The 72,089-nt window shown below is 42.4% G+C and overlaps 2 protein-coding genes across 2 annotated transcripts in view; one reads left to right on the top strand and one right to left on the bottom strand.

The window, feature by feature from the left end:
• ITGA5 (integrin subunit alpha 5) overlaps nt 1–27,411 on the top strand; it is a 121,524-nt gene extending 94,113 nt beyond the window's left edge. Inside the window, exons 18-30 of the mRNA XM_070740995.1 lie at nt 1,000–1,137; nt 2,354–2,421; nt 5,352–5,502; nt 8,167–8,259; nt 9,541–9,620; nt 10,664–10,744; nt 16,990–17,089; nt 18,220–18,372; nt 19,087–19,188; nt 20,179–20,292; nt 21,141–21,242; nt 23,581–23,703; nt 26,398–27,411. Coding sequence (XP_070597096.1) covers nt 1,000–1,137; nt 2,354–2,421; nt 5,352–5,502; nt 8,167–8,259; nt 9,541–9,620; nt 10,664–10,744; nt 16,990–17,089; nt 18,220–18,372; nt 19,087–19,188; nt 20,179–20,292; nt 21,141–21,242; nt 23,581–23,703; nt 26,398–26,481 — 1,389 coding nt within the window. The 3' untranslated portion in view covers nt 26,482–27,411. The remainder of the gene's footprint in view (nt 1–999; nt 1,138–2,353; nt 2,422–5,351; nt 5,503–8,166; nt 8,260–9,540; nt 9,621–10,663; nt 10,745–16,989; nt 17,090–18,219; nt 18,373–19,086; nt 19,189–20,178; nt 20,293–21,140; nt 21,243–23,580; nt 23,704–26,397) is intronic.
• Nucleotides 27,412–33,592: 6,181 nt separating this feature from the next.
• On the bottom strand, nt 33,593–53,773 carry KRT8 (keratin 8). Its single transcript, XM_070740994.1, has 9 exons — nt 52,576–53,773; nt 47,153–47,361; nt 43,491–43,551; nt 43,305–43,400; nt 41,393–41,557; nt 39,919–40,044; nt 37,481–37,701; nt 36,916–36,971; nt 33,593–34,692 (listed from the first exon to the last, which is right to left on the bottom strand). Exons 1-9 carry the CDS (start codon nt 52,909–52,911, stop codon nt 34,502–34,504), a joined length of 1,461 nt encoding a protein of 486 aa, XP_070597095.1. The 5' UTR covers nt 52,912–53,773; the 3' UTR covers nt 33,593–34,501.
• Nucleotides 53,774–72,089: the final 18,316 nt, after the last annotated feature.

Raw genomic sequence — 72,089 nt, 5'->3', positions numbered from 1 at the left:
CATTATTACTGGTACTCACCATTGAATAAGACACTTAGTGATCCTGATATTTATAAACATAATTATTAATAATATTTTTTGTGTTATTTATTCAGGAAAAACCGTGGTATAGAAAAAAACCCTGCAAAATATTTTTTTAATTAATATTTTTTTTGAAAAACCGTGGTATAGGCTATTTGCGAAGTTCGGACCCGCGAAAATCGAGGGAACATTGTATTTAGAAAAAGACCCTTGCTTTGTGTCTCTTTGAGACAGCAGACTTGCTCATACGGCCCTTCAGCAGATATTTGTACCTTTCCCACTCACTAATGGGGCTATGAGGAAACATCCTGACTTGCAGAGCTATGCACCTAAGTCATTAAATCTCTGCTAAGATTGACCTGTATTTAAAGATTCAAACCAGAATAACATATAGGGAAGAACATAAAATTAATCCTGGGAAGGGCTGGGTTCCATCTCGGTTCCCAACCACCTCATCCCACTTCACCTAAACTACCTCTGTTAGAATAAAATTGGAGGTCACAGAAGGAAAATTGTGATTGTTCAGAACGATCATGATGACCTTTTGAGAAGCAGTGGGGTGAAGATGTAACCAGTTCTACTTACCATGGATATTCTTGACATAATGTATGGATACTTTAAAGCAGTGTTTCCCAACCATGGCAACTTGAAGATATTTGGACTTCAACTCCCAGAATTCCCCAGCCAGTGAATGCTGGCTGGGGAATTCTGGGAATTGAAGTCCATATATCTTCAAATTGCCAAGGTTGGGAAACACTGCTTTAAAGGGAGACCACAAAAAGATCCTCAAGAACTTGCAGTTTTTAACTACAGAATAATAACCGAGGGCTACGAGCGTAGGAATATTATAACTCCAATGCCGCTGGGATGTAGTTTGCAGAAGAGCCAAAAGAGAGCAAATAAGCCTATATGACAATAGTATGCATTTCTTCATGGCTCATTCCCTACCATGTCCAATGTCTTCCTCTGTCATTCCAGAGTGAGTCAGAATTCCGGGACAAGCTCTCCCCCATCCACCTGTCACTGAACTTCTCGTTGGATCCAGAGGCACCACCCGATGCACATGGCCTACAGCCCATCCTTAACTACCACACACGCAACCACATTGAACAGAAGGTATGATCCACACAGCCTTTGAATGAGTCGAAGAAGGCTTTGCCTAGAAAGAATAATGGAATCGCTGAATGTTGCTTGCAAATGAATTGGATACCCATGACTTAGAAGGAACTTCCCTCGTTCCTGATAAAACTTTAGTCATCAGCCAGGAAAATATGCGGAGAGGGGCGGCATACAAATCTAATTAATAATAATAATAATAATAATAATAATAATAATAATAATAATAATAATAATAATAATAATAAGCTATAGCAATAGTACTTATATACCTCTTCACAGTGCTTTACCACCCTCTCTAAGCAGTTTACAGAGTCAGCATAATACCCACCCACCCCACAAAAATCTGGGTCCTCATTTTACTGCCCTCGGAAGGAAGGAAGGCTGAGTCAATCTTGAGCCAGTGAGAATCAAACTGCCGGCAGTCAGCAGAAGTAGCCTGCAGTACTACATTCTAACCACTGTGCTACCACAGTGCAGAAAAAAGAAATAAGTAAATGAATGAATTCTATTTTTCCTCCCTCCCCCCAGCTTAATTTATATTTTTCATCACCACTCCTTTGGGGGGCAGGGGAAGGGTGGATACTGTTTTCTCTAATGCTGAAAAGACCATTGTGGTATATAGAGTGAGATGCCCTGACAGACATGTTCCAATTTATGACAAAGAAAATAATAGTTTATGATGGTTAGGCTACTGCTTTCATTTGGTTTGTTTGTTTGTTTGTTTGTTTGTTTGTTTGTTCATTCATTTATTCATTCGTTTGGATTTATATGCCGCACTATTCCCAGAGGACTCTGGGCAGCTTACATCCAAATACACATAAAATGCAATATAAAACTCCTAAAAACAGTGTAAAACAATTTAAAACCCACAATTAATAATTAAAACTGCTAAAAAAAAACCCATTGTGTGCCTTCCCCAAAATGTATGATTCAGTTGGCTTAATCTTGTAACTGGAGACCTTAATTTGAGAACGAACTTTTCTATGCAAGTGCTTTGTGTAGTCTAGGCACAATTTTGGAGGACGGAACAGTTACTTAGATGGATTAGAAATTAGCAGGCCATTTTTTTTCAATCCCTACATACCTTTTCCATGGTATTACCACTCTGGGATTCTTAGACTATTTCATTAAAAGACATAATTCAGTGCAGTACTTTTAAACACATGTGAACATGTAGAGTTTCATCTAACTCAGAGCTGGAATTCTTTCCCAGGCGCAAATTCAGCTGGATTGTGGAGAGGACAATGTCTGTGTCCCTGACCTGCAACTTTATGTGTTTGGGTAAGTCTTCACCATGTCATTTTCCTGCTGTGCCACAAACAAGGATGAAGGTGGACAGCTGCGTACTACTTCTATTTTCTTGATCTTGACTGAGAAAGAAATCCAAATAGACTCTCTTCTTGCCCAAATCTAATATTCCGACAAGCCCAGAGCAGCCCATCTTAAGCTTGAAATACAACTTGTATGTATAACTTAGTGCACTTTTAGTCCTGGGGACCTGTGAGTCAGTATTGTCCCTTTCTTAAACATTGACAATTTTGCATCTCTTCCCACCATGAAATGGAAATGCAGGCCTGCAAGATTTCCAAGTGGAAAATGTAGCCTTGCAATTCCTTCCAGGTGCAATCCTTTCTTGCTCTTTCGTTATCAGCTGATCCATTCATGGACTTCTTTTAAATGTTTTGCATTCTTTGTTGCTGGTCACATACTTTGAGGAATCCTATCCTATCCCTCTATTTTGTTACACTGTCAGCTACAACAGTGGTCCCCAACTTTTCTGGCTCTGTGGACTGGTGGTGATGGCAACCGTGGTGACAGCAGCGATGAGCAGGGTGGGGGAGAATGTATAGTTCTGCACCAGCGGCAGGTGCATCCACCTGCCCCATACACAAATGGAGCTTCCTAGGTCTAGAAAGCTTAGAACTACGACGCCTAAAACACGATCTAAGTATTGCCCACAAAACCATATGCTGCAACGTCCTGCCTGTCAATGACTACTTCAGCTTCTACCGCAACAACACAAGAGCACGCAACAAATTCAAACTTAATATTAATCGCTCCAAGCTTGACTGTAAAAAATATGACTTTAACAATCGAGTTGTTGAAGCGTGGAACTCATTACCGGACTCAGTAGTGTCAACCCCTAACCCCCAACATTTCTCCCTTAGACTATCCACGATTGACCTCTCCAGGTTCCTAAGAGGTCAGTAAGGGGCGTACATAAGTGCACTAGCCTGCCTTTCGTCCCCTGTCCAATTGTCTCTCCTTATCCCATATATCATATATCTTTTCTTCCTTTCATATATCTTCTCCTCTACTTTTATATCTTTTCTTTATATATAATATTTCATGTCTATCCTCTTCAATATGTATTGTGTATTGGACAAAATAAATAAATAAATAAAAATTTGCCTGCTACTTGCATGGATTTACCAGGCTGCAGCCCAGGGGTTGAGTTCATCTGGCCTAGCATATTGTTTCCAATACAAATAAATATGAATGTGCTCTGTGAATCAATCGTATGAATAGGAAAGATGATAAATATTTGTTCAGGAAAGGCTACCTGCCCAATAGATACTTCCTATCTGAATCTCTACACTAGTCGAAAGAGGAAATATACATGCAAAGAACACTTGCTTTGCATGCCAAAAAGTCTCGTTTTAACGCTTGCCTGAGAAAGGAATGTGAAAAGGCCTTTGATGATCAATGTGGACGAGAATGAACTAGATCGTGGTTGTACTATCTGACCCCTTCTTGAGTGCAATCCTAGGGTTATCTAAAAACAATTACTATGCTACAGTTTTAGTATTAGCTAGAGTCGATGTATTAAGTGTATTTAATTTCAATTGTAGTTGGAAAGGAAAGGAAATTGTCCTGCTTCTAGTCCAACCACAGCTGGAGGGGTCCAGATTTTGAATGGTCGTGTAGGGAGTTAACAAGAGAAACACAGTTTACTCACCTTCTAAATGCCAACGTAGCTCTGTTTGCAATATGCTTGTGATAAAAATGGAGACTTCCAGTGTTCACTGTGGTCTCTTTTCATTGGATCTTGTAATGTCTTTAATAACTGTTAGTACCGAACAAAACAGCAATCCTTTTTCTGTACTGCAGGATCTTTATCTGACATGGACACCAAGCACAGTGGTTTGATTAATGGGTGTAAAACCTAGGAATGAGCCAAAGATTTAAGTGTTTGAGAAGAACTAATATTTTCATATGTTACAGGGGGGTGGGAGAGAATACTTGAAAAATTCCCAGGCCTTGTTGGCTCATTGGTTATATAAAACAACTTCCCACCAAGGTTGCATGGAGTTGTTCTGTCCCCACCAAGAACGCAACACAACACCCAGCTTGTACTCACTTATTTAATTCAAACAATACTACTAATAAACGTCTTAGCAGTGAATATTCACACACAAATCTGCAAGCAGTCTTTTTCGGCAAGCAACCAGCTACTAATTAATCTTCATTAATAACTGGTATCAGTTCAAAGAGTTTTAAAGCCAAGAACAACAATTACGTCGTGATATCTTACATAGTTTCAGAGAATTGGCAAAATGCCTAGAGGTAGTTCTTGATAACTAAAACGGCAGCAGAGAAAACAAAGCAGAACTATGATCAGATGGGTTTCACAAGTACATTATTCTCTGCAGCTTGTTAGCTGCCTCTGATGTCCTTACGTAGACTAGGGGCATGGCCAATTAGCCCACCAGTCTTACTCCCAAGGAGACCTCCTCTGGAATAACCATTCCTGTCTCTTGGCAGCTCTGCGGGCTTTTGCATCAAGAAGAGGAGAAGCCTCTTCTTCCTCATCACTGTTTTGAGGTGCTGGAAGTTCCGAAGGCCCTGGCTGAACCTCTGCCTCTGGCACCGAGTCCTCGCCATCCTCCCGCTATCCAACTTGGGTGGCAGCTGCACAGGCCATTGTCGCACCACCAGTTCAGTCTCCTCTTGAGCAGGATCTGTTGTCAGCTGCACCGGCTCCTGGCGGGCCACAATAGGAGTTCATACTGATTTAAATTGTACACCAGAAGATATAATTGACTTGGGTCATCTGAAAGAGACATAAAACTACAGTACTACTTTCTCTAAACTCCCTGGGTGGTGCCTGCATAATTAACTTTGCCACCTTCGATCTGCGCTCTCATCGTTTCGGATTTCATGTTGTTTTGATGCGCACACTCATTCATTTTGGATTTCACCCTTCGCAGGGACCAAAACGTTGCCCATCTGGGAAACAAGAATTCGGTGAACCTTTCATTCCATGCGATGAATCGTGGAGAAGGTGGTGCCTATGAAGCTGAACTCCATGTGACGATCCCACCCGAGGCAGACTATACAGGAGTTCAACGCAACTATGGGGTAGGTGCACCATAACGAGCCTTCTCCCTCAAAATCTCTTAAGGAGTGTGCAGAGCCATCTCTGAGTGGTCAAAGATACACATACACAGAGGAAATTTGGAGGTCTTTCAGATATCCATCTGATAGCCCAGAGCTTTAGCAAATATCTTAGTCAAGTTGAACAGGCCTAGTCATACACAGTTAAATCAGTCAATTCATCTCAAAACATATACAATACTATAAGCTTACTTGTCCAGCTTACAAATACATAAACCATCATTTGAACATACAGTTCTTACTACAGCATAGTCACAAAGACAAAACAGAAACAGCAGAGAGTAGCCGAGAGAGTGAATCACGTGTCTGGCTCCCTCTAATGGCCATCTGGAACACTAGCTAGTGTTCTAATACATGTAAACGTACATTGTTGGTTTATTTTATATATTTCCAAACCCAACTAGTTATGTACATAGTACAGTGGTACCTCTACTTAAGAACTTAATTCATTCCACGACCAGATTCTTAAGTAGAAACGTTCTTAAGAAGAGGCAAAAAAATCTTGAACACCTGGTTCTTATCTAGAAAAGTTATTAAGTAGAGGCGTTCTTAGGTAGAGGTACCACTGTACTAATAAAATCCAATGATGTTCCATCCATTAGTTGTCAAAATAGAGCATGAGTACAGTATGGTGACTGTCTTTCAAAGATAGAATCCTTGAGACCACATCTTCTGGTCTTTCAACAAAAGTGTAAAAGATTGTGAATTGTGGGGATATGTTGTGAATTCCAATGGTGCAATGACCTAGAGGTGGAGTTCTCACCTTATAATCAGGAGGCTGTGAGTTCGATCCTAGGTAGAGAGACAAATATTTCTCTCTCTCTGGGTACAATGAGAAAATATCTGCTGCACAAAACTCCGCATTGGCAACAGGAAGGGCATCTGGCCATTAAAAACATTCTGCTTGCTCTATTCAGTTGCCCAGACTCCAACCTGCAAAGGGATTATGGGGTCGTTAAAAGTTGATGATGTTGTGATTTACAGCAGGTCAATATTTCTGATTTTTATAGTAGCAAAACTACAACAGAGATTATTGTATTTTGGGGAAATTTGAAAAAATAACCAAAAAATTCAATTAATTAATCCTTGGAAGCTTGTGCTATAATAAATATACTAGCTGAAAGTATTATAGGGTTATTTTCAAAAATTCAAGCATTATAAAGTGACTCCATTTCAGCTGCCAATCAGTATAGACAGTCCTCAACTTATGACCACGATTGTGCCCAAAATTTCTGTGGCTATGTAAGACAGAAAAACTGAATGCCCCATTTTACAATCTTTCCTGCCACGGTTGTTAAGTGATTCATTGTAGTTGTTAAGTTAGTAACATGGTTGTTAAGGGAATCTGGCTTCCCCATTGATGTTGCTTGACAGAAAAGTCACCAAAGGAGATCACATGATTCTAGGACACTGCCACCGTCATAAATATGAACCTGTTGCCAAGCATCCAAATTTTTGAACAAGGGACCATGGGGATGGTGCAATGGTCATTAGTGTGAAAAATGGTCATACGTCACTTTTTTCCAGTGATGTTGTAACTTCAAATAGTCACTAAATGAATTGCTATAAGTCAAGGACCATCTATATCAAGCAGATGTTCATGCTTATCACCCACCATCCCATAAGATTCTGGGAATGACAAGAATGAAAAAGCTACAGGAGTTCCTTATTCTATTTTTAATGCATTTTTAGCTGCTCCTGATTGATCACAGCTCTCCCCTCCTTTTTTTAATTAAAACAACAACAATTTGGGTAGTAAAACACCATCGTAGAAAGTCCTTTTTAGCAATGAAATTGGGCAAAAACATAGAAATCTAATGGTTAAGTCAATAAAAACATTCCTTTCTCTCCTATAACAGAAGGGAATGCTTTCACTCAAGCTGGAGCTATTGGTTTTATGTACACATGATTATAATATTTCAAGCAGAACCACCCCGAGTCTTCAGAGAGGGGCAGCATACAAATCTAATAAATTGAATTGAATTGAATTGAATTTTTTACTCACAGTAAAAAAAATGTAGCAGATTAAATAGATTGAAGCTCACATGAAAAGTTTGTTAACGTTTCTAATTCTAACAGTGGGAATTCTCACAAGTCAGACAAGATTTCCGCAAAGTTTTAAAGACCCATCGCTTGTGTGGGGCCATTGAAATTTTAATACCTTGCCCCACCCATTGAATGAATGTCTCATGCATGATGTTTGAATCCATTTGGCTGGTTTTTAACTATGGAGATTTTTAATTGTAATTTTATATCGATTTCTATCATGTTTATTTGTGGTAAGCCGCCCTGAGTCTCAGGAGAAGAGCAGCATAGAAACCAAATTAATAAAATAAATAATAAACAAATACGACAGTGATAGCGTGCAGGCCTCTTTGCTCTTTTAGCCCTTGGTATCCAAAGATTATTACCTTTAACTTGGATGAAAACATACGACTAGTACCCTCCATGGATCCGTCTTTAAATTAGGGTTGTCAAACTGGTGACCCACAGCAGGGATGTATCATGTGCAGGCCACGCCAACCCCACTCCATGACGGGGGGGAAATGTCACATGACAACAACATGATGGGGTGAGTGAGTTTGACACCTGTGGTCTAAACGCACTTTTTCTTTGTCTTTCCTTTAGAACATTTCCAGCCAGAGCTGCCACTATGACACGGTGAATGACACAAATATGGTTATCTGTGACCTCGGCAATCCGATGAAAGCAGGAGTCAGTGTGAGTGTTGGTGCTATGTACTAAGGCAGTGTTCCCCAACCTTTTTCGCTCCAGGGACCAGTTTCATGGAAGACAACTTTTCTACAAACTAGGAGGTGGGCGGGGAGCCCTTGCGTGCACAATTTATAGTAGGGTTCACCCTCTGGGAGAATCTAATCTGATGATCTGGGGTGGAGCTGAAGCAGCAATGCTAGCACTGGGGAGCAGTCGCAAATACAGTGATACCTCGTCTTACAAGCGCCTCGTCATACAAACTTTTCGAGATACGAACCCAGGGTTTAAGATTTTTTTGCCTCTTCTTACAAACTATTTTTACCTTACAAACACTGCCTCCGCTGGGATGCCCCGCCTCTGGACTTCCGTTGCCAGCGAAGCACCCGTTTTTGCACTGCTGGGATTCCCCTGAGGCTCCTCTCCATGGGAAACCTCACCTCCAGACTTCTGTGCTTTTGTGATGCTGCAGGGGAATCCCAGCAAGTGAATCCCAGCATCGCAAAAATGAGCGCTTTGTTGGCAACGGAAGTCCGGAGGTGGGGTTTCCCAGCAAGGGGAGCCTCAGTGAAATCGCAGCATTGCAAAAACACAGAGGTCCAGAGGTGGGGTTTCAAGGACTTCGGTGTTTTTGCGATGCTGCAATTTCACTGATGCTCCCTTCGCTGGGAAACCCTACCTCTGGACTTCCGTTGCCAGCGAAGCACTCATTTTTGCGATGCTGGGATTTCCCTGCTGGGATTCCCCTGCAGCATCGCAAAAACACAGAAGTCCAGAGGTGGGGTTTCCCATGGAGGGAGCCTCAGGGGAATCCCAGCAGTGCAAAACGGGCGCTTTGGCTGGCAAAAGGGGTGAATTTTGGGCTTGCACGCATTAATCGCTTTTCCATTGATTCCTATGGAAAACATTGCTTTGTCTTACAAACTGTTCATCTTAAGAACCTCATCCCGGAACCAATAAAGTTTGTAAGACAAGGTATCACTGTATAGATGAAGCTTTGCTTGCTCGCCTGTCGCTCTCCTCCAGTTTTGTAGTCTAGTTCATAACAGGCCAAGGACCATCCAAAGCCCGGGAGTTGGGGACCTCTGTACGAAAGGATTGGCTTCAGTCAATCAGCATGCTACTATTACAGCCAAAACAGCTCACTCTGTTACTTAGCTAGGTAATGAAGTGTCTGCAAGAAAACAACCAAGATCGAAGTAAACCAACATGCGCAACCCCTGACGGAAGAGATTTGAATACAGAACTTGATTCTAATGCCTTCTTTTTTTTTTGTCTTATCCTTCTTAGCTCTGGGGTGGCCTGCGCTTTACCGTGCCTCGCATCACCGATGCTAAGCCATCCATCCAGTTTGATTTCCAGATTCACAGGTAAAAATGCCCAAGATAATCTGCCACTGCCCCGCCTTGCCTTTCACCTTGAGCTCATGGACAGGTCTGTCTGTCCTTGAAGTGCTGGGCTCTTTCTTTCCTGCAGAGTGCTTATAGCACAGGTAGGGAACGTTGGCTCTTCTATGACTTGTGGACTTCAGCTCCCAGAATTCCTGAGCCAATCATGCTAGCTCAGGAATTCTGGGAGTTGAAGTCCACATGTCATAGAAGAACCAACTTTGCCTACCCTTGGCTTATAGTCTACACCCATGATGGTGAACCTATGCCGTGTGTGCTGGAAGTGGCGCGCAGAGCCATTCTTTCCAGACACCCCAGCTGTCGCCTGTTGCTCTTATTCTTACTAAGTCTTCTCATCATTCCCATCACCCATCTCCTCCCACTTATGACTGTAACTTCTTGCTTGTATCCTTACGATTTATATTAATATTGATTGTTTCTTCACTGCTTATTTGTACCCTTTGACAATCATTAAGTGTTGTACCACATGATTCTTGATCAATGTTATCTTTTCTTTTATGTACACTGAGAGCATATGCACCAAAGACAAATTTCTTGTGTGTCCAATCACACTTAGCCAATAAAGAATTCTATTCTATTCTATCCTATCCTATTCTATTCTATTCTGGGCTCTGGGGCGTGCGTGCACACTGGCTAGCTGGTGTTCGTGCATGTAGGAGTGCCAGAAACTCAAAGAGCATCTCCCCAGTGCACATGTGCATGCCGGCCAGCTGATGTTTGTGTGCGCAAGACTGCCAGAAACTGAAAGAGCAGCTCCACATGTGTGTAGCAAGATGGTCTTTGCACATGGGTGCATGTTAGAAACCAGAAGACCAGATGGCTGAAACGCATCTGCGCATTAGGAAACTAAGCTTCTGGTTTCCAGTGTTCCCATGCACACATGCATCAGGGAACTGTTCTTTTGGTTTCCGGCATGCATGCACTCCCGTTTCAGCACTCAGTGCCGAAAAGGCTCACTGCCACTGGCCTACACCCTTCCACAAAGCCATATTTCTTTTCTGCAGCAAGAACGCCAACAATTCTCACAGCGAAGTGGAGTCTTTTGTTATGCGCGTGGAGGCCTTCTTTACCATTTCATCCCGTGGGTAAGTATCATGACAAGAGTAATTATTTTTCATTGTTAAAAGAATGTCCAAGGCCTATTGTTGCCTGCAAGGCATGCAAATGCTGGAGGTTAATCATAAACTGGCGAGTGCAAATCAGGCCTTTAATAACAAAGGAAAGGTGCCATGTTTTGGCAAATCATTTTAGCCCTGAAGGCTGCACCAGCTGCCAGGCCAGGAACCTGCCTGCCATTTCATCCCTGCATAAGTCGGTCCTCTCCATCCCAACAATTTTTAATACAAGTCTTGCTACTTCCCTGACACCAAGAATGCTGCTTTCTTCTTACTGTGTGTGTTTTGCCACATGCATTTTTGGGATGATCAGTTATGGAAAGTTTTGCCACATGCATTGTTGGGATGATGTGTGGAAAATACAGGTAGTCCTCGACTCACAACCACAATTGAGCCCAAAGTTTAGGTTGCTAAGTGAGAAATTGGGTTAATTGTGGAGTTTTGTCCCATTTTATGATATTTCTTGCCACATTTGTTGTGAATCACTGCAATTGTTAAATCAGCAACACCGTTGTTAAGCGAATCTAGCTTCCCCATTCTCTTTGCTTGTCAAAAGGTCACAAAAGGGGATCATGTATCCTAGGACACCACAACCGTCATAAATATGAACCATTTGTCAAGCATCTTGAGTGTAAATCTCATGGCCAAGGGGATGCTGCATAAGTGTAATAAATGGTCGTAAGTTACTTTTTTCAGTGCCGTTGTAAGTTCAAATGGTCATTAAATGAACAGTTATAAGTCGAGGACTACATGTAAGGAAAGAAAATATTTCCAAAGTAGAACTAAAAAGTGACTGCCGAAATGTTGGAATTATTCCTTCAATAATTTAAAAATGAGTTGGGTCTGGTTTTCTCCCAGTTAATTTACAGTTTTCAGTTCATTAGCAATATTACTTAGGTCTGGTTTGGTAAGTGCATCATTAGAAAAATTGCTCTGCTTTCCTCAAAAGTTCCCTTCATGAGCAATGGTCTTTCTCAGATCTTCCCCATCTTTCTCTTTCTCTGTTCTCCCTTAAATGAAGACCTGGTTTGCCTTTAAAAGCTTACTCTCTAATCACCCACTGCTAAATGTATTGCTTGGATTCAAAAATATGCATATTTGACTCTGCTTTGTGCAACCAAGTATTCCACATTTATATAGGATAAAATCAAATGGGAAACAGTGCTGATATCCAACACAGGAAAATGAAGTTTAGTTGATTGGACAACTGGTAAATCAGGAGGAAACATAACTATCTTGCAATATTTTAAAGTGCTGTAGAGCCACCCAACTTGACAATCCCCTTAGCCAAGGATGCGTGATCCACACATCAAATTTCGCTGTGCTGTTCAGTCTGAAATTTGCGCCCACTTTCTAATATGAGCCATGGTGGTGCAATGGTTAGAGTGCAGTACTGCTAGCTGCTTCTGTTGACTGCTGGCTGTAGTTCACCAGTTCACGTCTCACCAGGCTCAAGGTTGACTCAGCCTTCCATCCTTCCGAGATGGGTAAAATGAGGATTCAGATTGTTGGGGGCGATATGCTTACTCTCTGTAAACTGCTTAGAGAGGGCTGTAAAGCATTGTGAAGCAGTATATAAGTACAGTGGTTCCTCATCTTACCAACGCCTCTTCTAACGAACTTTTCAAGATACGAACCCGGTGTTTAAGATTTTTTTGCCTCTTCTTCCGAACTATTTTCACCTTACGAACCCAAGCAGCTGCTGCTGGGATGAAGGGATTTCTTTTTTTCCCCTTTTTTGAAGAAAGAAAAGGGAGGGGCAGCTTGGAGGAGTAAAGATTTTGCATGCTTGCAAAGGCACTGAAACAGTGTCTTTTTAAGAAAGAAAAGGGAGGGGCAGCTTGGAGGAGTAAAGATTTTGCATGCTTGCAAAGGCATTGAAACGGTGTCTTTTTAAGAAAGAAAAGGGAGGGGCAGCTTGGAGGAGTAAAGATTTTGCATGCTTGCAAAGGCACTGAAACTGTGTCTTTTGAAAAAAGAAAAGGGAGGGGCAGCTTGGAGGAGTAAAGATTTTGCATGCTTGCAAAGGCACTGAAACGGTGTCTTTTGAAAAAAGAAAAGGGAGGGGCGCCCCCCTTGCCTTTCTTCCTTCCCACTCACCCTTTAGCCTAGCCTTGCTTCTTCCATGCACCCCCTTTAGCTGCTCCTCCCTGCCCTCTGTTCGCCTCCCTTCTAAAGTTTGGGATTTTCCTGAAGGATTTGCAGGCATTATTTGCTCTTACATTGATTCCTATGGGAAACATTGTTTCATCTTACGAACTTTTCACCTTACGAACCTCCTCCTGGAACCAATTAAGTTTGTATGATGAGGTGCCACTGTATATTGCTATTGCTATATGACACTCAGTGGAATGCTAGTTGCATGGACGCTTTCTTATGGAAATATAAGTATCTCTGGGAAATGCTCTCCAATGTGGTGGCAGCTGGTGTTTACCCCGAGGGAGCTGTTTTTTCTTCTGAAACCTTTCATGTAGTTATTGAGGATTATTTCCTCCAGGAAACACAAACAAGTAATTGAACTAGACATTTTACCACAGCTTGGCTAGCTTATATTTAAGGAATATGCAACTGGGGAGAGAATATAATTTCCCATAGGATTTATGAATCAGCTTTTAATTCAAGTGCTTCAAGAAAACAGTCCATTTGATTTACAGTGATTAGCAAATGTTTTTGATTAGTTAGTGTTCTCTTAAACAAAAACAGTAGGGTCTGCTATACTCCAGTCACAAGTCAACACTTTTGAAATATTGGTCAAAAGTTTTAGACAAGTTTTCTCTTCCCAGAAGTCATCATGAATCCAACGGTACAACTTTCTATACTCCCCCAGTTTCCTAAGAAAATGCTTGTTTCTTAATTAGCAATTGTACCAGCTCTAGGCAGGCTAGTAGCATTTTCAGAAGTAGCTTAGAATAACACCTCATCTAATTGTAGCAATTTAAATGAATGCTCCTTAATCATAGAAGACGTGTGTGCATGATGGAATTTCAAAAAAAGAATCCTGTATATACCAGGAATGAGGAAGCTCCAGCCTATAGCCCTGAGGTCTCCTTTTCTCGTTTATTTGTTTAATTTATTTATTTATTAGACTTTTTTGCCGCCCATCACGCCTAGAGGCAACTCTGGGATTTGAAGAAGATCCTGTCTCCTCCTTTCTAAATTCTGACAGTCAGACTGTTGCACGTGTCATTCTACTCATCTCACCAAGAAGCCTGTCTTTTTGACACAGGCTTCAGATGGGAAGACCTTCCAAGGCCTGCTGGTAAACTTCCCCAACATTTGCTTCTTAAAACACCAAGGATTTAATTTTTAAGGTTCTTCAAGCAGAGCTCACATTATCTCCACAACTAAGCATTCACCTTCCGTCCTCCTGCCTCAGCTTCCTAAACATTTTCTGTTAAAATTATAAAACTGTTTTGAATGAATGCCTCCTAATTTACCAAGTGTAGAACATTAATGGGGTGGGGGGAATCACTTCAGGGGGTTATAATCAATAACAACAACAGCAGAGTTGGAAAGGACCTTGGAGGTCTTCTAGTCCAACCCCCTGCTTAGGCAGGAAGCCCTACACCGTTTCAGACAAATGGTTATCCAACATCTTAAAAACTTCCATGGTTGGAGCATTTCACAACTTTTGGAGGCAAGCTGTTCCACTGGTTAATTGTTCTAACTATCAGGAAATTTCTTCTTAGTTCTAAGTTGTTTCTCTCTTTGTTTAGTTTCCACCCATTGCTTCTTGTTCTATCCTCAGGTACTTTGGAGAATAGCTTACTCCCTCTTCTTTGAGCATGTACAGACTTTTCCCATTCTATTCTTGATAAAGGATGGTTGATTCCTCGGAGAAGATGGAAGAGACCAAATGTTGAGTAGAGCAGACCATTTACAGGCTATGGCCTTAACACCTAGAATTCACTAATTTATTTATTTATTTGTTTTATTTATTATTTAGATTTGTATACCGCCCCTCTCCGCAGACTCATTCAAGAGTAGAATAGACATTAAGTAATCTAAATATATACCACCTTGAGTTTCATCATGGGCTAAAGGAATATTATAAATGCACAGCTGGTGACACTCAACCCTAACTAGGCTCAGAAACATTTCAGCAGATCTGATTCTATTGTGTTTCCCCGAAAATATGACCTACCCCGAAAGTACAGTAAGTCATAGATTGATTTTTACACATGCACCCAATATAAGCTTTATTTCCCACCCACCACCCACCCACCAATAAGCCCTAATTAAAACCCTGCCCACTCCAGGAGGCATAGGTAAAAATTAACCTAAGGTGGGGATGGCGGTGTGTGTGTGGAGCTGCCTTGCTACTTACCTTCAGACAGTTGCAGGCAGACCTCTCACACCCTAACATTTACCTTGCTGCCCCATTTCTTCTGCAGCCGGCAAGACCAGCAAGGCATTCCTGAAGGTCCCTGCCACTGATAACAACCACAGAGGCCTTCGGGAAAGCCTTGCTAGCTACAGAAGAAGTTCCTAAAGGCCTCTTGACAGTGAAAAGGAGGCCGGGGGCGATACATGCAAGTTCGGTGAGCCAATAGATGAAACCCCACCCCCACCAAAAAAACCTGGTGTGCCTTTGTTTTGGTGGCAATATACAGTAGTCTTATTTTCGGGAATAAGCCGGGGTGGCGCAGCAGGTAGAGTGCTGTACTGCAGGCCACTGAAGCTGACTGTAGATCTGTAAGTCAGCGGTTCAAATCTCATCACCGGCTCAAGGTTGACTCAGCCTTCCATCCTTCCGAGGTGGGTAAAACGAGGACCCGGATTCTGGGGGCAATAGGCTGGCTCTGTAAAAAGTGCTTTTGCTAACATGTTGTAAACCGCCCTGAGTCTAAGGAGAAGGGCGGCATAAAAATCGAATGAATGAATGAATGAATGAATGAATGAATGAATGAATGAATGAATGAATGAATAAATAAATAAAAACATGGGTAGTAGATACTTAAATGGAAGCCCATCAAGAAAACCTTCAACGAGGAAGACTGACTACGCTTTTATTTATAACTGCATCAGAAGGAGACAGATTAAAACAGAGTTACATTTTTTTTTGTTGATTCAGGGACTACAGTGGACTTTGAACAACTATGCTAGCAGCCATGTTCTAAAACAGGCAGCGCAGGGCCATTTTTAATCAGGAGAATCAAAATTATTTTTTTATTACTGATGTTTAATATTTTACTCCATAATACTTCAACCCTGTTTTTAATAACAAAATAAAGTTACATGCAAGGTGGAAAGAAAATTGCGGATCGTTTGTTAGCTCATTGAATCATTGTATTTTTTGCTTTCTATTTGATAAAACAAAGATAAAGAAAAGAAAAAAACTGCAGCAAACAACAACAAATAATTATGTATATGTGTGTGTGTGCAGTGAGAGGTATGTACAGTAAGTGTGTGTCGGTGTGTCATGTGTGGGTGTGAAGTTTACATAACAGTTCATGTTTCATTATAGCTGTTTCCTATAAGCAACACTCTTCAATTTAGTAATTAAAGGCCTAAATTTGTTTCTTCAGAGTAAAGGAGTTAGTCTCTTAGCAAGAAGGATGTAGAAAAACTATTTGCATAGTTCAGCTGTCAATTACCATGTAATAAGTATGTAGTTCACAGGAATATGAGCATCTAAAAATATTAAAGTTCATTTCAAAGTCAATTTAATATATGTGTCATTTTCCCCCAAAACATAACCTCCAGACACAGCAAAAATATTTTTAAATGGATCATTTATTCTTGTTGCATTTTTCTTGTTTAATTACCCCTCCATTCTGCTTTAATACATAAATAAAACACACATAAATATAATCATCATCATTGAATTGCTTAATTGTGGATTAAATGCACAGCCTTGGGCCTATTATAGAAAAATAGATAAAAATATCAAATCAGCAAAATTGTACTGTTGCTAAATATTAGTATTGCAATTTGCTTCTCAATGAAAAGAAATAACACTAGGATTAGTTCAATGTTGAATTTTTAGCCAGAGGAACACACACATGTTCTGATTTCCCATTAGAGGTCATTTCTACATTAGCAGACATCACAATGATCTCCATGTGACGTTATGACTTGGTTACTGTTGTTTTGATTTTGCTTTAATTTTGCCTCACATTATTGAGAAATGATTTGTTTTGGTTATTTAAGTTGCTCTAGTCCCTAGTGAATAATTTCTGTGTCTGAAGTGCTTTTTTCTGCCTCTTACGCAGAGCATCCATGCCAGACACTGTATCTCTGCCTGGTTGGGTTCCTGGTAGATCCATGCAACGTGAACAAGATATTGGCCCTGGGGTCCGCCATGTTTATGAGGTGGGTGTTTCTTGCTGAGTAGAAGGAGCTGATGGAATAGCTGGAACTTCCCAATGGGCGAAATGTCCTTGGGGGAGCCCTTTTTTGGGGGGGGCATCCAATTCAGCTCCTGAAAGATCCTTTTGTAGCAGTCTTTTTCAAAGCGATAGCCTCCAAATGAATCAGCCTCAGCATTCAAAATTCTTAAGAGACATGAGTTTGCGTCCCCTCAGGATGCCAGAGTGCCTCAGAAATATCCCTGATTGGCCAGAGCGAGAGCCGTTTGGAAGCTGGAATTTAAAGGCTTCCCATTGGCTGTCGCATCTGACAGCCGGGCTATAAAAGAGCTGTCAGACACGACAGCCAATAGGAAGTCTTTAAACTTCTGCTTCCAAATAGCTCCCGCTCTGGCCAATCAGGGACATTCCTGAGGCACTCTGACATCCTGACAGGATGCAACAATGAATGTAAGTCACAAATATCAAACTCGATCGCATCACGTGACAGATAGTGATGTATCACAACATTTTTTGCTGGGGTAGGCATGGTCTGCGCATGACGCAGTCGGCCCACAGGCTGCCATTTAGACAGGCCTGGTGTAAGTCATACAGGATAAACGTTATGGGAGTTTCAAATCTATATCTCTGAAAGACACTAACAATAACGAGGCAGATCTAGAGTAATACAAGCCAAATTAAAGCGCAACATTCACAGCAATATACCTGCATAGGTTGATATTGCTGTGAAATTTGAGCTTTGTAAGGTTATATATACTTCTGTATAAGTTACTTTTTGCAGAAGTTACTTTTTCATATCTGCGATTTTTCCCAAATTAAATATTTGGCTAACAATGGAAGCATGACTGATATACTGACTGTTGTTATGGCACTACCCTTTATTGGCATTTTCCTTTATTGGGTTGCTGATCAAGATATCTTTATGAAATGGCTACAGCTTGTCTCATGGGAGGTCTTATAGCTCAGTTGAACCTGCTCTGCAATAGCAAGTCCCGACTTTACGCTGGTTTGCAAGATCATTGACCAGCTGATAGACTTCTCTGCATCTCAGCCTTGAAGGGCAAAGTAAATGAGCAACCTCATCTAGAATGAAGCGGATAATTTCCTCTATTCCTTTTCTTTTCTGTTGTGTAGTTTGTCAATGAGGGGCACAGCGCTATCAGTGAAGGAGTGTTAGACCTCAGTTGTCCTCTACGGGTGCAAGGACGACCTGTACTGTACATCACCCGCTACACGGTGCCGGCAAATTGTACCTCCAACAGCCCCATCAATCCATCACGTCTGCAGGTAAAAGGGGACCCCTGTAAGTGGGTATACAAAGGATGAAGTGATTTGGCATAGCCCCTAAATGTGGAGAGTGGAGTTCAGCCCCTGAAACTTAAAGGCAGCAACCGAGATGGCTAAGAAAATCAAAATAAACATGAAAGGGAGGAGTCATAAATTGTAGAAGACAGCAAATTTCCCAAACTTGGCTAGAAGTTATTTGGTCACTTTAATAATTTGCCATTCTTTTTTCCATCCCAAATCTTCCCCCTTTTGGTAACCTGCTTGGGATTTTTTGCATGCAGGGTTTTTTTTCCTTCATAAACATTTCAACAGAAATGTTTCACACAGCCTTTGCTCTGTGTTAAAACACACACAAGCTTGAGACTGAGTTGTAACAACGAGGATTTTCTGCCCTTAGGAAGCATGTGTTGCACAAAAACATGGTTTCTTGGAGTCACCCAGAGCAACACTGGCATTCAAAAGAAGGGCCTTTTCTGACTGGCAGCTGTATTGAGATACCTTGCAAAGGTACCCTTTGATACATTGAGCTAAAGTAATCAGATCACAAGGAAGGTGCCTGTTTCATAGGCCATGGAGAACTTTGTTAAACCAATCAACCAGACGACAACTGGTAGCTACAGAGAATTAATAAATGAAGATTCACATTTGTACTCTCTCTCTCTCTCTTTCTATCTCTATCATCTCTCTATCATCTTTATCTCTCTGGATGTTTAGCTGGAGCAACCTCCAACACCTTTTCCTGATCAGGAACATCACTATGTGCAGAAGCAAGAGGGAGGATGGAACACGGGCAACGTGGGAGGCACTTTCCCTCTGGTAAGCCCTGCGTCATCATTTAAAGAAGCATCTTAAAAACACGAGAGTTATGCTCCATACCTTTGATGTCCTTAGGATGTTTTAGGAGCAACCTAAGAGATGCACTTTCTTTACCACCATAGAGTTTGTTCATTGTTCTTTTTAACGTTGTTGCCCCCCCCCCCCCCGCAGAGACCATGGGAGTTGGGTAGCCAATGCATTTAGATAGATAGATAGATAGATAGATAGATAGATAGATAGATGGATGGATGGATGGATGGATGGATGGATGGATGGATGGATGGATGGATGGATGGATGGATGGATGGATAGATGGATAGATGGATAGATGGATAGATGGATAGAGATGATAGATGGTAGAGATGATAGATATAGGTAGATGGATAGATGGATAGATAGGTAGAGATGATAGGTAGGTAGGTAGGTAGGTAGGTGGGTAGGTGGGTGGGTGGATGGATGGATGGATAGATGGATAAATGGATAGATAGGTAGAGATGGTAGGTAGGTAGGTAGATAGATAGATAGATAGATAGATAGATAGATAGATAGATAGATAGATAGATAGATAGATAGAAAAGATAAGATAAGATAAGATAAGATAGATGCATGCATGCATGTGGAAGATGGTATTCAAAAAGCCAGCACTACATGTATTTCAGTAGTTTATTTTGAAATCTAATTATACTTTGTTTGCCATGAAATAAAGATGCATCCTCAGGAACTCAGGCCTAATGTCCTTACTCATATTCCCTTGGCTTTAATCACTGGAAACAGCCTTCCCCATTCTGCCATCCTCAAGATCGTAGACTGTAATTCTTATTTTTTGCATTGTCTTGGATTTCTGAGATATAATCCAACCCACAAGAAGATACTTAGGTCAAGTCAGGCCAAACATTCAGGTTCACAAAGATGCTTGGTCCAAATTCTGCCTTGGAAGTAGCCGAAGGTTGATGTGATATTTTCATCTGATCATATGTTCTTGCACTGCAGAAGTGTAATGAGGATGAATGTTTCCAACTTCACTGCCGCACGGGAGCATTGCAACGGCAGGAAAGCGTCAGTTTACGCCTCTATTTTCGCATCTGGTCCAAAAGCTTTCAACAGGTAAACTTATTATATTTTGGGTGTTCAGCAGACTTCAACTGTTTGAGACAAATTCTGTGTGTCTGTGTGTTGTGATCGCCACACTTTGGGACAAAGTGTGTGTATGTGTCTTTTTCCCCACTTTCCTTATTCTGTTGTTCTTGGTTGTAGCAGTAGCTGGTACAGAAATAAATGAAGCTTGAGGAAATAGCATAACTCAGGCTAAAAGATCAGTGGCCCACTTCTGAACTATCTATACACAGAAAGAAAATGTAATAATCTCAGCAGAAAAATAATGGCCTGCTCCTTCCCGTTTAGTATATAGACAATGTCGTTTGACGGGACGTAGGGGAAGAGCCTTCTCTGTAGAGGCCCCGGCCCTCTGGAATCAACTCCCCCCAGAGATTCACACTGCCCCCACCCTCCTTGCCTTTCGTAAGAATCTGAAAATGCATTTATGCCATCAGGCATGGGGCCACCAGACCCCACCTCTGCCCAGTGAATGTGTTGGATGTGGTAGTATGCATGTGAATGTTTGATTTTTAAATGTTTAGCTTTTTAAGATAATTTTAAAATTAATTATTTCTATTAATTGGATTAGAAGTATTTTATATATTGTATTTTTTATTGAAATGTTGTAAGCCGCCCCGAGTCCATGGAGAGGGGCTGCATATAAGTCAAATGAATGAATGAATGAATGAATGAATGAATGAATGAATGAATGAATAAACAAATAATTGTTAGCTTTCATAGTATTAAGGGAATGGGATGCTTGATTCCTCCATATTAAGGTTCTTTCACTTCCAGTACATCTATTCAGCCCAACATTTGTGCAGAGCCATTTCTCATTATTCTTTCCTCACTTGCAGAAAGAGAACTATCCCCAGGCTATCCAGTGTGAAGCCGTTTACCATAAGCAAAAGGTGCCCTACAAAATCCAGCCTCTAGAGCCCACCATCAGTCATCAGACGGTCAGTATTATCAGTTATAATGCCCTTATGAATACCAATTCTTCCAAGGTGATAATTCCTACTGCATTAGTAAAATTACAAGACAAACAACAGAGAAAGGGTCAGGATCAGAGAAGCAGGTAGCTCTTCACTCTGAATGGGTGGGGTCAGTCCAGCTTGGCTATATTCTTGAAAAGTGGATAAAGGAAATTTATGGTAAGAAGGACAAATAATTATTTCCTCTTATAATTCAGATACAGTAGTACCTCGACTTACGAATTTAATTGGTGCGGGAAGGAGGCTCGTAAGTCGAAAAGCTCGTATGACGAAACATTGTTTCCCATAGGAATCAATGGAAAAGCGATTAATGCGTGCAAGCCCAAAAATCAGAAACCGGCCGCCACCACCGAAGGAGGCTTGAGCCTCCCGATCCTCCCCGCCCCTTTGCCATGCATGTCATCCTGCATGCAGGATGCCATGCAGTCAGGAAGGTCATCCTGCTCCCCCCCACAGCCAAAAACACAAAGACTGCGGAGGGAGGGAGGGAAGCAGAGCAAGGCGACAGGCGAGGCGACCGCCTCTCCGTTCGCCAAGCACCGCTGGGAAGGAGGGAGAGAGAAGCAGATGGGCAGCAGCCGCAGCAGAGGCCAAGTCTCACTCCGGGCTGTGCCCCCTCCGAGCGCTCACCGCCTATCCCTGTCAGCGGCCCAGCCACCTTCACCCACCCGGACAACCGCCAGAGGGGCTCCTCCGGAGGGGCGCACGGGGAAGGGCTTGAGCCGCCGCCTTCTCCTTTCCCCGTGGGAGCACCGCACCTCTTGTCTGCCCGGCCTGAGAGGCACGAAACCGGTGCTCATGCCGGGCAGCCCGCCTGGAACGCCAGCAATGCCACCGGGCCGATTGCCGAGCGGGGGCGGGGCGCGGAAGGAGGCAGAGGCGGCACCACACCGGCCCCCTCAGGCCGCTCCATCCAGGATGGGGCTCCTCCGGAGGGACTCACGGGGGCTCCAGAGGAGCCCCATCCCGGGCGGAGCGGCCTGAGGGGGCCGGTGCGGCGGCGCCTTCGCCTCCTCCTGCGCCCCGCCCCCGCTCGGCAATCGGCTCAGCAGCATTGCTGGCGTTCTAGGCAGGCCGCCCGGCATGAGCACCAGTTTCGTGCCTCTCAGGCCGGGCAGATAAGAGGTGCGGCGCTCCCACGAGGAAAGGAGAAGGCGGCGGCTCAAGCCCTTCCCCGTGCGCCCCTCCGGAGGAGCCCCTCTGGCGGTTGTCCGGGCGGGTGAAGGTGGCTGGGGCTGGGCCGCTGACAGGGACAGGCGGTGAGCACTCGTATCCCGAATTTGGGCTCGTAAGTAGAACAGAAATATCTCTCCCCTCCTAGCTCGCATCTCGAAATGCTCGTATATAGAGCAGCTCGTATGTCGAGGTTCTACTGTATTTAATTGCCTAGTGAGGCTGAATGATATGAAACCCAGGATAACTAAAGAAGACATCTTCTTTCCAATGTCCTATTTCAAAATTTATGAGAATGACATACCTGGCACCCTGGTGGATTTAGGAAGCTTTATTTATTAGAGTGGCATAGTAGTCTAGTGATGAAGACCCTCATCTTCCATTTGGAGGGTTGAGAGTTCAATCCTAGGTAGTGCCAGGTGTTTATCTCCTAAGGCACAAAGAAAAAAATATCTGCTGCAAACTCCACGTGGCATCAAGAAGGGCATCCAGCCAGTTAATCTGGCTCAGCTCCATTCAGTTTCCTCAACTCTACCCCAATTAATGGATTACAGGGTCATAAAAGAGAGTTTATTCTTATTTATTTGATTTACAATGCATCCAGGGGCGGGCTCCTCTTACCTTGCTATCAATGTACTGCATGCGCATCGCCATGTTTCCCTGCATACGCACATTTGCTATGCACATGCACTCATCCTCTCATGTGATTTTGCTTCCTGCGCATGTGTGGAAGCAAAAAAAAGAGCAAAAAATTCAGTGGGAAAAGATGGCATGCACAAATTACGCAATTGGTGGGGCGCTACCGGAACAGCAGAGTGAACCGTACTGGTAGAACCCACTCCTGAATCTATCCCATCTTTGCTTCTGGAGAGCTCAAGGCAGTGTATGTAGTACAGTATTTCCCTTCTCCTATTTTCTCCATAACGAGAAGGCACGTTCTCAGATTTTTATTTACTCATACTATACTGTATATGGTAAAATTATTCATTTTATGTACAGGTCCTCTAACATTTTGAAGAATGACTTATAGTGTATGTGCTAATCCACTAGGGCTTAGATGCTACCAATGTAACACCTTCAATTACAACTTTTGGGTATCTCTTATTCATGCTTCCTTTCTGGTGGACAGGTGTCAACATCACTCCATTGGGCTAAGGCAGAGACTAGCCAGGGTGTTCCTCTATGGATCATCATCTTAGCCATCCTGATTGGACTGCTGCTGTTGGCACTGCTCATCTATGTGTTGTACAAGGTGAGTTCACAGAAGAGTCTAATAATTGAATTCAGGGCTGGAGAGAAACTTTTAAAGCTCTGAAGTACTGGTGTTCCTTGGTTTGAAAGGACTGCAGATGTAAGAACATATTGTTAGTTTGTTTGAATTTATAAGCCGTCCTTCTACTGACGGACTCAGGGTGGCGTACAACATTAAAAACCAATACAAAATTTAAAACCCCAATAGTGAACACAAGAACAAGGGGACACAATCTGAAGTTAGTTGGGGGAAAGATCAAAAGCAACATGAGAAAATATTATTTTACTGAAAGAGTAGTAGATCCTTGGAACAAACTTCCAGCCGACGTGGTTGTTAAATCCACAGTAACTGAATTTAAACATGCCTGGGATAAACATATATCCATCCTAAGATAAAATACAGGAAATAGTATAAGGGCAGACTAGATGGACCATGAGGTCTTTTTCTGCCGTCAGTCTTCTATGTTTCTAATATTAAAAAAAATAAAAATCATCCATCTAACATTCATACTACTGGCCGGAGCAGAGTGTTGTCGCTCAACGACCCCAGACCTGCCAGCAAAGCCAAGTTTTTAAAGCCTTTTGAAAGACCAAGAGGGTGGGGCAGTGCAAATCTCTGGGGGGAGTTGATTCCAGAGGACTGGAGCTGCCACAGAGAAGGCCCTCCCCCACAGTCCCGCCAGTCCACATTGCTTGGCTGATGGGATCCGGAGAAGGCCAACTCTGTTCGATCTAATCGGCCACTGGGATGTGTGAAGCAGAAGACGGTCCCGTAAATAATCTGATCCTAAGACAGATGTCAGAAGCCAGTTAAAAGCTGTGGTGTACAGAATATTAAAAGATGTCAATGGGTGGGGGGGGAGTGTCTTCAGCACCCTGGAGAGCACCTGGATCGTCTGCAACACCTGTGATTTTCTAGCCCCGCCCTGGTTAGTAGACTCTGACTCATTTCCCTGTGATTTGACAAGTGAACGGCTTGGCCTGCAACAGAGAATTGCAACCACAAAGCACACATAATTATATTTTTAGCATTCTGCACCTGCAGGAAGCAGCCTGTACACAGTCATGAAAGAGGCTTGAATCAACGTTTAGTGTTTTTAAGAAAAACAGTTTCCAGTATTCAGCTGGGAACTCTGCAGGTGGGGTATGATGCACATAGAAATGTAATTGAACCAAGAATTTGTAGTTGTTATGGCTCCAGTCCAGAAATGGGTTCCTCTTATTTTGGACCGGTTCAGCTGAATTGATAGCAAACCGCTGGTGATGTCACGATGACGCCATAGAACTGGTTCAGTCAGTGCCGCTCCATGGGCACTGCCATCTTTTTTGTAGAATTTGTTTTTTAAATTGCTCATTTTTTTCCTTCTGCATATGCACAGAAGCCAAATATACAACACTGAGCATGCACCGCCATCTTGTTTTGGCTCCTCTTTTGGGGGGAATTTTTTACAAAATTTTTGCACTGCACATACTGTTGTGATTGGCTCACAACCAGGCTCTCTGGCCACGGACTTTGAGCCTGATGAGGTGAGGCCTTCTGGGCACAGTTAGCCTATGTGGCTGCAGTGGGAGTCAGAGAGCAAGCCAGAGGAAGAGCAGGAGAGTCTGGGGGTGAGGAGCCTACAGAGGCTATAGATCCCCCAACCGGGGATGTGCAGCCTGCAACTAAGGATTTGCAGCCCCCAACTGGGGCTTGGTCAAGGCCTGAGGATGAGGAAATAAGGGACCTGATCCTGAATGCCCGGGTCAGAAGAATGAGGGACAGACAGGAACAGTTGAGGAAGATCAGGAAAAAGAAGTAAGCACAGCTATGCATAATCAGCACTCCCTGAGAGTATTGAAGGGGAGGGGTGTTTGAGAGAGCTCTTTGCAAGCAGTCAACATTGGAGACTTCTGAAGAGAAACAGCCTGTGAAGCGTATTCTGTCTGACAAACTTGGATTAATAACTGGTCAGTTCTAGGGTTAAATTCATGTGAATGACTGTCGACTGAGAAGCAAGAGTATGGGAGGCATTCTCTTAACAATTTGGCCTCATGCCTAGACTTTGGCAAAGGCAGAGACTTTGTTTAATGCAGAGTTTGTGAAGCAACAGACGTCTCATAAAAATAACTTTGTTTTGTGTAAAAGAACTATGTGTGTTTGAGTTTACATTTTGGGGGCAAATTATCGGCTGTTACTGGGCAGGACAGAACACATGCATCCTCAAGAAACTTAATTTCGTAGCATTAGTCAACAAGACCCAGTTTGGTTTGGCATGGTGGTCAGGCTAGAAATGTAAAAACTGGGAATTCTAGTCTTGCCTTAGACAGAAAGCCAGTTGGGCAACTTTGGGTCAGTCAATCCTCTCTTAGTCTTAGAAGAGGATAGTGATAATAAATCCCTTCCAAAAATGTTGCTTTAAAAAATGCAGGGATTGTCCAGGTAGCCTCTAAGAATCAAGAACGATTCAAAGGCATTTTTTAAAAATGACAGCAATAAGTTAATGTCAGGAGATACTCAAAAGAGATTGAAAGAGAAAACAGTTTCTTGTTTTTAAATAAAGATGTAGAGGTATTTTCTACACTACTTTGATTAAGCAGGAATCATAAATGTGCTTCCACAAGACCACTCAATCACAATGGAATTTGCCCTGAAAAAGAATTGTGTGTGTAATGTTCTATAATAGATGCTGACTTTTCTTCCTTTCTTTTCTAGCTGGGCTTTTTCAAACGTTCCCTTCCTTACGGCACAGCCATGGAGAAAGCACAGCTGAAACCTCAAGCAGCTTCAGAGGCCTAGCAGGTCAACGTTGCCCTCTATGTATTGTGTGTTGCTGCTGCCGCCGCCCTGCAAAGAGGCACTCGGATCGCCCATCAAGAGCCACCGGGGCGGGAGGAGGGATTCCAGCCAACACCGGCAAGGGCGTAGAAGGGCAGAGCCACAGACACTGGTGGGGCCCTTGGGGCGACTGCAGGGTTCGGTGCACCAAGACACCTCTGCTTTCCCTCCGCGAAAGAGGCTCCAACCTCGACACTAAGTGGCCTCCTTTCTCAGCCATTCCCGTCCCCTGAGGCTTGGATCCTAACAACAACTTGTGTCCTGAACTGAGGGCTGCAGCAGGCATTCGCTTCCAGCCCAAGGGAATACTTGAAGCCGCCGGAGCGGCAGGTGCTGGCCTGATTTCAGGCCCTTTAAGTCAAGCTGTCTGTTCCGTCCATCTTGCGGGGAAGGGATTGTCGTTGTGTGGACAGTTTTCAAGCTGCCGGTCTTCTTTAGATTGACACAGCTTGGCTGAAGGAGAAAAAAAAGAAAGGAAAAAAATATATAAAAGCACAATCACCTCCGGAGTCCAGCTCTTTCTCCTCCACAGGCCAGAAGGGAGGATCCTGGGCTCTCTCTCTCTTTCTCTCTCCCGCCTTCCCCGGTTTGCTTCCTGTGGAGGACGACATGGGGCAGAGACTTTAGCTGGGAAAGCTGGATGCTCCCCACAATGCCAAAGATTTGCCACATTTAGGAAGCCAAGCCATCACCCGGTGTCGGCCCGGACTCGCCGACGGTCTTCGCACTGATCTCCGGAAACCGCTAGAGATGTTTTTATTTTTCAGATGCCACTTTAATGAAAAAAGAAGAAGGAATGAGGAAGCGAAGGCCACCTCTTGGTAGCAGAGACAGGGGTTGCTGTTTTAATTTAAAATGTCCAATGTGCAATAAATGCTTCCCTATTTTCTACTTTGTCTACTCCCTTAGTCAATGTTAGCACCGTGTGGGTGGGTAGGAGCAATAGCCTCTAAAACTGCTTGTTTCCAACCAAGGGAGTTTAGAATTTTGATGGCGTAAATGAAGTCCCGTAAAAGGAGTCCCATAAAAGAACAGCGGAGAGCTTTGGTTGAAGCATTATTTTGGATGGTTATGAAGACAAGTCTTGCAAAAACAGAATGCCGAAGCCATGTTAAGATACACTGAGAATCTTCTGCCCCTTGGCATTCTTGTTATATGTGTCCCGCAATCAATACATAACTTAATATGGAAGTGAAACATATAGTAGCTGTGCAAGTATTTATTTATTTATTTTGGACTTTCAAATATGCTTATTATTATTATTATTATTTATTGTTATTATTTATTGAATTTGTATGCCGCCCCTCTCCGCAGACTCAGGGCGGCTAACAACAGCAGTAAAACAGTACAACAAAATCCAATACTAAAAAACAGTTTAAAAACCATTATATAAAAACCAACCATACATACAAACATACCATACCATACATAAATTGTGCAGGCCTAGGGGGAAAGTGTATCTTAGTTCCCCCATGCCTGGCGGCAGAGGTGGGTTTTAAGCAGCTTACGAAAGGCAAGGAGGGTGGGGGCAATTCTAATCTCTGGAGGGAGTTGGTTCCAGAGGGTCGGGGCCGCCACAGAGAAGGCTCTTCCTCCGGGTCCCGCCAAGCGACATTGTTTGGTTGACGGGACCCGGAGAAGACCCACTCTGTGGGACCTAACTGGTCGCTGGGATTTTTCTGTTGAGGCAGGGTTTGGGAGGCAACATTTTTCAACCTTATTTTGTGCTGTTCTGGACGTGTTGCGGGAGTGCAAGTGTTAAATTTTAAGCCTTGGTTTTTTGTGGGGTGGAGCTAAAGACTGAACTGCTTTTTTAAAAAAAAATTAAAAGGCAGAATAACAGATATAATCAATAGCAATAGCACTTAGACTTATATACCGCTTCACAGTGCTTTACAGCCCTTTAAGCGGTTTACAGAGTCAGCATATTGCCCCCAACAATCTGGGTCCTCATTTTGCCGACTTTGGAAGGATGGAAGGCTGTCAACCTTGAGCATGTTGACATTTGAACTAGTGAACTATAGCCAGCAGTCAGCAGAAGCAGCTTGCAGTACTGCACTATAACCACTGTGCTACCAAGGCTCAAACAAAAGAGGAGAAAAGCTGTAATGCAGGGGTGTCAAAACTCCCTCTGCGAGCCCTCTGCGCTTGCTGGTCATGCTCACTCCCATTTTAGCAAAGTGGAGGAAGTTGCGATATGTCATGTGGCAATGCGTCGTCTGCAACCTTTGACACCCCTGCTGTAATGCAGAGCTAGGTAATAAATAGTAGAGCATCGCAGAAAGCAATTTGAGGCATGAAAGTTATTTACAATACAGATCTTGGTTTTTCCAAAGAGCAGGTTTGGAATATTCTTGGTCAGAGGTTCAGGGATGGACTTCTGCAAATCTATTTTGCTTTCATTGCCATTTTTAGGCTTTTGTGGAAACGCAATGTGACATTTTGTACAGACTAGACATTTTAGGCCTCAGCCAATAGCAAAACAACTAAATTGAGCCGGGATGGCGCAGCAGGTAGAGTCTAAGGAGAAGGGCGGCATAAAAATCTAATAAATGAATGAATGAATGAATGAATGAATATAAATAAATAAATAGATAAATAAATAAATAACTAAATACAGTGATACCTTGTCTTACAAACTTAATTGGTTCCGGGACAAGGTTCTTAAGGTGAAAAGTTTGTAAGACGAAACAATGTTTCCCATAGGAATCAATGGAAAAGCGATTAATGCGTGCAAGCTCAAAATTCACCCCTTTTGCCAGCCGAAGCGCCCGTTTTTGCACTGCTGGGATTCCCCTGAGGCTCCCCTTCATGGGAAACTCCACCTCCAGACTTCTGTGTTTTTGCGATGCTGCAGGGGACTCCCAGCAGGGGAATCCCAGCATCACAAAAACGAGTGCTTCGATGGCAACGGAAGTCTGGAGGTGGGGTTTCCCAGCGAAGGGAGCATCAGTGAAATTGCAGCATCGCAAAAACACTGAAGTCCTCAAAACCCCACCTCCGGATCTCTGTGTTTTTGCGATGCTGCAATTTCACTGAGGTTCCCCTCGCTGGGAAACCCCACCTCCGGACTTCTGTTGCCAGCGAAGCGCCCGTTTTTGCATTGCTGGGATTCCTCTCAGCATCACAAAAACACGGAAGTCCGGAGCTGGGGTTTCCCATGGAGGGGAGCCTCAGGGGAATCCCAGCTGTGCAAAAACGGGTGCTTTGCTGGCAACGGAAGTCCGGAGGCAGGGCATCCCAGCGGCGGTGGAGGGTTTGTAAGGTGAAAATAGTTTGTAAGAAGAGGCAAAAAAATCTTAAACCCCAGGTTTGTATCTCGAAAAGTTTGTATGATGAGGCGTTTGTAAGACGAGGTATCACTGTAAATAAATAAATAATAAATAAAGGGAAGGGCCAATAAAAACGAGACGTGTTAGTGGCCAAATCACATAGGTGTAGACATAGACATAGCTGTGTTAATTCAATTACACAAAGGTCTGAACTTACTCAAGTCAATAGTGTGATAATGTGTTTGCTGCAGAGCTTTAAACTGGCTATTTCAGAATGCACTCAAGTAAATAGAATAGATTTTTTTATCTAGTCTAACTTGAATGGTTACACAGCATTTTTATTCCTTACATAGCCTTGTAGATGAATGTGCATTAATCCTGGTTACTGAAGTCAGCAGATACACCAGTCACAAATTTTGTGGCAAAGTGGAAACTCTAGAATCATTAAGTTGGTTTGTATGTACTATACATTAAACCTTCATGACAATTGTTTGGGTTGGGTTTGGCATATTGAACCCAGTCAATGGATTTTGTCCAAAAACATAATGAAATATGTCTTAAGTGCTAGTTAGTTACTAGTAAGTCTTATCCCAAATTAAGACTTGAATGCAGTTATCATTGCAGCATCCCCATAATTGTGAGATAAAAATGCAGATGCTTGGCAGTTGGCTCATATATTTATTGTTATGTTCCAAGGTCATGTGATCCCCTTCTTGCAAGCCAAGTCAGCCAGGTTCATTTAACAACCAAGTTACTAACTTATCAACTGCAGTGATTCACTTAACAATTGGGGCAAAACAAATGTTTCATTCAACAGAAATTTTGGGTTCCATTGTTGTTGTTTAGGTCTTATCTGTAGTAGCATGGTGTTCTGGACAGCTAAAAAATTATTGGGGGGGTTATGCTATAACTTTCCATCACCAAAAACATTCCTGCTTGATGGGCCTTGGTTAGAACAGTGATGGCGAAACTTTTTTCCATCAGGTGCCAAAAGAGCATGCCAAGTGCCCACACCCATAATTCAATGCCTGGGGAGGGTGAAAAAAACTTCCCCCACCTCCTGGAGGGCCTCTAGAGGCTGGGAACAGCCTGATTCCCAACTTCGGGTGGGCCCAGTAGGCTTGTGTTTCACCCTCCTCAGGCTACAAAGGCTTCTCTGGAGCTGGGGGAGGGTAAAAACACCCTCCTCCATCCCACTGGAGGTTCTCTGGAAGCCAAAAACACCCTCCGAGAGCCTCTGTGCAAGGCCAAAAATCAACTGCCAGCAAACACATACACATTGGAGCTGAGCTAGGGCAATGGCTCGCGTGCCAGCAGATATGGCTCCACGTGCCACCTGTGGCACTCATGCCATAAGTTTGCCATCACTGGCTTAGAATATCTAGACATGTTTTGTCTAGGCTGTGCATGGAATGTTAAGATATGCTAACACTTGTCTTCTGAGCAGCCATGCGTCAGTAGAGGACCAGTTAAAAATGAAACAAGCCTGAAAGAAAACAATCTCAGAGAACACCAACCCCTCCTCTTCATTTATTAGTATTTTCCTCTGCCAGCAAGTGGGAGTTTGTTACAGCCTTTAACCCACCTCATGCCTCCTTTAACATAATTGCCCTATTGGTGTTCTAGAGAGATGGGGGAGGCTTCCAATAAAGCACCAACCAAGCCACTGGGAGAACATGCTCCTAAGTCTCAGAAAAGAAAAAGTGCACCATTGTGTTACTTTTGAGTGTGGTCCCTTCAGTAACTAGCTTTTTGCTCTATAGCCGTGATGGTGAAACTATGGCATGGGTGCCACAGGTGGCACACGGAGCCATATCTGCTGGCACATGAGCCATTGCCCTAGCTCAGCTCCAGCACGCATGTGCACACCGGCCAGCTGATTTTCGGCTTGCAGAGGCTTTAGGAGGGCATTTTTCGTTTCCAGAGGGCCTCCAGGAGGATGGGGAGGACATTTTTGCCCTCCCCAGGCTCCAAGGAAGCCTCCAGAGCCAGGGAGGGTGATAAACGGGCTTACCAGGCCCCCCAGAAGTTGGGATGTTTCTGGCCTTGAGAGGGCCTCAAGGGGGGGGGCAGGGGAGGTAATTTTTGCTCTCTCTGGGCATTGAATTATGGGTGTGAGCACTCACGCTATGCAATAGTGTGTGCGCACGGGCTTTCCGCATCTGAGGGGGGAAATGGTTCACCATCACTACTCTAGCCACCGAATAAGATACTAGTTTCATGTGAAAGGATGCTTTAAAAACACAAGCGGTATGACAACCCTGAGGGAACATCACCCAGCCATGTGCATCTTTTTAAATTTTATCTCAACGAGGATTAATTTCCATTAGTTAACATCAGGAATAAATCTTAACTGCAATGTACTGTATGACATCAGGAACTATTGACTCCCTCAGAGGGTCCGCAACTTGGGCATCCTCCTCGATCCACAGCTCACATTAGAGAACCATCTTTCAGCTGTGGCAAGGGGGACGTTTGCCCAGGTTCGCCTGGTGTACCAGTTGCAGCCCTATCTGGATCGGGATTCATTGCTCAGTCACTCATGCCCTCATGCCTCAGCACCTTGAGATTCGACTACTGTAATGCTCTCTACATGAGGCTACCTTTGAAAACTGTTCGGAAACTTCAGATCGTGCAGAATGCAGCTGCGAGAGCAATCATGGGCTTCCCAAAGTATGCCCATGTTACACCAACAATCCAGTCTGCATTGGTTGCCAATCAATTTCCCGTCACAATTCAAAGTGTTGGTTATGATCTATAAAGCCCTTCATGGCATCGGACCAGAATATCTCCGGGACCACCTTCTGCTGCACGAATCCCAGCGACCGATTAGGTCCCACAGAGTTGGCCTTCTCCAGGTTCCGTCGACTAAACAATGTCATTTGGGGGGGCCCAGGGGAAGAACCTTCTCTGTGGCGGCCCCGACTCTCTGGAACCAGCTCCCCCCGGAGATTAGAACTGCCCCCACCCGCCTTGCCTTTTGTAAACTCCTTAAAACCCACCTCTGCCATCAGGCATGGGGGAATTGAGACATCTCCCCCAGGCCTATACAATTTATGCATGGTATGTTTGTGTGTATGTCTACTTTAATAACGGGTTTTTTAAATGTTTCTAAATTATTAGATTTGTCATGAATTGTTTATTGTTGTTGTGAGCCGCCCCGAGTCTTCGGAGAGGGGCAGCATACAAATCTAATAAATAATAATAATAATAATGAGCATTTGCACAGGTAAGCCACTTCACCAGGCCAGTGAGCCATAATGCTGAGAACCTTTTTGGGGGGAGGGGTTAGTTGTCTAATTCCCCAATTCCTAAATGACTCCTGATACAATCCATTTGTGCTTTCAGGGCTCCGAATGCTTTTTTAGCCGACACAAAAGTGGATTTTTCTTCTGCTTTTCCATTTAACATTTACTTTAGGCCAGGGGTGGGTTCCTCCCAGTTTAGACCAGATTGCCTGAACTGGTAATTTTAAAAAAATTAAGCACGTTTTTCCCTTTTTGGATGGCTTCTCCTCTTCCGCTGCCGTCCGCCTCCAGGTTAATACTGACATTTATTTCTTCGCCTAAAGCACAGCTGATCAGTTCCTCAGCTGTGTTTCAGGCTGATTATAGCTACTGAGCATGTGCAGAAGCAGAATTGCATGGTGGGGATGCACACATGCGCAAAACCTCATGATGGGAACCAATGGTGAAGGTAAGTCTCCGGAGAGGGGCGGCATACAAATCTAATTAATAAAATTAAAAAATAAAACCCACCCCTGCCTTAGGCCTTCCCATAAAGAAAAACAAACACAGATGGAAAAGTGAAGCCGTTTAATATCAAAGATTGGAAGAAAAACTTTTTATTTCAAATAAAATGAAGACCATGTGAAGTTCTTTTTTAAAAAAATCTTCACGGAACTAGCTTGCTTTGTGCTTCTGCCCAACTCTGCTCCTGCTTCACCTCCTCCTCCTATCATCCCAGAATCAGGCTAGTTGATCATGGGTAGGAATTGCTGCCTCCAGTGGTGAGATTTTCCCAAATCCCTGTCCTTTGAAATAAAATTGTTTCCAAAGCCTTAGGTTTTGATTTGAGAATTTGACCTATCGACATGCAAATAGCAAAAGGGGTTGAATAACAACAGGGCAGTTTTTAAACAACATGAAAACTACGAACTGCAATTCTGAGGTCATTCTACGTATCGGAGTCTAAAAAAGTTAAGGCTTCTCACTGACCCTAGCTTGGGAAAGCTGCTTTCAAGCCTTTTTCCCCCCAACACAATGGGATACTGTCGAAACCATGAGATCCCTTGGAAAAAGCAAGTTTCTTTATACCCTTGAAGGGTTGAGAAAAAGGGAACAGCTGTCCAAGTGCCCCCTTGCTTTTTCCTCCCTGATCACGTCTCATGCAAGTCGGTGGCGAACTTTTAGCAGTGCTTTTAAAAGCAGCTGTGAACTTTCCCAGTTGCAGCTGGACTCCCAAGTTCCACCAGCCTCATCCAGCATAGCACGGCCAGGAAAGGGCTGATGGGAGCTGTAGTCCATGAGTATCTGACAAAACATAAATCCTTCTAGAGAGAAAAAAAAGTTTGGTGAGAGAATAAAGGCATTTCTTTCCCTTTCATCTAACCTGTGGCTCATCATCTTAGCTAAATTAGGTAAGACTCATTGGGGGAGGGGGGTGCAGGCACTTTTGAAAACTTCCATTTCTCAAGACCCCCAACAGAACTAGTTTGACAGCACATCGGAGGATTCGGACACCAGCTTCCCATCACGAGTCTCGATCTTCTTGATCACAATAGCCTTGGTCTTGCTGACGGCCGAGCTCTCCATGGGCAATGTGTTGACGGAATAGCCACCGCTTGAGTAGGAAGAGCTGTAACCACCTCCATAACTACCGTAGCCGCTGCTCAGGCCACCTGGGAAAGAAAAAAACACTGGTGAAGAAGAGAACAGCAGTTTCCAGCACTTGGTATCTTATTTTAGCTTTTATCCCCAAATTTAAAAATGGGAAGGGTGGCAAAATAAGAAGCCGATATATGCATGCATTTTCTCATTCTTTTCAGAGATGGTGATGGGGACCTTCTCTTGCTACCTTGTTCAGTTATAGCAATAGCATTTAGAATTATATACCGCTTTTACAGCCCTCTCTAAGCGGTTTAAACAATCAGCCTATTGCCCCCAACAATCTGGGTCCCCATTTTACCCACCTCAGAAGAATGGAAGGCTGAGTCAACCTTGAGCCGGTGGTAAGATTTGAACTGCTAGCAGTTAGCTGAAGTAGCCTGCAGTGCTGCACCCTAACCACTGTGCCACCCCAGTAGCAGGCAATTTCTTAAAGCTTAAGGGAGTGGATACAGCCCCATATTTTATTTTGATTCTCTATGCACAGAAACATACAACTTTGTACACATTTTTTTCTCATGTGGCACTGTATAACTGCACAGAATTTCTGGAAATCAACAATTTTAAAACTTGCACAATAAGGTCTCAGGTTTGCAAATTTGGGGGGGGGGGCACAAAATTTAGCACAAAGAGTCCTCACCAAATGCTACCTCAGTCTTTGCTAACTTGCTGTTCTCCCAAAGTATTGGATTGTGAATTTTTATCAGTTTCTCATCCAGTTGGAGATAATCAAACTGGAATTCAACACATTTGGAAGACAAAACCAGGTTGATGGAAGCTGTTCTGAACAACCTCCAACTGCAGGTGTTTGCAAACTGCATCTTTTAGATAACGAATGGCCTCCCAAGACTCTTTTTCTACCAGATATGGCCCAGTTTCCGCGTTTAAACTTTAAACTTCCCTCCATTTAAATAAAGAAAAGGAAGAGACCAATTTTAAATTTTTGAAAAAAAAATTGGCCTACTACACATAAAGTCTCAAAAATACTGTCCAGGCAATTGTTTGCAACATAATCTTATCATGGGTTCATCCTTGCAATTATTTTATGCTAAAGCCAATCTCCAACTTATCTTTGGAGGATTATTGTTTGTCCTCCAAAGGTAAGTGACCTTCTCTCTAGAGGACAAACAATTTCACAGTACCTATTTTTTAATCGCTATTATGTCTGCAAAGTAAAATTGGGGGAGGGGTGGCATAATTTAGTTGAGCCACAGTGGCGCAGTGGTCAGAGTGCAGTACTGCAGGCTACTTCTGCTGATCCCCAGCTGCCAGCAGTTTGGCAGACTGAATCTTACCAGGCTCAAAGTTGACTCAGCCTTCCATCCTTCCAAGTTTGGTAGAATAAGGACCCAGATTGTTGGGGAAAATACATGCTGACTCTGTAAACTGCTTAGAGAGGGCTGCAAAGCACTGTGAAGCGGTATATAAGTCTAAACGCTAATGCCAAATGCTATTTAATGCAGAAAACTACTTTTCTCCACGCTGTGCCCTCCAAATCTACTGGGAACAGGGCTCGGGGATGGGAAAAGCTGCAGGGAAGAGATGACAAAAAGCAGTGAGATGGATGGCAAACAAATTTAATAAATAATTTAAAAAGTAAAAAAGAAACTATGTATTGCCCAGTCAAACAAGCTTCAACTATGATGGTTTGTCCCCTGAAAACAGCTGTTTGTTTTCATACTGGCATATATGTTTCTCTGCCAACTAATCTGCAGCGATTTTCAACTGCCGTGGGAAATAAGAAAACTGAAAGGGGGAGGAGATTAATAAAATAGGACTTGGATGGCGCCACTTAAGCCATAAAACCCAACCCTCGACTCGGGAAAGAAATCCAAATTAATATTCTGAAATAGTATTACACTTTTGAATGATTACACATCAGTTTGTAAAATAGAGGAAGTGAAATAATACTATTTCACTTCCTCTATGGAAAAAAAATTGTCCAAAGACAAGCCGTTCTTTGTTAACCTCAGCGTAGGTATCGAGTTAAACAGGTTCCCAGATGAAAGCAAGAGAAATAAACATCATTTAACAGTGTTGAAACACATTGCGATCTAACTCGGCAATCAAATATTTTTATGTATCGCACACCAACCAGAATTGCAATTATGCGAATTGGGCAGCTGTCTAAATCTTCCAAATAAATACAGGATTCCCTGCTCTGGTTAATTTCTGACATTTGCATTCATATCTTGATCACCCTCCCCGCTCTTCTTCAACATGCGACATTTCCTTACCTGAATAACCAGTTGTCTTGGTCTGAATGCTGAGATTCTGCATTCCAGATTCCAGTCTGTAAAAAGAGAGGTGGTTAGGGAAATAAATCAGTCAAGAAATGTTATTAAGTCCAGACAAGGTCCTACAGAACACGTTTCTGCAGCCAAGTTGAATCTGAACAGAATTTGAAGAGTTTCTTAATGCAACGACGATCTCAATCACTGTGTTAACACTAGCGCGTGGCTCACTATAGAGCAGTGTTTCCCAACCTTGGCAACTTGAAGATATTTGGACTTCAACTCCCAGAATTCTCCAGCCAGCGAATGCTGGCTGGGGAATTCTGGGAGTTGAAGTCCAGATATCTTCAAGTTGCCAAGGTTGGGAAACACTGCTATAGAGCAGAGGTCTCAAACCCAGGCCACTTTAAGACTTGTGGACTTCAACCCCCAGAATTCCTCAGCCAGCTTTGCTGAGATGAAGTGTTGAGCTTTGCTGGCTGAGGAATTCTGGGAGTTGAAGTCCACAAGTCTTAAAGTGGCCCGGGTTTGAGACCCCTGCTACAGAGTATGTTGCGCTGAGCCTTACCTGTACTCCTCTCCTTCCAGCAGCTTCCTGTAGGTGGCGATCTCTATATCCAGGGCCATCTTGGCATTCAGCAGCTCCTGATATTCCCGCAGCTGACGAGCCATGTCTTGTTTGGCTCGCTGCAGGGCAGACTCCAGTTCAGCCAGCTTGTTGGTGGCATCCTTCACAGCCAGCCCTCCGCGCTCCTCTGCTTCAGTGATTGCTGCTTCCAAGCTTGCACGCTGTAAGGTAGAGCAAGGAAGGAAGAGTTCAAATGGCAGCTCAAGTCTCAAAAACCACAAAAAGGACAATGGCGTGGAGACGATACAGCATCATCCAATAGTCTCACCTTTCTGTGATATGGGGAATTAAGATGCAATGGACAGATTTGTCCCTGGGGAAAATAGCCTAAAGTTAAGGGATGAGAACTCTCTCTTCCCCAGATGAGGATAACTATACCTGATCAAAGCACAATTAATTATAAATGGATTGAATGACTCCTATACTTTCATATCTCCTCCAAGAAGGTGAAAGCCACAAGCAAGGTTCTTTACCCAATCCTTTCACTTTTGTGTAAAAAAAAATAATTGACACTATAGATCAGTCATGGTGAACCATTTTTTCCTCGGGTGCCAAAAGCACATGTGCGCACGCTATTGTGCCCATGCGAGTGCCCACATCCAAAAACCAATATCCCCCTGCAACATGCACATGTGATTTCCCCAATTCCTCCATTCATATATTTCTCGATTTTGGGTGGGCCTGGTAGGTCCATTTTTTGCCCTCCCCAGGGCTCTTGGAGCCCAGGTGTTCTGTCTGGGTGCCCCCAGACTTCAACACCAACTGGAAAAAGCATCCAGACACGCTGGTAAAAGCAAAAGCACTTTATAGTTTGAAAAATAAACACAGAGAAAAACCTGTTCTTCCCAACAGGCAGGCTATGAGACTTCACAGCAGAGTCCTGATGGCCAGACAATACAGCAGACTTCTTGCTGGCACACCCACTACTGTAGAGAATAAGACCCACACCTTTTCCCCCCAAGGTTTCAGTATTCAAAGTCACAAACCAGAATTCCAAGACGCCAAAGATCACAGCCAGGTCCCAGGACTCCCAAAGATAATACTCCACAAGCCAGGAAGGGTGGGTCTGCCTTTTCAGCCTTTCCAGAGAGCACCACACCCAAACCCAGCTGTTGCCTCTTTAGTGCTGGAAGTACCTGGCTAATTGTCCCCTTCGTTGTGTTGCTCTTCTCTGCCGGAGATCGATTATTGCTTGTGCATTTTCATCTAAGGAATCCAGGCTGCTTGCTGGGGAGAGCTCCCTCTCGGGGGACTCTGGCTGTCCTCCCTCTCCCTCAGCCTGAGATTCCTCCTCCCCGTCTGCCTGAACCTCCTGTTCCTCATCCTCCCCCTCTGAGCAGGAGCGCCGGCAGAGGATCAGCCGTTCCCTGAGGGGCCTCAGACGGAATCACAACACCGGGGAGGGCAAAAATGGCTTCCCTGCGCCACCTGGAGGCCCTCCAGAGGTTGAAAACATCTTCCCAGAGCCTCTGCACAAGCTGAAAATCAGTTGCACACATGCGCACTGCAGATTAATTAGGGCAACGGCTCGAGTGCCGGAAGATATGGCTCCATGTGCCCCCTGTGACATTCGTGCCATAGGTTCGCCATCACTGCTTTAGATATTAAGATGATAAATTTAGCAGACTCCCAGAATAACCATATTCCACCTATCACAGGTGGAAATAACAGGAATTAGCCTGAATGAAATACAGAGAGGAATGCAGGCCATCTCCCACCCACTACACTCAGAAAGCAAGAAAAGGTTGAAAATCCACCCTTCTCTGCTTAACATGCTACCTTTTGCCTTCAACAGGTACATTCCCACATTCCCAGACCTTGAATCATACTAGCAACATTCCACTCCTACTCTGCTAAATCCAATGGCAACACCCAGACATTGGTCACAAAAGGAAAGTCGACTGATCTGGTCATCTGAATGGCCTTCAAGGGGCAAATAGAGGTCAGTTTCTCAGGCATTTACTCCAAAATCCTGACGCTGCAGCATTCCTGCAGCCCAAGACTACAGGATTAGAAGGGTTGTAAGTCAGAAACCGCATAAGGGAGGCATCTGGTTCTCCAATCTTGTTGGAGACAAGACTGTACTAAGGCCCTTTTATGTACAGAGCCATGGGTACCACCATCAGGTTTTGGCTCATCCTCACTCTTGCCCTGGAAAAGGCTGGGCTTCTTAATAAAAGCATTCCCAACCTAGCTGATACTGAACCCTATCATCATATCCATGTTGTTGGTGACTGTAGGAGCTCTCGTCCAATAATTCTGCATGCTGGTAAAAATAAAGTTGGAGAAAACCAATATAATCTGTATTGCTTTGGGGGCAAAGCAAAGAGCTATAGCATGACCAACTTAAAGAGGATTGCAGAAGACAGATTTCTGACCTGGCCCTTCAAACCATCGATTTCTGATTGTATCCGGATTATCATTCGGTTCAGTTCATTGATTTCATTCCTGGTGCTGCGGAGGTCGTCCCCATGCTTGCCTGCCACAGTCTGGAGCTCTTCATACTAAAGAGAGGAGACAGAAGAGACAAGAGGTGTGATGACTGGGAGACCACAGGAGCAAAGAACTGGTTGGCAAACCCTACAGTTCTTTATATATCCATAACACAAAGAAGCTTTCAACCATCTCTTCAGCAAAGTGGTCCATAGTACAGTATTAATTCCTGGAATTAACTCCTTCATTCCAATCAAGCCGACCACCTAAATTTCAACCTGTCTAAATTACTCGAGGGCAGGCAGAGGAGATTGGGGAATTCACTGATTGGGACCACACATATTCTAAACTCTGGTTTTATTTTAAGCAGGGTCTGCTATATAAACCAGAAGCTTGCTTTTGCATACCCCACTGAACCATAATCCATGCTTTATAGGTCACAATAGTTAAGTTCACATATCAAAATCAAACCAGCCACATGATAGCTTTAGGTAACATTACCTAAAGCTATAATGTGGCTTGTTTGATTTGGATATTCATTCTCCAATCCCATCTGAGCCAAGAGAGTAAATGCAAAGGTTAATCTCGGAGGAAAGTCTCTAGTTATCTATCCTCTATTTCCATTCAAACAGCTGGCATACTGAAGCTGCCATGTGAGTAACAACCTGAAAAATGCATCATAAACTAAGAAATGCATCATAAAACTCACGTGAACCACAAATATTACTTAGATAACCCCAGGCAAGTAATTATCTCCTAGTCTCAATTGCCTTCTCTATTTGCAATGAAAATCATAATCTAGGGCTTCCATCATTGGAGTAATAATGCTATATTAATTAGTATGCAGTCTGAGTTATAATACTGGATACCGAACAACAGGGGTTTTTTTTCCAACCTTAGATAGTACATCTCAACACTGCCCATCATTGCATGAAAGGATACTTAGGCCACCAGGAGAAAATGGAGGCCACAACTAAAATTGAGTTTTTACAATTTTTATTATTAACTATCTCTAAGCAACTTTCCTTCATTTTAATGGTTGCTGTTTTCAATTGTGTTTAACACTGCACACTAGCCAGAGTTATCATGGAATCAGGTGGCTTCAGACATTTGACAAAACAATCAATTTATTGCACTATTGGGATTCTCCAGACTTTCCCATATAAAAAGGCCCATATTTCCAACAGATAAAAACAGTTCTGCAAAGAAAGGTGATGGAGATGAGCAAAGTGAAAAAGACTCCAGAACACACTGTGGATACTGCTGCTCTCTCATTGCTGCATGAAGCGCTGATTCCTTCCTTCTGTGAAATGAATTATCCCCAATTCCTAACATGAACAAAGGAACTGCAGCTCTTCATTGGGAATTAATTTTTCATCAGGTGTGGTCAAGGAAAGCCGGAGTCAGCATGGAACTCACCTTGATTTGGTACATCCTCTCTGCCTCAGCCCGGCTCCTGTTAGCAACTTCTTCATACTGGGCCTTGACTTCGGCAATGATGCCTTCCAAGTCCAGGCTGCGGTTGTTGTCCATGGACAGGACCACAGAGGTCTCACTGATTTGAGACTGCAGGACACGCAGCTCCTGTATGAAAAGGTAAACATTTAGAATTGTCCCGAATCAAAGAGGAGGGAACCCTCAGGGAATCATGAGGCGGGGATTCATATCTTTTCTACTCTTTCCTCTACTGCAGTAATTCTCAACCTTCCTAATGCCGTGACCCCTTAATACAGTTCCTCATGTTGTGGTGACACCCAGCTATAAGTCTAGCGCCAATTCTTTCAACAGAGCTTTAAGCTGATTGGCAGGGAGGTCAAAGGGACACCCCCACTGTAAACGCCTGATTGCTCGGATTGCGAAATATGTTCCAAGGCGCCAAATTAGAAGCTTTAGTTCCTAAATTTGTCTTTTCCCATGGTCTTAGGCGACCCCTGTGAAACAGTCGTCCGACTCCCAAAGGGATCCAGCCTCCCAACTTGAGAACCACTGCTCTATTGGCAAAAAAAATCTTTCTTATTCAACTGGTAAAGTCTCAAAACTAATGCCAGAACTAGTTGAATCCGGGATCCCCAACCCCTGGTCTGTGGGCTGACTCCGGGCCACGGCATGACAGAAACTGGGCCACGCAAACAAATGAGGCCCCATCAGCGGGATACAGGCAGTACACGAAACCACGCCCCCTCTGGTCCATGGAAGAATATTTCTCCACAGAACTGGTCCCTGGTGCCCGAAAGGTTGGGGGCTGCTGAATTAAATGATAGTTAAAGAGAAAAGTTTTAACAGTTTTTTAAAAGATGTTGGATAACCATCTGTCTGAAGTAGTGTAGGGTTTCCTGCCTAAGTAGGGGGTTGGACTAGAAGACCTCCAAGGTCCCTTCCAACTCTGTTGTTGTTTTTATTATAAATCTTATTACAGGCTGAGTGCTGTCAATCATGAAGAGGAACCTTGCTAAACCAGAGACTCTGGGGAAATATTCAGTTAAAACGTATTTGTTTCCTAGCAAAACATAGCAAACAGATTTTGTGAGGGACATCCTCATTAAAGCCAAATGTAGTCTCCAAATTTCTGCAGCCTCAACGCTATTTCTAACCATAGCTGCCACAGCACTTTTTCTGTCCTGTTTGCATGAGGGGAAAAAACCCCATATTTAATATAGGTCATAAAATAGGTTAAACATAATATATAAAAGGAAAAACATTTCTGTCTTCCTCACCAGCCCCAATATATCCTGGCTCCATTTTCTTTGCATCATCGCCCCTCTCACTGCAGCCTTTTCCCCACACAAACGTTACACCAAAAGTTCTCCTTTGTAGTAAAATAGCAACTTACAACTTACATGATTCTCAAAACTTCACACAGAAATGGAAACTAGATCAGAATGTCACTGTGTAGAAGGGCAAACTGTAATATACACTAGTATTTCCCAACCTTGGCAACTTGAAGATGTTTGGACTTCAACTCCCAGAATTCCCCAGCCAGCATTTGCTGGCTGGGGAATTCTGGGAGTTGAAGTCCAAACATCTTCAAGTTGCCAAGGTTGGGAAACACTGATATACACTATATATATATACAAAGTATTCATAGGAATATAACCTTGTTTGGGACTTCTTAAAAGGCTTTGACGCAACAGTGTCTTGCTGCAGCCTCTTATTAGCTTGCTTGCCCCATTAATTAGCCAAAGGAGTCGTTGAAATTAGCTGCTGTGGCCAGTCTGGGCTGTTTTGGCATGTGGAAAGGGAACATGGTTGACTATTTGTCATATGACCAGACAGCACAGTTCCTTGTACTTTTTAAAAAGCCGTTCTTCACTCAATTAAATCCACTACCTACCTCATCATAAAGCTGCCTCAGGAAGTTGATCTCGTCCATCAGACATTCCAAGCGGGATTCCAATTCAACCTTGTTCATGTAAGCCTCATCCACATCCTGAGGGAAGAGTGCACATTATAAGACTCACACACAAAATCTCAAAATTGTCATAATTAACCAAAGAAACGTGATCAGCCTGCCACTTGCCTTCTTCAGAAGGACAAACTCATTCTCCTTTTCAGTGCGATGGTTGATTTCATCTTCATACCTGCGGGGCAAAGGAAGTTAAGTGGTTTTTATTACGTACAATTTGGGGCCAACACTAAGCATCGTGTGCTAGGATCACCATTAGAAATATGTAAATGTAGCCATGCATCTGACCATGTGTAAAAGTGCTGCATCCAATGACTGCCAAAATAATAGATGCTGGGAGTTAAAAGTGGAAGGCCCTAAATTAAAAGATTATCCTGGTGTTAAAAGGTTCATTTTCCAATTAACTTTGTTTTTGAATATTTTAGTTACAAAGGCAGGATAAGGTAGATTAAGGATGCATAGGACTGTACAGTGTTCCCTCGATTTTCGCGGGTTTGAACTTCGCGAAAAGTCTATACCACGGTTTTTCAAAAATATTAATTAAAAAATACTTCACAGGTTTTTTCCCTATACCATGGTTTTTCCCACCCGATGACATCATATGTCATCGCCAAACTTTCGTCTGCTTTTAATAAAAAAATTTTTTAATAAACTTTAATAAATAAACATGGTGAGCAATAATCTAAATGGTTGCTAAGGGAATGGAAAATTGCAATTTAGGGGTTTAAAGTGCTAAGGGAAGGTTTGTGATACTGTTCATAGCCAAAAATAGTGTATTTACTTCCGCATCTCTACTTCGCGGAAATTCGACTTTCGCGGGCGGTCTCGGAACGCATCCCCCATGAAAAGCGAGGGAACACTGTATTTGTATTTTACCAAAGGTTACTTTTTGAGTAACTTTTTGTAGTTCCCATTACAAACATTTCTCTCCCATTGGTCAGTGTTTATTTGGTCAGGGTTCATTAATGCATAATATTCTGTTAACCTTCACAAAAATATGGCAGCTGCACAATAAATTTATAGTTCTAAAGTGAATTGCATTATTTGGACAGATATCAAACTGTATAGCTGCAATACACTCAGAGAAACCCACAGAATTCATGGAACAGTAGCCTTACTATTCAAACCAACACTTTTGCTGAGGTTTTTGATATAGTGTCCGTATCCCTCTTAGGATGCCTTTCAGGCTCTTCTCTTGTGGTATTTTTAAATTTCTATTTACATTGCGTTAATTTTTTTAAATATACATATGAAAAACTGGCATTCTGCAAAGGAACTTGTCAACCACTAGAATTACAGTAACTGTAGTTGCAGAAATGCCTAAAAAATCCTAGAATATAAAAAATGTAAAATGGCTGAAAGACATTAGTTAAGAATTGGGCCTATTAGTCCCTCCCAAAAAAGTCCACAACAAACCAGCTGTTAGATCATTAGTAGAGGTAGAGGGTGACTTAAAAGCAGTTTAGGGATACCTTCATCGTATTTGCTTTCTCGCTACAATCCCTGAAGTGGGCATATATATCACAAGTAGTCCTCAGGTTACAACAGCAGTTGGGACCGAGAACTCCACTGCTAAGCAATACAGTTCTGAAGCACAATGCCTTTTGACCATATTGTCAGATAACCGCATGGCTTATCAACAGTTGCCAGATTTAAACAAGGACCAAGTAGGCATTAAGTGAGGACCTCACAAGATTGTGATTTCCTGATGGCTTTCCCATTGAATTTGGTTATGGGGAGCCAGCAGGGAATATTTGAAACAATTGAAATCATATGGCTGTCACTTGCTACAACAGGCAAGAGCCTTGAAGGATGAATCCCCCTCATTCCGCATTATAACTATGAGTGGTCACTGACAAATGGTTATAACTCAAGGACCATTTGGCAGAGTCAAAATGCACTCAGCATCAGCTATTTTATGTCTGCTCAGGCATCCCTCAGTCTACCTTTATAAAGATGAGAGATACTCATAGATGTCAAATTTAACTATTTACATGGTTTCACACGAAACACTACTTGTGTTGGGAAAGTTGGTGCAAGAATGTGCCATAGCCAGGGATGGTTGACTTGGATACAAACTCAAGATACCACAGATTCTCCTCCTTAACTCTTCCAAGAATGAATGTGAAATTTCAAGGTGTGAAACCAAAAGCAAGAGGTCATTTGCACCAGCCATTCTTCCCATGCTCCAACACCCACTTTCTCCAATCCTAACTTTGTTTAGCTCTTTTATTTCTGCAAGAGATACAACCAAGTGAATAAAGGTGTAACCTTTATTTTGAAAATGCCTAAGAAAGAACCAGAGACTCTTTGGAAAAGATAAAAATCCCAAAATTACTGCCACCCAACTCTTCCCCTGGATTTAGAAGGAGACTCCCGGCATCACATTCCTGTCTAGTTCCCAATCTTAGAAATATCTGGAAAGCTGGAAATTCTTAAGGACAATATCCCATTGCCACCACTGGAAAATAGTCTCATCCAACTTGGCATTCCAGCCCAGAGGTATCCCTGTAATTGCAGCACCAGCCCTGCCTGGGAAGTTGTAAAGACCGTAAAGGCAATGGGGAAGAATGACACACTAACGATGCAGCTTGTCCTCAATGTCCTTCCCTCTACTAACAGCAGACACTTGCAAAACAAGTTAGGTAATTCTCCCATTAGCTCTTTGTCGTAACAGCAACCTTGCATGGTACAAAGCAGACACCCAGATGGGTGATGAGGGTGTGCTACCACGTAGAGGAATCGGACTGAACAATTCTCCGGGCAGTGTCCTCCCATCCTCAACTTCCTCAACACTTCAAAGAGATTGTATATGTGTTTTGGTTTACCACTTCCCTTTTTCTAGAAATAATCCCTGCCCAGCCTTCTGGTAGAATTCCTTTGTTTGGCATAGTTTGATAAATAAATCCTTAAATGTCATTATCCTTCCAGCTTTGTCCATATTCTTATATTACGCCAAATAAATGTGTATAGGGTTACCTAATTGACAGAGGTCAAGATTAAGAGATTGGGGCTATGGAAACAGTGCAAAATCAAACACAAGGATAGCGAAACCCCAAAGAAGACAAGCCACCAGCAGACATTAACAATTTTAAAGGTGTGGCAGGGACTTTAAAAATAGTTTGGGTAAACTAAGTCGTCATAGCAGAATGAAGGATTGTTGTGGCATTTCCATAGGTCAACGGATGAGATGGATGGTAAAGAGCCAGGGTGGGACAATGGTTAAGAGTGCTGTACTACTTCAGGTAACTGCTAGCTGTAGTTCAGCAGTTCAAATAGGGAGAGGGGTGGCTTAATTTAGTTGAGCCACGGTGGTGCAGCTACTTCTGCTGATCACCAGCTGCCAGCAGTTTGGCAGACCGAATTTCACCATTGGCTCAAGGTTGACTCAGCCTTCCATCCTTCCGAGGTGGGTAAAATGAGGACCCAGATTGTTGGGGGCAACATATGCTGACTCTGTAAACTGCTTAGAGAGGGCTGTAAAAGTCTAAATGCTATTGCTGTCCACCCTCCCACCCGGCATAATGGAGCCAAATCGTATTGAATGATATGTATGTTTTGATTGTATTGCTGAATTGTGGGTTTTAAATGGGGTTATTGCTTTAATTTTTACTTCTTTTTATTGTTAACTGTACTTTTTTGTTTTGTTTGCAAGCTGCCCCGAGTCCTTCGGGATTGGGCAGCATAGAAGTCGAATGAATGAATGAATGAATGAATGAATGAATGAATGAATGAATGAATGCTCAGAGCAATGGAACCGAGAAGACCCCACTCACTTGTTCTTAAAGTCTTCCACCAGGCCTTGCATGTTGGACAACTCAGCATCCAGCCTTGCCCTCTCCTGACCCAAGGTTTGCAGCTGCCGGCGTAAGTTGTTGATGTAAGCCTCAAACATACTGTCCATGTTGCTCCGTGTAGTCTTCTGACTCTGCAAGAGGCTCCATTTGGTTTCCAGCATCTTGTTCTGCTGCTCTAGGAAGCGAACCTGAGAGGGAAGAGAACATAGTTCAGTAGGAAGTAAATTCCTGATACCTTCAGCAGCACCCATACAGCTCTGTAGCTTTTCAGATGGGAAACCCCATATATCCTTTTCATCTGAGGTCAAATTGGTATTTCCCTGGCATAACATCATCATCCCACAGTCACAAAAGATCCATAGCAACTTGCAAAGCTGTAGTTCCTGCTACAAGTAATTGGATTCAGCAGGCCTTCCCACACTTGGCACATTATTAAGTACTATTTAATTACTAGAAACATCCTAAGGAGCATGCCTCTTGGCTCAATGCATAATTTATTTGTGGGTTTTTCCTGGATCCACAAATGGAATCTACAGTGGTTGAGGAAATGTATCAGCTACAGGTTATTTTCTAGACTTTGTGCCAGATTTTATTTTAGATTTTAAAAATACAATCTGAACCCCTACAGTTATAGGTAGCCTTTCGTATGACTGGCATTTACCCCAGGATATTTCTGAAAGTTGGCACTAGATTGTAAAGTTTAATATAAACAAAACATTAAATTCCCAAGAAGCAATCATAATATTTACCTGATTTTAATTTAGCTTAATTAAGTTTAGTTCCTCCCCAGTGCCTACTGTCTGGAATGTGAGTAGCTGCATCCACACAAAGAAATAAGTGTGGCTTGTAGCCCCAAATGAAAAGATCTGATTGATCTTAAACAACTTTAAATAATTGGAAAGCCAGATTAAAAGGGGGGAGAGGGGAGGCAATTAAAAATTGTAGCAGATTGTGTAGTGAAAGCACAAGCAAATAATAAAAATAACTCCGACAAATGTAAGAGTCGTGAAAAAATATTTTACATCACACACTTCTCTGCTTATTCTGACCATAGTCTCAATATGATATTCTTCCATTGCCTCATTCCCATTAGTTAAGGAAGATGGAAATTCATAGTCCAATAGTTCTGAAATCAGCAAAACTGGAATTTGAAAATGTTCCCTCTTCTATAGCTGCTTCCAGGAGCAAATCTTATCACCTCAGTTGTGTGTGTCTGGTTGTGCAAACTTGGCAATTCCCAGGTTTCCTGTGAATTAAGCCTGCTCCGAATAAAAGGACAGCAAACAAATTTCTTTTTTTCCAGAAAAGAGGTGCACTGATCTTTCACTGGCCCAAGGCCAAATGCTTCACTTCAAAGCACAAGAGAGGCAAGATCAAAAGTTAAGCCTGATTTATTTTGAATTAGACCCAATGAATTTGATTACTTCTCTCAGGCCTACAATAACTTTTTCCCCTTCCACTCATTACAAATTACAATTGAAAAGCATTCTGGGGGCCACACCCAAAACTTCAGGAGTACACCTCTGGTCTGGAAACATATTTCAGTGATTACATACCTGAAAACTACTATTACAGGAACAATATTTAATTTTTGAAAATACAGTCCCAGCATGTCAAAGGTCAAGAGCAGGTTGTGGATTGAAGCATATGGCCCAACAACCTTCTCCTCGAAGCAGGAGGGTCTTTAAAAGTCTCTGGTCATCCTGCCTTGATTCAAGGTATCTTATCTGAGCCATGGCAAAGGCAGAAGAGGAAGCACTGGCGATGGAGAACCAGCATCTAATCTGAAGCATGGTTAACCAAGACTTAAACTCAGAACCTGTTTTTTTAATGGTGGAATGCACTTAGCAATTCAGAAGATGACTGAAGAGGCAGATGCTTTAGTGATGGAGTAACTGCAGCTTGACAGTCTTGTGAGGAGTTCACACACTAATGAAAGACCAGGGCATTTATTATAAAATGTAAACACAGCTTTGGATGAACCATTTTGCCTTGGGGGAAGGAGAACAGTGGGAAGCGAAGCAGTAAGAAGAACCAAAGAGGAACAAGCTGAGAAGAGACACAGTGGGAACTAGAGTTATGTTAGGAAAAACTATTTTTCTATTCACCTGGGTCATGAGTAGGCAAAGTTGGCTCTTCTATGACTTGTGGACTTCAACTCCCAGAATTTCTGAGCCAATTATCTAGCTCAGGAATTCCGGGAGTTGAAATCCACATGTCATAAATAAGCCAACTCTGCCCACCCCTGATCTGGGGGGGTGTCAATCCAAATGCCACCCTTACGGTTTCCCTTCCCCTCAAAAATATCTTTTGGTTTCTCCTCTTTCAGATAGTCTCCTACCAGAAGGTTTTAGGCTGATTTCTGATTGAAGAAAAATGTACAAAGCTGCTTTGACAAACTCAAAACGATCTTACAAAAACATTGGGGGGAAACTGTGGATTAAAAAGTGCACTTCTTAGAAGCAACCAGCTCAGTTCAACTTTAGGGCACATGGTGAGAATGCTAAGGGTTTTCTCCCAAGACTCCAGACCTCTGTTGATGCAGCATTCTGGCAATAACAAGAGCCGAAGGTGTGGTAGCTGTCACCTCATCATATGCTGGCTAAGTGAGAGAGGTGTTCAGGAAACACCTGAAGCTGCAGCACCTGTCTGATTTTTTTATGAGCCCAAATAATTGCTGCTGGTTTCACACGTATAGTCAACCAATCTCTTAATGCATCCAGTTTCCTTTAAAAAGGGGGGAGGTATATATCTGCAATTTTTTTTGGTATTCAAGGAATATTGTACACATTGCAAGCTTCGGAAAAAACTTCACCCATGAAAGCAGCTGGTAGCAGCATGGTGGGAGCTCTGCAGAAAGCCACCCACTGAACTGAGAACATTCCCCGCTTGTACTTTAGACCTGGAAAGTAAATTTTGTACTGCATGTTCCTTTCAGAATGGGGCACTGTTTTCCCTTTGTACGGTACACACCGAGCTCCCAATTGCCAGCTATTATTAAGAAACTAGGATTGCAGAATTCTGACCCTGCAGCCAGCATTCCTAGGCAGGGGCATTCTTCCTCCCTTCAATCTCCTCCCAATGGTCTCAACTGTTGCTTAACTGTTAAGATCAGCCCAATATTGGGTGGAATACTAATTAGAAAAGCTAATCAAATAATTTATCTCTGGAGTTTAAAGGGCTCTTCTAGCCAGTGCCACAAGTTTCAAAAAAGGCTGATTTTAACGAGTATATACTACTGTACAAACAGCAAGTACTCCAGAGTTAATGTACCCAGGCTGCAAAACTCTAGGTGACCATTAGATGGCAGTAAAGAGGCACAGAAAGATAGTCTTCAATGCTGGCTAGAAACCATCTGGATTTTTGCAAACCAGATATCGTAGCCTTGAGGAGGAAGGCAGTCCTAGGGATTAGCTACCTTTGTGAAGGTACAATACCTCTACGTGTGTAGACACATTCTGTTCCTTTTCACAATAGGTATTGTCCTCAATAACTATAAGCATAACAAGTTTAGAAAGACAACAGATAAGAACAGATAGGAAGACACAAATTAACCAGCATTCTGTTCTTTGTTCATTAAAGCAGAGGTCTCCAGCCTTGGCAACTTTAAGCCTAGAGGACTTCAACTCCCAGAATTCTCCAGAATTCCCCAGCCAGCTTCAAGTCCGCCAGGCGTAAAGTTGCCAAGGTTGGAGACCTCTGCATTAAAGCACGAATCCACTGTCCTTTATCAGTTCATATCTGCCAATCAGCCTTACAAAGGGTATTTTCAAGATGGGGTCCTATAGAACAGTGTTCCCCAACCTTGGCAACTTGAAGATATTTGGACTTCAACTCCCAGAATTCCCCAGCCAGCAAATGCTGGCTGGGGAATTCTGGGAGTTAAAGTCCAGATATCTTCAAGTTGCCAAGGTTGGGAAACACTGCTATAGAAAGACCGTAATCTAGCAACACCTCCCTCTCACATTGCTTTGGTAGGCTTAGAAATACCAAGCACTGAAACTAAGCATTAAGACTCCAAAGACTCAATTCGGGAGTTTTTTCCCCCAAGTCATACTTTTGGTTTACCCAGCAAACTGTAGACCACTAACAATTAGGTTGGCTCCGACACACTTAAGCCAGAACAAAGTAAACTTGCAATGCCATGAACTTTGGTCACAAGCCAGCGGATCATAAACTTTGCTTATCACCCTGGAAATTCAGCTAAGCCTTTGCCAATCATATAAAAGTAGGAGTATAGAATGCCATCTGCTCTCCTCTCTTACAAAACATTAAATTACACGGCTTGTTTTATTACGTTTCTCTCTTTAACCTTTGCACCTGTAGGCGCCTCCACACCACCACTCAACAAGTTTTAAGTCCCTCTTTGCAGAAGTCGCCATGGGAGCAGGAATAATCCCTGGCCTCCAGTTTGTAACCCTGGTCGCCAGCCCTACTACCACCGCCAAGAAAAATCCCTTGTTCCCAGATGCCCTTGGTTCGGGGTAAAATAAAAGCCCTCCAATATACTTCAGCAGTTCAAATCTCACCACCGGCTCAAATGTTCACTCGGCCTTGCATCCTTCCGAATTGCATAAAATGAGGACCCAGATTGTTGGGGGCAATATATGCTGATTCTGTAAACCGCTTAGAAAGGGCTGTAAATGCACTATGCAGCGTGTGACACATTCATAATTCGCTTGACAACCATAGGGAAGTGTTTGTCAGTGTTTCCCCCCACCAAACTACAGTATCTTCTTTTGTTAATTCACTCTTTATCTGAATGAAGGACAATTCCAAGTTTGCCTAGTTTTTAGAAACATAGAAACACAGAAGATTGACGGCAGAAAAAGACCCCATGGTCCATCTAGTCTGCCCTTATACTATTTCCTGTATTTTATCTTAGAATGCATATATGCTTATCCCAGGCATGGCATGTTTAAATTCAGTTACTATAGATTTACCAACCATGTCCGCTGGAAGTTTGTTCCAAGCCTCTACTACTCTTTCAGTAAAATAATATTTTCTCACATTGCTTCTGAGTCTAAATGCCATTGCTATTGCTACTATCTAATTGCCTTCCTCCTCAAGGCTACTATATCTGGTTTGCAAAAATCCAGATGGTTTCTAGCCAGCATTGAAGATTATCTTCCTGTGCCTCTTTGCTGCCACCTAATGGTCACTTAGATTTTTGCAACCTGGGTACTTAGCTCTGGAGTACTTGCTGTACCTTCTTCCCAATTGAATGATTGATGTTGGGTGGAGGGAGCACATATATCGCTGTGCACGGTTTTGTATTGTGTGCATTTGTTTCTATTATAAAAATCAATTAATTTTTTTTTTAAAGAACACCCTCCCCCTTTTCCATTTGGCCCTTTGCTATTGTAAAGATCCCCCCCCCAAAAAAACCCACCCAAACACACCTTATCGATCAAGTTGGCAAACTTGTTGTTGAGGGTCTTGATCTCTTCCTTCTCCTTGGTTCTCACTTGCTGGATGGCCGGGTCGATTTCCAAGTTGAGCGGGGCCAGCAGGCTCTTGTTGACGCTGACGGCCGTAATACCCCCCAGGCTTCCCGCCGACCCTCCGCGGAAACTGGCCCCCGCGGCGCCATACCTGCCGCCGCCGCCACCCCCGAGGCCAGAGGAAGCGACGGAGTAAGAGGTGCTGATCCGAGAGCCGGCCACGGGGCCCGGCGTGTAGGACCGGCTGCTGAAACTGCGGCTGGTGCTCGACGTGTTCCGGTAGTTCTTAATCATGGTTTGTTTCGGGGTTTGTTCGGAAGCGCGGGAAGCAGCAGCACCAGCAGCAGAAGAAGAACAAGAAGAATCCGGGCAGCTTGGAAAGCCAACGACGGAAGAAGCTGGGCGCCGGCTTATATATGCCGGCGCGTTGGAGGGGGTGGAGGGAGCGTTTGGGAGGAAAGGGCGCGGTTGGAGGAGAAGGACATCAGCACCTGAGTGGCATTTTGCAACCGCGGAGGGGGCGGAGCTCCGAAGCTCGGCTATACCTGCTTGGCCCGGTGTCTTTTTAACTCTTTCCCTCAGCACGTCCGCGCGCCACCTTTGGGGAAATCTTACACACAAACACACACGCACTTCCCTCCCCCTTTCCTACGCTCCTACGCTCTTCACTCCAGCTTGCTACGTTTTAAGTTTTCGAGCAGCGAACGAACCCAAAGAGGGCAGCAGTTGCCCAAACTTTCTCTGCCCCTGGACTCTCTGACTGAACCGCACCTCAGGCTTTTCGCTCCGGCGGGTTAAAGCGAGGGAGAGGGCGGCCGCCTTTGTTACGCTTTTTTATTTTTTGCCCGAGGCGAGGAATTCCCTCAGAAGGGCTCGCAAAAAAGGGAAAGGACGGGGCAGAGGAAGCGGCTCGGGAGAAGCGCGCATGGGGGGAGGGGGGGGGGGGCTTTCCTTAAAAATGCTGACAGTTTGAGGAATGGTGCTAAAATTGGCGGGTCTGAATTGAGGGGGGGGATCCGAAGGACCACGAGAGGGCGCCAAATAGAGGGGGTTCTCGACTTACAACCGTTTTCATTTGGTGACCGCAAGCCAGGACACTGGGGGAAAAAGTGACTTTAGGACAGTTTTTTACACACTCCTCATGATCATGGGATCCAAATGCTCGGTCACTGGTTCATATTTATGACGGTTACAACGTTGGGAGATGTCGGTCTGTCTGTCCTGCGATCCCCTTCTACCACCTTCCAACAAGCAAAGTTGACAGGGGAGCCGGGTTCACTTAACCAGGTTACTAATTTAACTATGGCAGCGATTCACTTAAGAACTGAGGCAATGCAAGTTGTATCATCGGTCAAAATTGACTTTACAAATGTCTCACGTAGCAACGTAAAGTGTCTACCTGTACTTAAGGGTGTCCCCCCCCCCAGCTTCGAACCAGTGAACCTTAATTAAAATGCAGGAAGAAGTGAGTGGAAGTAGGGGAAGATGTCCCAGCTGGATCTAATGGGCCAATTCAGCTGCTCAATTGCTTCAACCGGGATCAGCTGTGGTGATTACATGATTCAGCATTGGCAGCCACCCTTTGCTTGCAGAAAGTCGATTTAAAGTTTAATCTTTAAACTCCCCTCTGGGATTTAGGGCTGCCTGTAGAGGAAAGACTATTTGCCAGGATCTGTAGAGGGCTCCTTCCTACTGACCCCAAACCTAATGCCCGTTCGGCCTCCATTTTCAAAGGGTAGCAAAATAAACTCTCCCTTAGCTTTGTGGCCCTTTTTTTTTAGCTGGGCTTTTAATATGGCTTGTCTAATTTTAACTGTTCTTTGGGCTGTGCCTGTTTAAATTATAGTATTTGCATAACTTATAACTGTAAATGTAACTTCTTTTTTAGAATGTGGGGCCTTGATTTTAAAGTAGATTGGTATTTCAGATGTTTCAAAGGCAGGTCAGAAATTCTGAGAATATGTAATAAATACATAATTGTTTTATTTATTTATTACATACATAATTATGTAATAAATGCATAATTGTTTAATTAAAAGGCAAACTAGTTATCCAAAGCAGGGCAATGAAGCCTCTCCATTTGGATCACTTTCTGCTGTTAAAAAAATAGCAAGGCAATATTGCATTCATATTCATATGTTTTAATTTTTTTGTAAGCCACTCAGTCTTTGAGCATGAGAGGGACACCATTTAAATTCTCTTAAATAGGTTCACACATTCAGTTCTTAAGGCTGCTGCTGGCCATATTAGTGTATTAATCAGGGGTTGTTGTTTTTTTTAGTAGAATCATATAGTTCCTGGGTAATTCAAACACATCAACATCATTTGGGATTTTGCAAACTGTCAATTGAAACTAGATTCAATTCAACTGCTGGAATGTAAGCTGAAAAGTTGTAATCTATATTTAAGATTAATATATTGTTTGTTATTTTTGTTTATTTTAATTGTTTGATAAAGTTCATTTTTAAAACTTTAAGAAAAAGAAACTAGATTCAATTCAAGATTTCCATTCAAGCTCCCAGGTTTTTTTAAGTCCAAGATAATGACTGCTTTGTATTCAAACAAAGTTTTAATAAAAGCCTTGTAGGGTCAGGAGATTAGCAAACTTTGGTCATTACTTGGATCTTTTTGAGGTAGCCTATGCAAATACAACCATTATCCAGAAAAGCCACTGTTGTGTAATTTGTTTGATCCTTGAGAAATCCTCCAAGAGGTTGATAGAAACAGAAAAGGGACATGAAGAAATACTGTAACAGACATGTAACTTGATTGATGCAGCTTTTCTCAAACCTAAATCCTGTTGAGTTCAACTGGACTTATTATCAATTAAGGATGCCTTCGGATTGAAATGTTAAATGGGTGAGTGGGTGTCTCTGTCTCACATCTTCAGGAATTCCTGAAGCTAAAATCTGCATGCTTGCTGAAAAGGGAAACTAGAATTTGGTAGAACTTGTAATTCCCCTATTGAATATCTGTAGCAATGAATACAAGGCACAAAAATCAACCATTCTGAGTAGACTGGGTGATCCTTGATACCATTTAAATGAGTGTTATATAGGTTCAGATGAATGGTCAGTGTAGAATTATTTAATCCCCATCCCTAGTTACTTACAATGTAAATCAAGAGAGGCCAAACCATCCTTCCTTTTTAAGACCACTTTCGATGGCTCTACCTATTTTCCCCACAAGTCCTGTGACTGTCTTGTTATCCCCATGGTTTCCTTTGGTCTTACTGATGCATTCCAAAGAAGTAGCAAAAGAGAATCCTCCCTATAGTATGGCACAATTGGCATTATTGCTTTGGGGGGAAATCAATCTCAGTTACTTAACTGAGGACATTCCCTTAGTTGCAAAAGGCTATCTGTGAGACTCAGAAAGATAATTGAGACTAAAGGAATAATTACATTCTTAGCCTATCGGCTTACTTAACATTTTGAATCCTTGAAAGGGTGATGCGGCAATGCTGCTATGGCTGAATCACACAGTGGGCTAGACTAGGTTAAAGTAGAGTTGGGTCACTTGTATTTCAACATAATGGACAAAAACTATTATCTTAGCATGTTGCACGAACCATCATATTAAGCCATAATATGATTTATTTGGTGGTACACTATGTGGGCACAGCAGAGGAGGGATTCAAATTTTTTTACTACCGGTTCTGTAGGCATGGCTTGGTGAACGTGGCTCAGTGGGTGTGGCAGGGGAAAGTTACTGCAAAATCCCCATTCCCTCCCGATCATCTGGGACTTTGGAGGCAGAGAATAGACAGGGGCGGGGCCAGACAGAGGTGGTATTTACCAGTTCTCCGAACTACTCAAAATTTCCACTACTGGTTCTCCAGAACTGGTCAGAACCTGCTGAATCCCACCCCTAGAGCACAGTGTATTTTTTTAATCCATGTTTGGTGTGTTGTATGAACCTACCATGTTTGTATTACTTTCAATCCTGGGCCTAGAAAGCTTAGAACTAAGACGCCTTAAACATGATGTAAGTATTGCCCACAAGATCATATGCTGCAACATCCTGCCTGTCGGCAACTACTTCAACTTCAACCACAACAACACAAGAGCACACAACAGATTTAAACTTAATATTAACTGCTCCAAACTTGACTGAAAAAATATGACTTCAATAACCGAGTTGTCAAAGCGTGGAACTCATTACCGGACTCCATAGTGTCATCCCCAAAACCCCAACACTTTACCCTTAGATTATCCACAGTTGACCTATCCAGATTCCTAAGAGGTCAGTAAGGGGCAAGTACAAGTGCACTAGAGTGCCTTCCGTCCCCTGTCCTATTGCTCTCCTATATCTCCTATGCCTTTCTTCTATTCCTATATCTCTTCTTCTATTCTTTCATTGATATGTTTTATTCCTATATCTTCTCTTCTATTTTACTATGAGTATATCCTCTATAACCTTCATGTATTGTACTATGTGTATACACACTAAAACCCTCATTGTGTATTGGACAAAATCAATCAATAAATAAAAATAAAATATGATAAGTGAACACAGCAAGTATAAAACTGCTTCAAACTCAATAGGGCTGGTAGTACGCAATCTATCTTAAAACGCTTGACTAAAAAAATTGAACTGAGACTGAATATTGTAAGCTTGTGATCAGAGTGTTGGGCTATAAAAATATCAATGCCTGCTACTTGTAGTTATGTTCAACACTGTCTCTTCTGTGATGCATTAATTGCCAGGAAGAGGCAAAGCTAATTTAAAGTCAGAAAGAGAGACTATGATGTTTACAAGTCTCTGCTTGGGGCAAAAGCACCAGGCACATTATCACATCACTCAGGTAATGCAAACAGCACACATTCTTTGTTTTTTTAAGTTTTTATTTTTTTTCCAACAAACATTACATCATTAATCCATCAGTGTGTCATCTGGGTATAAAATTTTGTGTCAACATATTTACATTTACCACCATTTTCTTAATATTTATACAGCTATATTTTTATATTTCAATTTAACTTATCTTCTATCAAAACATTTTCCTTCTTATCTCCTTTAATCTACAGTATATTCATTCTCTATCCAATAATAAAAACATATGGGAGATATGGGAGCATATCCCATATCTTATAGAACTCTGATTCTTGTCCTCCTTTAATTGCCATTGTTAATCTATTCATTTCTACACAATCTAATATTTTCTTAATCATCTCTCCCTTGATAGGGATTTTCCCTGCTTTCCCATTTTGCGCAAATACAATTCTAGTTGCACTTATTACATGAATAATTAAATATGTATTTTCTTTACTATATTTCTCTGACATAATACCCAACAAAAACAGCTCTGGCTTCAAATCAATATGTTGTTGTACAATATTTGAATTTGTGTCCAATAATTTCTCGTTTCTGCACATGTCCACCATCACCACATATGATAATACGATCCCAGTGCCTGGTGGCATTTCCAACATTTAATTGATTTATCCTTAAACATTAACAACCTTTCTGGTGACGTATGCCATCCATAAAACATTTTATACAAATTCTCTTTGTATGCTGTTTTCATTGTTAAGTTATAGTTTATTTCTCATAATTGCTGCTGTTTATCTAAGTCTGTCGTATATCCAAAGTTTATTGCCTATGTTATCATTGTTTCTTTTATTTTCTTTTATTTTAATTTAACGCTAAATAAATAACCGTACAATTATTTCATTTGATCCTCTGTTCCTGGGAGCATTTCATCCAATTCTTTCATCTCCAGGTAAAAACCATATAATTTAGCTGGTAATGATGGAAAATTTGCCTTGAAATGAGACACACGCTACAATTCCCTCGATTTATTTCAGTTTTGATACATGCAACATCTTTTCTCTACTTGGCATCCTCCATATGTTGAAGTTGCAATTCATTTGACCCTCTTTTTGGAAACTAGGACAGTTGGAGCTCTGACAGCACCATTGGTAGATTGCAGGTATGTGCTAATATTGGTTTGCTTTTAAAATTTGAGCAATTATTAGGGGAAAACAACATAAACTGACCAAATCTTAAAATAAATTATGCCCTGGGGTTTAGAAGTGAGGATATCTAATCCTTGGGTTTATTTTTGCACACATTTAATTTTCTGCCTGGGAAACACTTCCATCAGCAAATAACACTTTAATTGCATGTGTATTTAGTTTGCTAATGTGAGATCATCAGACTTGACAAGCAGGGTTGAATGTTATTTCTTAGAGATTCTTCCTGGGTAGGGGAAATGAAATATACCGGTATAAAAGAGGAAATAACTTTTGTTTACGTTCTCTTCCATCACCAGAATAATATGAGGAAAGTATCAGTTCCTTTATATTCAATATTTTCTGAAAATAAAATGGTACACAAAGGAATTTATAGGAGCGTTTTTGAGAGATTCTTCAACTATTACATCAAGAATAACTTTCTACCAAGTAACTAGAATTACACAACATAGGAGCTTGCAGACTAGACATTTTAGAGAAGAATGTTATGTGCGCCCATCCTGGGTGGTTTATAAATCAGCATATATGTACAAACCCAGCTAGAGGCTCTCACCTTGTCTTTCAGAAATGTCTCCAAAATCATACCAGTATGCAAAGGTGAAAAAAAAACCAATTTGTAACTATAACATATGTCAGAGATTGTTTAAAAAAAAAAAAGATTAAATTTAGGCAATTGCTCTGCTATATTATCTAACTAAATTATCATTTTAATATAGTTGACAATTGTACTATGAGGAAGTGAATCAAAATATGTGGTTAGAGCTGCTGATATAACAAGCATTTTAAATTCTGAACAGTTTAATAATCGAAAGTAAACTAATAAATTTCCCTCCTTCATTTTGTGAATCATTTATGAGTCTGTGAAATATTTGCCTTTGATCAAATCTTTACACAATTAGCAAGTTTTATACCTCTATAATGCATGTGGAATGAGATCTGTATACCTAGATTAATCTGTATCTCATAAATAACAGCAAATAGCATAGTAAGATAATAATGAATATAAGCAGTTTGCTGCTCATCATATTCCTCATAGATGTCATCTTAAATATTGTTTCCAAACCACAGGTATTTTTTTTCCTATGATAGCATCCAGTATGAATTGGTGAATTGCATCTGAATATGGATATGATAGCCATTAGCGGGCCTATCTTCCATGATTGTATTGCATTGTGTTGCACTGCACTGCACTGGATTGTATATACAGTGATCCCTCATTTATCGTGGGTGTTACATTCCAGGACCACCAGCGATAAACGAAAAACTGCAAAGTAGGGGCATGAGGCTTTTTAAAGGCACATCTGAGGCGATGAATTGGAGAGTTGGAGTCCGGCACATCTGAGGTGATGAGGGGGAGACCGTGGGCTTACGAGTCCGCCTAAGCACACTTCCCGTTTCCCCCAAAGATGGGAAAGAGAGAAGGCACCTCTCTACTGCTAATTGCGCAATGCCCTTGGCCACTGTAGCCACCTCCTTGAAAGCGCTCAGGGATCCAGAGGGGAAGAAATGAGATGTCTGCCTTGTTTCCCCTTGTTCCATCCAGAGCAGAAAAGCTGCCAAGGCAGAGGACGGTGAGCCTTCCGCTTCCCCCTCGGTTCCGCCACAACTTTCTGACCCCCGGGCAGCCGTAGAATCCCGGCAGACACCGTGAGCCCCTGACCGCACATGCACACACGCCTCCCACAGAAACCCGTGATGCACTGAAGCCGCGAAAGTTGATCTGCAAAGTGGCGAGGGATCACTGTACTTTCGTACTTTAAATTGTGGAAGATGATCTCAGTCTGAGAAATAAGGTTCTTGAAAATGCTGTTGCCAAAACCTGCCTTGCAATTTCTGCAAACTGATTCTTCTCTAGCTTAATCCCAAGTCACTTGAGAATTGGTTTCTGATTTCTTGCAGGCTTGTACTGGATATTACTGCTGGTACTGCTTTTTAAGTTCAACATTTTCCCAACCTTCCAAAAGAGCACACACACAGTGCCCCAGTCTGGAAAAACCAGCCGAATTCCTTTGAGAATTTTCCATAACCTTTACTTAAAGCATGGGAAGACAGATATTGTCACAAACCACTGGAGATATGATTGTTGAACACAGCAACTTCACAGTTGACTCAGGAGAATTTCCCTAGAATTCTCTTCTTTGAATGAAGTTTCAGAAGCAAATTTTCTTTAATCACACTCAAAGGGAACTTCTAGTGTAAGACTGCAGAGTGTTTCTCCCCATCATTTCAGGGATCTCATCCTAAGTTACAAACAGAGAAGCAAATACAGTGGTACCTCTTCTTACGCACGTCTCTACTAACAAACTTTTCGAGATACAAACCCGGTGTTTAAGATTTTTTTTGCCTCTTCTTCCGAAATATGTTCACGTTACGAACCCAAGCCGCCACCGTTGGGATGCCCCGCCTCCGGACTTCCATTGCCAGCCAACGTGCTGGGATTCCCCTGAGCCTCCCCTCGCTGGGTATCCCCGCCTCCATGCTTCTGTTGCCAACCGAAGCGCCCGTTCTTGCGTTGCTGGAATTCCCCTGAGCCTCCCCTCGCTGGGATTACCTTCATTTTTGCCACTGCTGCTTTGAATCCCAGCGAGGGGAGGCGAGGGGAAATTCCAGCAATGCAAGAATGGGCGCGTTGGCTGGCAACGGAAGTCTGGAGGTGGGGTTTCCCAGCGAGAGGAGGATCAGGGGAATCCCAGCAATGCAAGAACGGGCGTTTCGGCTGGCAATGGAAGTCCGGAGGCAGGGATTCCCAGCGGTGCAAGGCAAAAGGGGCGACCTTTGGAATGGGGTTGCACGCATTATTTGCTTTTACATTAATTCCTATGGGGAAAATTGCTTCTTCTTACGAACTTTTCTACTTACGAACCTGGTCATGGAACGAATTAAGTTCGTAAGAAACTTTATCTTCTTGGGAAGAGAGATTTATTTATCCTCTATGTTCTGTACCTCCCGTCTGCAGGAAAGTCTCAACCCAGAAGACAGGAATGTGATAATCCCTTCTCATGACTAGGAAAAGCCTCTGCAAACAGACAGAAGGAATGTGTAACATCCAAGCCCTGTTTGTATTTAGTGGGAAAGCACGTAAAAAGAAAGCACGATTAGAAATGCTTGCCTGGACATAAACACCAAGATGCCCACTTGATAAACTTTATTAGTGTCTGATTGCAGCATCTGGGAACAAGGAGGCAGATGTTGCTATATGAAGGAGGGGATATTTTGATTATTGGGTGGTAGATACATTTTTTGCCCTTATTTGCTCAGTATTGCACAGACTAGTTGTCACCTACTTACTGTATCTTATTCCCATCATGCAGGTATCGTCCAGTTTGACACAAAAGTGGGACTTTGTGCTTTGTGATTCACCATTGCAGCTTGACCTTTAGAATTGGAGTCAGACTTAGAATATTCCCATTCAAATAAATGGAATCTAAATTACCTGAATTTTTCAAAGTATAAGGCGCTCTGGAGCAGACCTGGGCAAGATGCGGCCCGGGGGCTGGATGCGGCCCGCCCACTGTCTGTGACCGGCCTGCAGAGGTTGGCCCAACCTGTGTGCGCGCACATGCGCAAACTAACAGCTGCGTAGCATTTCCAAAAGTCATGCGGCGTTTCCAAAAGCCACACAGTGGAGTCGGACGGCCCCGCCACCTACGCGCAGAAGCAAACAGCCAAAAAGCGGCAGGAGGGAAGGGAGGGAGGGAGGGAGGGAGGGAGGGAGGGAGGAAGGAAGGAAGGAAGGAAGGAAGGAAGGAAGGAAGGAAGGAAGGAAGGAAGGAAGGAAGGAAGGAAGGAAGGAAGGAAAGAAGGAAGGAAGGAAGGAAGGAAGGAAGGAGAAATGGTATTACTCTGGAAATATAAAACTATTAAATATGAATCTCTCCCCTTTAATGGAAAGCAAACAAGTTCCTTGATAGATAAAAATAGAAGTAGAAAGAAACTAGACAACTTTAGATTTAAAAAAATGAAATAATCAGGTAGCATTATATGAATTGAATGAATTATTAACTTAAAATTGCATAAAGGAACTTTCCAGGATCATAATGTTTCATAATTTGGAATTATAGGGAAGTGATAATGACCAAATGATTTCAGCTTTTTTCATTTAGCATCTGTCACCAGCATATGTATGCTATATACCAGGGGTGGGCAATTAATTTATAATTATAATATAATTAAAATATATAATATCGTATCATATCATATCATATCATATATAACTTTTCTAGATAAGAACCGGATGTTCAAGATATAATATATAATTATATATATAATATAATATAATATAATATATAATTATAATATAATATATAATTATAATTTATAATGATAATATAATCAACTCAGTTCTACCCAATAATATACAGTATTGGGTAGAACTGAGTTAATTATATTGGTCCGGCTCTCTAAAACCATCCCAATTTCTATGGCAAAATTAATTGCCCACCCATGCTCTGGAGTATAAGACACACATTAGTTTTTGGGGAGGAAAACAAGAAAAAAGAATCTTCCTCTGCCTACCAGCATTCATCGGTATTCATCTTTTAGCATCCTTGCAGCAAACAGCCTGGTCAGATTCAGTATGTTATCACAGCCTGATTCAGTACAAGCAGCTGATTGGTGGTTGGATCAGCCTCCCTGAATACTGCCTATCAGCTGTTCCAGGCTGTGGGGATCGCCATAGCTCATCGCTGTTTCCACGCATTGTGTTTTTGGCCTTCAAAGATTGCATTTTCTGTGTCCACACATTGCGTTTTCGGCCTCCACACGCCTTGTTTTAGACCCATTGCAGGCTATGGGAATTGCCATAGCACATCACCGGCAATCACCGCTTGCATGCATTGCGTTTTTGGCCTCAGTAAATCATGTTTTTGGCCTCCACATGCCCCATTTTTGACCTCCACGCATCACATTTTCGGACGCCACCTGGAACCATAAAACAATGTTTACAATACTAAAACAATAATAAATATAAAAACAAGGAAATTGAATAGTGATACAAATAATATAACAACCCATAGCCCTTTGGATTAGCTGTTTAATCATTCTTATTTTTACTTGGAAGTAGATATTTCTAAACTCATTGATGTCAAAGAAGATGCCTATTATTTATTTATTTATTTATTCATTCATTCATTTATTATTTAATTTATAAGGTACACAATTCTTTATTTATTATTTTAATTTATAAGTCGCCAATTTGCAGTAGTTTATAATAAATAATCACAGTATACAAGAAAGTATAATCACAGTTTATACTTTCTTGTATCCATAACAATAGGAAACCATTGTGTTTAATCCACTGTGTTATCAGTTTGTTGGTGGTCAGGGAGGAAGACCAAAATCAGATCCAAATTCACCAGACATTAGTTTTTTGTGATTCTGCTGTCTAACTAGAGCCCAATTTTGTATTTCTGCTTTTATTTTTTCCACTTTTCTCACACAAACTACATTTCATTGGATTTACTGAATTTCATCGTATCAACTTCTATTCTGCCATGTCCAGTTTTTAATGATTGTTGAAAGTTAATCCTAGTAGTGAAAGGAGTTTCCCATTCTTTCCTGTTCAATCTTCTAACTACAGCTTCTCATGGTAAGTTACAAATACAGATTGTCCTTGAACCTACAGCCACAATTGAGCCCAAAATTTATGTTGCTAAGTGAGAAATTTGTTAAATGAGTTTTGCCCTTTTTTATGACTTGTTTTGCCATGCTTGTTAAGTGAATCACTTTGAGTTGTTAAGTTAGTAACACAGTTGTTTAGTGAATCTGGCTTCCCCATTCTTGTCAGAAGGTTGCAAAAAGTGATCACTTGACCCAGAAATATTGCAATAGTCATAGCAACAGCAGTAGCACTTAGATTTATAAATTGCTCCAAAGTGCTTTTCAGCCCTCTCTATTTGAAGAGTTAGCCTATTCTCCACAACAATCTGGTTCCTGATTTTACTGACCTCAGAAGGATGAAAGGCTGAGCCAACCTTGATCTGGTCAGGATCAAATTCCAAACTGTGGGCAGAGTCAGCGTGCAATACTGAATTCTAACCACCTGAACCACCACGGCTCTCATAAATATGAACCAGTTGTTGAGCATCTGAATGAAAATCATGTTTTCATGGGAATGCTTTTTCATAAGCATGAGAAACAGTCATAAGTCACTTTTTTTCAGTGCCATTGTAACTTCACGCAGTCACTAAATGAACTGTTGTAAGTCAAGGAATACCTGTACAGTAATGTAAGAATATGATCAAAATTAGGAATCCAAACTGTTTAAACAAATAATGTGACTGTGACACATTAGATGTGTTCTGGGTCTGACATTTTCTGCAATCCCAGCATCCCCCCAAGATTTTCCTTCTGAAATTCAGCATCAAAACACTGTATTATGAAACCTGATTTTTCACTCCCTCAACTAAATTAAGCAGTAAAATAAATCATTAAGCCTTTTAATAAACATGGAAACAGAAACATAGAAGACTGACGGCAGAAAAAGACCTCATAATCCATCTAGTCTGCCCTTATACTATTTTCTGTATTTTATCTTAGGATGGATATATGTTTATTCCAGGCATGTTTAAATTCAGTTACTGTGGATTTACCAACCACATCTGCTGGAAGTTTGTTCCAAGGATCTACTACTCTTTCAGTAAAATAATATTTTCTCATGTTGCTTTTGATCTTTCCCCCAACTAACTTCAGATTGTGTCCCCTTGTTCTTGTGTTCACTTTCCTATTAAAAAACTTTATTCACTATTCCATGGAGCCACAAAATAGATCACATTTTCACTAGCTGGAATATATCCTTTATATATCCTTTATAAACTGCTATGCAAATAAATAAAAGTTACCCTACAAGGTGCTAGATATTTATGGAAGAAATTGTTACAGTAACTCCTCATTTTTTTCCCTGATTTCTTCTCTAAAATGTCCCAAATAGTAATAAAATAAATAAAACAATAATTTTTTTAAAAAATAAAAAAAACTCATTTTCATACATGAACCAAGAAAGTCCATCAACCCTGGAACTTTGGCAGATGATTTATTTATTTTTATTTATGTATTTGTTTATTTGTTTGTTTTGTCAAGTACATCGGAGATATGTAAAGATATAATAATATTCATATACATGATACTTAGGTAGTAAAAAAAAAATAAGAAGGAACATTGGATATAATAATATTCATACACATGATAATATTGTCTTCCTCAGAAAAAAAGTTTCAATGCTATACTAACTTCCTTATTCTTCTACTATGCTTTTGGGTATGATCAGGTTTATCTATAAAGAATGCAGTGGGAAAATTGGGGGCATCATAGGTTTCTAGTGTTTACAGCTGTAAGGGGAAAACAAAGATTTGGAACGACATGAATAAATTCTTTATAGCCTAATTGAAACTACAAATTGACGAGGCTCATTCTTGGCAGATGAATTCATTGCCGATGTATAAAGGATTTGTGTATTTTTGAAACCTGGTTATCTAAGAGTTGGAAGGAATGCAGAAAAAATAATTGAAATGATCAAAGGATTGGAATGTCTCCTCCACCCAGAACTGCTAAATATTAAAAACAAGCCAAAACAAAAGCGATCCAATGGTGCATGAAATTAAACATGCTAAGGTGAGAAAGAGAGAAATTGTTTTCCTCTGATCTTACTCAAACTTGGGAGTGATTATCTGGCAAAAGTCATTAATAAGCAAATGCATTATGACTTTAGAATGCAAACCCCATAATTTACACAACTGTATCTAATGTTAGGATGCAAGAACAAAAAGAGCAGATTGACACAGGCGCTTGTCATGTTTTTGACATGTCTAGCAACAGATATTTATGGCAAAGTGGCAGGTGATGAAAAGTGCTTCATGACATCAGGATGCGAAAGTTGCAACTTGTGTCAAGTGCTAAGATTTAAGGATGGGATTTACCTCGTGACATCATTATGCACACACATCATTTTGATGTTCCTTTAGCTTGCTGATGATGCATATACATACAGTATTTGCAAAATCCAGGAGAAAACTGTAGGAAGTTAGCTCCTACCCAGTAATGGGCTGCTACCCCCACGGTGGGGGACACACAGTGGGTGTAGTAAATTTATGCACTATTTATTGAATACTTAACAACTTTTTTATTGTCCTTCCTTCTCCAGTACCTTAGTATGATCCTTAATTAGTTTTAAAATAGGAAATCATTAAATAGTATGTTTTTACCCATCAACGCTTTAATCATTTTAATCATTATCTAGAATTGAACTTTTATAGCAATAAAAGAAAATTGAGCTACTTACCTAATCTGTTATCATACAGATCCTTGAGGGCTCAGTACAAAACCTTAAAATGTTACTATGCTCCTCAACAAATAATGCTGTCTATCATTTGTCCTTTTGTGGCTATTCAAATAATGTGACTTAACTGAAAAAGAGTCCAAGCCCCTATTTGAAAACCTATCTTGGTCGGTAAGCCATTCTCACCCAGTCACATGACCTTTAAGCCATCCCCATCACATGATTGTCAAGCCACTCCCACCTGTTCACATGGCTGGCAAGCCACTCCTACCTGTTCACATGGCTGGCAAGCCACTCCTACCTGGCCACATGACCATCAAGCCACCCCCACAAAAGTGTGGCAGTAAAAATTTTGGCAGCCCATCACTGCTCCTACCCCTCTCCTAAGAGAATGAAATGTTTTAGGAAATATTCAAAAGGCAGAATATTATCCAAGTCTGCAGAGAGGGGCGGCATACAAATCTAAATAATAATACAGTAGTCCCTCGCTATACCGCGCTTCACCTGCCGCGGCTTCACTTCATCGCGGGTTTTGAAGTCAGCTTCATTTGAATGATTTTACCACACAAACAAGCGCTAGAATCCCCCAGCAGGACTCCCAAATGATGAGCGGGGCAGGGACTGAGCTCCGGCGGAGGCCCGTCCCCTCGTTCAATCCCCCTCGCCAGTGCCGAAAGGAAAAAAAAGAAAGGAACGCGATGCGGCGGCGATTTCCAGACTGGGCTCGAGGGCGGAAGAGAGAGAGAGAAAAAAAGAAACAGCCGGGGCAGCTCACCAGGGACTTTACAGCTGGGGCAAGGCAAAAAACACAACATTTGGCCGAACTGCTGCAAAGAACAGAGTAAGTAGTAGTGGGGGGGAAAGGTTAGCCGGCCGTTGCTCGCCTCCAGGCATCCGGAGCTGGTGGGAAGGAGGATAAATTCCCCATCGCGGATTTCACCTATCGCGGCAAGGTCTGGAACGTAACTCCCACGATAGGTGAGGGATTACTGTAATAATAATATAATAATAATAATAATAATAATAATAACAACAACAACAAACAACTACTACTACTACTACTACTACTACTACTACTACTATTATTATTATTATTATTATTATTATTATTATTATTATTATTATATTTCCCTGGATGAGAAAATGGAGAGACTTGTTTTTAGACAGGAAACAGATTCACTCCTTGTAGCCCCCACTTTTGTCAATAGGCATTAAGGAATGGATCCAGCTCACTCATTCCCCCCACCTTTTTCAATGGCAATCTATTCTACATAACAAGCATCTACAGGAAGAACCATAATAGGAATCCCAAAGCCATCTCACTGGAGAACAGTGCATCAACCAAGCCTGGTGGGACACAAACAAAAGCCTACAAAGTTAGCTAAGACCCCCACCCCCTGGGCAGCCCAGCCAATGGGATACATTTAGAAACAAACATAGAAGATTGACAGCAGAAAAAGACCTCATGGTCAATCTAGTCTGCCTGTATACTATTTCCTGTATTTTATCTTAGGATGGATATACAGTGATCCCCCGAGTTTCGCGATCTCGATCTTTGCGAAACGCTATATCGCGATTTTTCCACCCGATGACGTCACTCCCTTCCTTTCTCATCTTTCTTTCTCTCTCTCTTTCTCTATCTTGCTTCTTCCTCTCTCACACTCTCTTCCTCCCTCTCTCATCTCTTTCTTTCCTTCTCTCTCTTTCTCTATCTCTCCCCCTCTTGCTCTCGAGCGGCAAGCGAGCAGCCGGGCGGGCGGGCGAACGGGCAAGTGGAGCGGGCGGGCGAATGAACGGGCAAGCGGAGCGGCCGGGCGGGCGAACGGGCAAGTGGAGCGGCCGGGCGGGCGGGTGAACGGGCAAGCGAGCAGCCGGGCGGGCGGGTGAACGGGCAAGCGGCAAGCGATCTTGGGGTTTCCCCTTTGCCTGGGCAGCGGGAAGACCCAGGGAAGGTTCCTTCGGCCGCCCAACAGCTGATCTGCTCCGCAGCGCGGCAGCAGCGAGGAGCCGAAGATGGGGTTTCCCCGTTGCCTGGGCAACGGGGAAACCCCATCTTCGGCTCCTCGCTGCTGCCGCGCTGCGGAGCAGATCAGCTGTTGGGCGGCCGAAGGAACCTTCCCTGGGTCTTCCCCGCCGCCCACACGCAAACTCCACCATCTGCGCATGTGCGGCCATGAAAAAAAAGGGCGCGCATGCGCAGATGGTGTTTTACTTCCGCACCGCTATATCGCGACAAATCGAGTTTCGCGAGGGGTCTTGGAACGGAACCCTCGCGAAACTAGGGGGATCACTGTATGTTTATCCCAAGCATATTTAAATTGAGTTACTGTGGATTTACCAACCACGTCTGCTGGAAGTTTGTTCCAAGCACCTACTACTCTTTCAGTCAAATAATATTTTCTCATGTTGCTTCTGATCTTTTGCCCAACTGACCTTAGATTGTGCTCCCTTGTTCTTGTGTTCACTTTCCTGAACCTTATTTAACCCTTTAACATATTTAAATGTTTCGATCATTTCCTCCCTTTCCCTTCTGTCCTCCAGACTATACAGATTGAGTTCATTAAGTCTTTCCGGATAAGTTTTATGCTTAACACCTCCCACCTTTTTTTGTAGCCCGTCTTTGGACACGTTCAATTTTGTCAATATCCTTTGTAGGTGAGGTCTCCAGCACTAAACACAGTATTCCAAACGTGGTCTCACCAGCGCTCTATACAGCAGGATCACAATCTCCCTCTTCCTGCTTGTTATAGCTCTAACTATGCAGCCAAGCATTCTACTTGTTTTCCCTATCGCCTGACTGCATTGTTCCACCCATTTTGAGACTGTCAGAAATTTCTTATACAGGAACAGGAAACTCTCATGGTGGGGATATAAAACAGAGGATATAAAACTGAGGCCATTCTCAGCATGTCTCCCCTTCTCTTCTTCTTCAACATCTTTGAGGCATGTGATTCCTGCTTTTTCCCAGGACCTCAAACCACGTGGTCCTGCTATCCACCATTAAACCATCTTTCCAAACAGCCTCCGTGCTTCCAGTGTCTTTTTCTCCACTTGGAACCAAACCCAGAAGGGACATTTCTTACAAAAAAACAAAAGGCCAGCCAATATATCATGACTTTGATACTGAAGTGCAGACGTTCCTACTGATATGTTTATTTACTTATTTATTTATTTATTTGTTTGTTTGTAGCATCCATATGCTGCCCAATTCCAAATGGACTCTGGGCAGCTAACAATAATAAGATAATATAAAATATAGTTACAATCGTAATCAAGAATAAAACCTTTATAAAAATACATTAATATCCCTACAAACCATACATACTCTCAATCATTCATGGCCGTATCAAGGTGACAGCTTAATGGCCCCAGGCCTGCTGGAAAAGCCAGGTTTTAACGGCATTCTGGAAGGCCAATAGGGTGGGAATAGTACAGGTCTCTGGCGGCAGTTGGTCCATTGGGGCTGCCACAGAGAAGGCCCTTCCCCGCGGCCCCACTAACATTGTTTGGTAAACGGGACTCAGAAAGGTCAACACTGTAGGTCCTTATTGATCGCAGGTAGGTATGAGATAGCAGGTGGTCCCATAAATAGTCTGGTCCTAAGATATGTAGGGCTTTAAAGATAATAACCAACACCTTGAATTGCATCCAGAGAGCTACTGGTAGCCAATGCAGGTCGCAGAGAGTTGGAGTAATATGGGTGTATTTTGATTGGAGTAGCTGTTATCCATTCATTACTGCCCCTTGATCATGCCATCTGGAATTGAGGCATGTTATCTCCAAAACATTCTGCCTGGAGAAAGACGAATACTGCTTATAACATAGATGATGGGCTACTAGATGGATAGATAAATCTAGTCTCTACAGACGTACAGATTTAACATTGGCAAAACTGTAGTGAAGACACAATGGGCCGATTGCTTGATGAAGGCGGCAGGTGTGGTGAAGAACACATCCCAATAATTTAACCACAAAGAAGTGGCAGCATCTGGAGTCACAACCTAAACAAGATCATTCCTGAGCTGGTATGACTTGATGGAGATTTCCAAAGAATGTCATAATTATAGCTCTGGTAATCAAAACAGAAAAGTCTAGAAAAGTTCTTCTACTTCATTATCAAGAAAAATGCATAGCTATGGCCACTAAATCACCAGGAGTTAAGACCAACTTGAAGAAAATTTTATTTTACTCTTGAGGAATTTTTCAAGCCTTTTTTTGGGGGTGGGGGAGGAAGCTAGCTCACCTATTGTGAATGTATTTACTTGTTAGTGTAAGAGTACAATAGTGGTGGAGCTTAACCTCATTCACAATGCTTCTTGCCGTGGAGAGGAGAGAAGATGACACGCTGACATCATCTTGCACTCTTGAAGAAAAGCAGGATTAAAAATCAAATAGATTTAAAGATTAGCTTCTCTGAGTTCATTGAAGAAATGGAGGCAACGTAGCAACCTTAAAAGGTTTTAAAAGCTGAAGGAATGTGATGCGACAGTGAATCATATACCTGCATGCCCCTAGAGGGATGTTATCTTAAGTTGCCCTGAGGCAGGTCCATGCAAGAACTGTTCTGCTAGTTAAAATACAAAACTGGAGTAGATTTTATCTACATTTCAGTCTACACCAAACATCCAAAAGACAAGTAGGGTCAAACTACTTCCTGTCTGTTTCTGCCAGCGAGTAGTGTGAATCAGTGGAATTGTTACAGAGACTGAAGGAAGAATGCAGTTAGGTTCACCCTAAGGATTTGTCCAGGATATGGGTCTAGAACAGTGGTTCACAACCTTGGGGTCAGGACCCCTTTGGGTGTTGAACGACCGTTTCATAGGGGTCGCCTAAGAGCATGTGAAAAGACAAATTTCCCATAGTGTTAGGAACTAAAGTTCTATTCTGGGGCCTTGGGACATATTTTTACAATCTGACCAATCAGGTGTTTATAGTGGGAGTGTCCCTCTGACCTTCCTGCCAATCCTCTTAAAGCTCTGTTGGGAGAATTGGGGCCAGACTTATGGTTGGGGGTCACCACAACATGAGGAACTATTTTAAGAGATTGTGGAATTAGAAAGGTTGAAAACCACTGGTCGAGAAAAATGGGTGGAATTCACATTTCAGTCACAAGTGCACTTTCAAACATCACTTTGGACTTCCACTATGGCAAGTCTGCTTCCTACAAAGACTCACTCTGCCATGGTAGAATAAACTGTCAGCACTCCTTAATTTTGAATCCT

Source organism: Erythrolamprus reginae, chromosome 2, assembly GCF_031021105.1.
Source record: "Erythrolamprus reginae isolate rEryReg1 chromosome 2, rEryReg1.hap1, whole genome shotgun sequence".
NCBI classification, from domain to species: domain Eukaryota; kingdom Metazoa; phylum Chordata; class Lepidosauria; order Squamata; family Dipsadidae; genus Erythrolamprus; species Erythrolamprus reginae.
This window is presented reverse-complemented; position numbering and strand designations above follow the sequence as displayed.

What these genes read in the sequence shown, in the direction of transcription:
- KRT8 (XM_070740994.1), bottom strand. Translation starts at nt 52,911, where the DNA reads ATGATTAAGAACTACCGGAACACGTCGAGCACCAGCCGCAGTTTCAGC. An exon ending in TGAGGCAGCTTTATGATGAG is followed by an intron (nt 41,558 to 43,304) that starts GTAGGTAGTGGA and finishes CTTTTCATACAG; the next exon opens with GAGCTGCGTGTCCTGCAGTC. An exon ending in CTGGAAGGAGAGGAGTACAG is followed by an intron (nt 36,972 to 37,480) that starts GTAAGGCTCAGC and finishes CTCTTTTTACAG; the next exon opens with ACTGGAATCTGGAATGCAGA.